Source organism: Hylobates moloch, unplaced genomic scaffold, assembly GCF_009828535.3.
Source record: "Hylobates moloch isolate HMO894 unplaced genomic scaffold, HMol_V3 SCAFFOLD_1, whole genome shotgun sequence".
NCBI lineage: Eukaryota > Metazoa > Chordata > Mammalia > Primates > Hylobatidae > Hylobates > Hylobates moloch.
Window position 1 is genome coordinate 38,401,280 of NW_026652276.1, and position 72,089 is coordinate 38,473,368.

A 72,089-nucleotide genomic window follows, 5' to 3' on the forward strand; every position below is an offset into this window, starting at 1 on the left:
CATGAGGCTGGGTGTGGTGGCTCACACCTGTAATCCCAGCACTTTGGGAGGCAGAGGCAGGCAGATCACTTGAGGTCAGGAGTCTGAGACCAGCCTGGGCAACATGGTGAAACCCCATCTCTACTAAAAATACAAAAATTAGCTGGGTGTAGTGGCAGGCGCCTGTAGTCCCAGCTACTTGGGAGGCTGAGGCAGAAGAATCACTTGAACCTGGGAGGCAGAGGTTGCAGTCAGCCGAGATCATACCACTGCACTCCAGCCTGGGCGACAGAGCGAGACTCTGTCTAAAAAAACAAAACAAAACAAAACCAACACTGCATATTCTCACTCATAAGTGGGAGCTGAACATTGAGAACACATGGACACAGAGAGGGAAACAACACACACCAGGGCCTGCTGGGGGATGGGGGATGGGGGATGAGGGGAGGGAACTTTGAGGATGGGTCAATAGGTGCAGCAAACCACCATGGCACAGTATACCTTTGTAACAACCTGCACGTTCTGCACATGTATTACGGTTTTTTTTTAGAAGAAGTAAAGAAAAAAAGGAAAAAGAAAAAAGAAATGCAAATTCTCAGCCTCATCCTCCACCTGCTGAAGCAGAAACTTCAGGTGAGAGGCCCAGCAATCATGTTTAAACAAGCTCTCCAGGAGAAGCTGATGCACAGTATGATTTGAAAACCATGACTCTAGGCCAGACCAAATAGTGCCCTGTGGAGCACAGTATTAGCATTTCCTGGGAGCTCATTAGAAATGCAGAATCTCAGGCCCCACCTCAGACCTACTAAATCAAAAACTGCAGCTAAACCAGATCCTCAGGTGATTTGTATATACATTAAAGTTTGAGGAGCAGGATCAAGGATCAAACTGAGAAAGTTAAAAACCTAAATAAATAGGCAGAGCACAGTGGCTCACGCTGTAATCCCAGCATTTTGGGAGGCTGAAGGGGGCAGATGACCTGAGGTCAGGAGCTCAAGACCAGCCTGGTCAACATGGTGAAACCCTGTCTTTACTAAAAATATGAAAATTAGCTGAGTTTGGTGGCACATGCCTGTAGTCCCAGCTACTCGAGAGGCTGAGGCAGGAGAATCACTTGAACCCAGGAGATGGAGGTTGCAATGAGCAGAGATCACACCACTGCATTCCAGCCTGGGCAACAGACCAAGACTCTGTCTAAAAAAAAAAAAAAAAAAAAAAAAAAAAAAAAACCCTGATTTTATAAATATGTCACTGCAAAATTTACAACACACTCTCTTCCTCATATAATTCTCTCAATAACCTTGTAGATTAGGTATTGTCATGACCTCCATCTTACGTATGAGACAGAAGGAGAGTGGATAATTTGCTGGATGCCACAAAGCCAGCAAACAGAAGAGCCAGGATTTCAATCTAGGTATTTTGACTGTGAAAGGTAGGCGCTTAGCCAGCACCTATAACAAGTTATTCTGATTGTAACTCCAATAAGGTCTTTTTTTCTCTCTCTTTCACATTACACTGCCTCTCTAACAGCAACTACATTCATCGCAACCAATTAAGCCTTTCCCCTAAAACTAAAAATAATATATATCTATTTTAGTTGAACAAATATTTATGGAGGTCTATTTTTTAGCAGAGAAGCCTGACCTGGTGGAGCTTATAGTGCTAGGTTAATAAGTGTAGGTGCTCAATAAATATTTGCTGAGCCAATGAATCAGTGAATAATTTTATTATAATATGATTCAGGAGGAGAGATGAGAGCCCTGTATACGTTCTGGGGCCTCAGACATTTGCTGTAAATGATGAATGCTGAGCTGAACCCATAAAGAGAGGAAGTGTCAGCCAGACAAAGAATAAGGGAAAGAGGATTCCAGGCATGCTAAAGTGCTGGGGCTTTATCTGAAGATGACAATCACTAAGTACTTAAGGAACCATATGGTCACTCAAATACGTATGTGTGAACACATATACATAAACAGTTATACCAAAAAAAAAAATCAAAATACTAAGAATCCACTCCCCAAAGCCATTAGAACTTCCAGTGTGAAATAAACCACTAGGATTTAGATTATTAGCAACCATACTCTGTGAGAATATATGAATGTGTGGTTTGTAATTAAGGTCTTACTTCCCTGTACACGGGAATGGAGAGAAAGGGCTTAGTGGTCTGAGTTGCCTGCAGGATTCAGAGGGCCAAAAAGAGATAGAGGAAGCAGAGCCCAGGCCTTGGAATCTTCAGAAAATAATGGGAAGCCCTCTGTTCCTGACTTAGTTTCAGTATCAACTCTTATAGAAAATAGGAATAAGAGGGACAAATTTGAGTGACACCATTTTTCTTTTTGACACATAAATGACACACCACTAAGATGTCTGCTCTTGAGAATTCCTCAGAAAGTGAAATTCTCCTCCTCCTTAGCTTCATGGTTTTTTTGTTTTGTTTTGTTGGTTTTTTGTTTGTTTGTTTGTTGTGAGACAAGTCTCACTCCGTCACCCAGGCTGGAGTGTAGTGCCGCGATCTCGGCTCACTACAACCTCCACCTCCTGGATTCAAGCGATTTTCCTGCCTCAGCCTCCCCAGTAGCTGGTATTACAGGCATGCACCACCATGCCTGGCTAATTTTTTTGTATTTTTAGTACAGACAAAGTTTCACAATGTTGGCCAGGCTGGTCTCGAACTCCTGACTTCAGGCGATCCACCCACCTTGGCCTCCCAAAGTGCTGGGATTACAGGCATGAGCCACCACGCGCAGTCATATATGCTATTTTTTTTACATAGATTTCCTGGAATTTTTATTAATAATTATAGATGCCCAAGCAATAATTTCCATATCTTACTGTCTGTAAACCATAAAGCAAATATATGTATTTTTTCTCTCTCCTACTTTTGCTTACATTTTGCTTTATCTCCAAATAATTCAAAATTATTAAATAGATTAAATAACAATATTTAGGGAGGGAGGGTTACTTGTATCCTCTGTTTTAGACATCAAGGTATTTCCTCATCAAAAAAATCAAATTTTCTTAAGTTTATTAGGGCTCCAATATTAAAAGTATTTTTCTTGAGGTGTTTTGTAAAAAGGGCAAATGTTTCACAAAAAAAAAAAAAAAATCTTTGATTCTTAGTTGCCTAAACCAAAGTTCAGACTTGTAAGGCTTCCTCTTCAGTAGGGTGTGTTGGAATCTTGATGGATTGGGCCATGCAGCCAAGGCCCCCACAGTTGGGAGTGCAGGGACAGCGTTTCTTCCTTGCCCAAACACCAATATGAACTGGGGATCCTCAAAGAGAGACATGACCCAAGAGATCAGGGTCACTTGTCCGTCCAGCAGAGATCAAAGCAGCCTTCCTTCTGAGAAGCACCCTCAACTCCCCAGCCTGTCCTTAGAGAACATCATCAACAGTCTGCACAGGGGCAGAAGGAAAAAAGGCAAAGGATGTGTGGGGAATGGCGGTTCACTTCCTGCCAAGACATGAAAGCAACTCAAGAATATGCAACCACCTGCCACAGCCTTGTTTGCCCTTAGACTTTTTTCATCCACATCTTGGCATCCTCAGTCAAAAATATAATAGGTCACCCAAACGTTTTAATAAAACATTTTCTAGGGCAGACTCAAGAGTATTAAAACTACCTTAAACCAAGCAAGCATAGCAATGAGAAACCTAATTTCAACTGCTCCTTATATAAAGACTTGGTTCAAAGATCAATTCTTGAGATTCTTTTTTTGTCATAAAAGCATGAACTGCATTTAGCAGAATTTTGATGAATAATTTTTTTAATTATTTATAAATTTCTACCAATTTAATACAAATATTTTCATGGGCATGTATTTACTGCAGCCTTAATTATATGAGCAAGTAGATATTTATATACACAGTTATGGGTCTATTTTTGAAACTGCTTGTGAAATGTTCTTCTATTTTACAAAGTCCTTACTCCAAATAAAAAGGACATATAGAAGCCAGGCATGGTGGCTCATACCTGTGATCCCAGCACTTTGGGAAGCCATGGTGGGAGAATCGCAGGAAGACAGGAGTTCAAGACCAGCCTGGGCAACATAACAAGACCCCATCTCTACAAAAAATTTAAAAATTAACTGGGCATAGTGGCATGCACCTGTAGCCCCAGCTACTCTGGAGGCTGAGGCAGGAGGATTGCTTGAGCCCAGAAGGTAAAGACTGTAGTGAGCCATGATTATACCACTGCACTCCAGCCTAGGTGACAGAGTGAAACCATCATCTAAAATAAAATAAAGGGCATATACAGGTTGTGCCTACATTGTAGTGAAATTACTGTTCATTTCCATTACCCCCAATGTTTGCAGACATTAAAAAACTGGTTGTTAATAGATAAGCAAGCATTTGATAAATATCATCTGCTTGATTTCCCACTCTTTAGAAAACCATGAACAAACATTTTATTTTTACCACTTAGCAGTTTAACATTTCTTGGTCATATAGACAAGTAGGTTATTGAAGAGACTAATATACTCTCATTTCCTCTTTTAAATATGACCTCTAAAACAGGCAGTTTGAAAATTATAATTGCCATACTATGTCAAGTGGCTGATCATCTAGTGTGATATTTTGTCTCTGAGTACAGCCCAAACATAGCCTGTGTGAAGCTATCGTTGTTCCCCATAATGGCAAAAGATAAATATCCCTCCTCTATTTCCCTTCTCAGAAAAAAGAAGTGCAGTTCCCCCTACTAAAGGCAAACCCCTCCTTGTATGCTCTCAACCCTACCTTCTCCCATCTCCTCTGAGAGCTTTTGAGTCATCCCTTATCTCAACCCCATTCCCACCCCACCCCCACCCATTTATCTACACAAATCCCAAATCATATAAATGTCTTATCTCAACTCTCGGCTACTATTTCATCTCTCTTCTCCGCCCACCTCTGCCTCCCAAAGTGCTGGGATTACAGGCATGAGCCACCACACCCAGCTTCTATATGTTCTTTTTACACGTTCTCACTTTCACTATTGCCTTCTGTCTGGATTGTTCCAAAAGTCAAGAGATGGTTCTACATATCCGGTCTCCTTCTTTCCTGACCCCCAATATACCCTATACACTGCTTCCAAAGTAACCCTTGAAAATATGGTTCTTTATGGTGTCACTGCCCTGCAAAATGAAGACCCAATACCTTAAGATGCTATTCAAGCCCCTACAAAATGGCCTGCCTCTGACTGCACCTGCTCATGAATCCTTCACTGCAATAATACTGGATGCTTCAACTACCAGAATACCACATTGCCACTGTCTATGGGTGTTACTTCTACCCAAAATGTTCTTCTCCACCTCTGAAACCCTTTCCACCAATTAAAACTAAGGAACATTTCAAATTCTGCCTCTTCTGTGAAAACTTCCCTGTTCTCTTAGAAATTTCTCCCTTCTCTATGAGACTTAGAACTCAGTGACATTAAGGTAAAGAAATGTCTTTGCAAACTTGCAAACGTGTGTGAAGAGTCTATGTTGTGCCAAACCTTGTATTCAGGATGTAGAGAATACACAGTCCCTGTTTTTCGGGAACTTCTCCTTCTTGGGGATACGGAATGCTTAGCATACTAAGTTATAACCATGGCCAGGTGCAGTGGCTCATGCCTGTAATCCCAGCACTTTGGAGGCTGAGGCGGGCGGATCACCTGAGGTCAGGAGTTCAAGACCAGCCTGGCCAACATGGCAAAACCCTGTCTCTACTAAAAATACAAAAATTAGCCGGGCATGGTGGCAGGCACCTGTAATCCCAGCTACTTGGTAGGCTGCAGCAGGAGAATCACTTGAACCTTGGAGGCAGAGGTTGCAGTAAGCCAAGACATGCCACTGCACTCCAGCCTGGGTGACAGAGCAAGACTCCGTCTCAAAAAAAAAAAAAAAAAAATTGTAACCATGTGTGCATTCTGTGCTACAGATGCTCACAGAAGCACAGGGAAGGGGCACTGAACTCAGCCTGTGGTGTCAGGATGACTTTCCAGAGGAGCAGCACTGGAATTGAAGAAAGGACAGTTGTCCAGACAGAGATAGGCGTGAAGAACATTTCAGAAGTAAAACATCACATATGGAAAGGCATGAGAAACCATGTTCCATTTCAGGAATTCAGGTAACTCAGTTGCCTGAAGTATAAAGTACATGGGGGGCCAGGCGCTGTGGCTCATGCCTATAATCCCAACACTTTGGGAGGCTGAGACGGGTGCATCACCTGAGGTCTGGAGTTCGAGACCAGCCTGGACAACATGGTGAAACCCCATCTCTACTAAAAATACAAAAAAATTAGCCAGCCATGGTGGTGGGTGCTTGTAATCCCAGCTACTCAGGAGGCTGAGGCAAGAGAATCACTTGAACGTGGGAGGCAGAGGTTACAGTGAGCCAAGATCGTGCCGCTGCACTACAGCCTGGGCAACAGAGGAGAACCCTGTCTCAATAAAATAAAATAAAAGGCATAGGGGAGGTGGGACAAGAAGCTGGAAAGGCAGGGACAAGTTGCAAAGAGGCTCGAGTGCCTGTATCAGTTATCTACTGCAATGATCCTGCATAAAAATCATCCCAAAACTGTGGCTTCAAACAATAGCCATGCCTAGTGTGGTGGCACGCACCTATAATCCCAGCTACTCCAGAGGCTGAGGCAGGAGGATCACTTGAGACCAGGAGATCAAGGCTACGGTGAGCCATGATTGCACCACTGCACTCCAGCATGGGTGACAGAGCAAGACCCTATCTCGAAAGGCCATTTATTCTTGCTTATAAATCTGTGGGTCAGCAGAGTGGTTCCTCTGGCTTGAACTGGGGTCATGTAGGCATATGCAGTCAGAGTGTACATTGAGAAACACTCCTGCTAATCTTGGCAGAGCTGTCTCACGTGTTTGTGAGTCAGGGGCTACGAGGGGTTTAGGATGGCCTTGAGTCTTCTCCACATGTGTCTCACATTGGCAGTACATTAGCCTAGGCATGTCATGTCCTCATGACAAGGAAGAAGTGAAAAGAGAACACACCCAATCATGCAAGAGGGCAAGAAGAAACGCATGTGCTTTTCAAGCCTCTGCTTGCATCATGTTTGCTAACATTCCAGCGCCAAAGCAAGTCACATCAATGAGCCCAGAGTCAGAATGGGAGGGAACACAAAGGTTCAGGGCAAAGGCTGTGAAAACTGGGAGAGGCCATTAATGCAATCAATCTACCATAGTGTAGAAGAGTCTGAATTTTTATACTTAGAGGCATGTTGTCATTCCTATTCATTAGAAACTCTTGAGCACCAGGACTGTGTTTTATTCATTACTATATCTGCCATAGCAGTTAGCATAATAATATACCCAAAGTACACATTCAATAAATTTTGGTAGAGTATAACTGAATCCCTAGTTTACATAATAATTTATTATATATACTAGCTGCAAGTTTTCTTAACACTTATCAAGTACATTTATATTTTCAATCTTTATCATCCTTAGAGTACAGGGTTCTATCTATTTATTACCTGCTGTGTAAAACAGTAATGCCTGTTCACTGCCTAAACACCACCTCCTTTAAGCTTAGCTGGGCTAATTCTAATGTTGAAAGGGAAGGCGAACAAATATGTGGGTTTTTTTCCCCAGTCTTTCCTAATTTTGCAAATTACGAACTGGCCCTTCCTCTTCCATAAAAAAGACTTCAAGCTTCTCGGCCCACCTTCCAATTGTTGAAACAAAGATTTTTCTTCTCTCTACTGGAGCAATTAAAACGGCCCCCATGATGGCAGAGGAAATGCTTTGGTTTGGTTTGAGGCTTCCCAAACATCATTACAGACTAAGGGCACCAAATATGTAGCTGACAGCAAAACAGTGTATAATTACGCTCCAAGAAACAACCCATCAAAATCCCCATTCTATGCATAGCCTGTCTCCCTGTGCCCTCATTCCTATCTCCACAATCCCACCCACGGTTCTCATCTAGAAAGGCCCAGGGAAATGGCGTTTCTCTGGCCACCAAGTGGTAAATACATTGGAGTCATCTTTGACTCCTCTTTTTTTTTTTTTTTTTGAGACAGAGTCTCGCTCTGTCACCCAGGCTGGAGTGCAGTGGTGCAATCTTGGCTCACTACAACCTCCACCTCCCCAGTTCAAGCAATTCTCATGCCTCGGCCTCCAGAGAAGCTGGGACTACAGGCACGCACCACCACGCCTGGCTAATTTTTGTATTTTTAGTAGAGACAGGGTTTCACCATGTTACCCAGGCTGATCTCGAGCTCCTGACCTCAAGTGATCCACCTGCCTTGGTCCCAAAGTGCTGGGATTACAGGTGTGAGCCACTGCCTCGGCCTGACTCCTCTCTTTCTTTCACGCTCCACATTCAGTCCAGCAGCAAAGCAAGTCAACTCTGTCTTCAAAATACATCCAGAGTCCGACCACCTCTCATCACTGTCACTGCTATTATCCTGGTGCAGACCACCACGAGCTCTCACTTGAATGATCAAAATAGCCTCCTACCCACTTTCCCACCCACCATGTCTTCCACACGGTAGCCAAAAACATAAGCCTGATCATGTTATTCCTCTGCTCAAAATCCTCCAGTAGATTCATTCCTCTTACTCAGAATAAGAGCCAAATTCCCACCTCAGTCTGTAAGGACCCACATGATTTCCCTGCACCCTCATCTTATCACCTTCCACTGCTTTCTTGGCTCACTTTGATCCAGCCAGGAAGACAATGGTCTTCCTGCTGCTCTTGAATGTGCCCACTGTGCTGCCTCCTCAGGGTCTTTGCCTGTGATGTTCTTCAGCCTGGAGTACAGTTGCCACATACACCCACATGGCTCACCAGTTCCCTGTTCAAATGTTGCCTTGTCAGAAATCTTTCCCTACCTACCAGTTATGAATTAGCACTTGTGGCTCCCTCCCCACTTCATCACTCTCAATTCCCTCCTTATTTGACATGTTATATATTCATTTGTATATTGTTTATCATTTGCCCTTCCCACTAAAATTTAAGATCAGCGACAGCAGAAACTGATCTGTCTTGTTCACTGTTATATCCCCAGTTCACTGTTTTACCCCCTAGAATATAGATTAGGTAGATGGTAGACCTTCAACAAATAATTTGAATAAGGTAGCTGTGCCCTACCCACACTGCACATAAGCGTTAGGCACAGGCGTATTCTGAATGAAATTTGTTGGGTTTTATTTATTCCTTCTTTTTGATCATTTCTCCAAACTACCCAGGATTTACATTTGCCTATGATACTAAGAAACCTGAGGAAAATGAATGCGATAGTATTTAAAAAGGATCAACTTTAGATATTTGCTTTAAGAAAAAGGGAAATAAAGTTTCCAGCCAACTTCCTAAATTAATGTGCATGATAATAAAATAAACTTGCCTAATCTTCCTGGAATCACTTGGGTAATTCCGAACACGGAGTGATAATACCACAAGCTTCTCTAAATGCAAGGCAGACACTTGCAAACCTGAGCTTTTAATACCAAACAAGTGCTTTTTTTTTTTTTTTTTTTGATATGGAGTCTCACTGTGTTGCCCAGGCTGGAGTGCACTGGCGTAATCTCAGCTCACTGCGTGCTCTGCCTCCCGGGTTCACGCCATTCTCCCACCTCAGCCTCCCAAGCAGCTGGGACCACAGGCGCCTGCCACCACGTCCGGCTAATTTTTTGCATTTTTAGTAGAGACAGGATTTCACCGCGCTAGGAAGGATGGTCTTGACCTCCTGACCTCGTGATCCGCCCGCCTTGGCCTCCCAAAGTGCTGGGATTACAGGCATGAGCCACTGCACCCTGCCCTACAAGTGCTAACTTTTAAGTATATATATAATGTTATTCTCCACATATCCACACCTCTACATCATCAAACTGTAAGAACCCACTGACATTCTGGGACATTATCCAGGCTTCACCAAGCAACCTCATGTCCATATGTCTCCCAGAGCAGCCAACTCTAAGTGGCACTAACTGGAAAAGCAGCCTCGCATTGTCATCCCACAAGGAGAAGGGCAAAGCTCTGCTTTCAGATACCAGTGTAGGGCCATTGGGCAAGGACTCTCCGATGCTGTTCCAATTTTTTCATTCTGTTCTTTTTTTTTTTTTTTTTTTTTTAGACAGTGTCTCACTCTGTTGCTCAGGCTGGAATGCGGTGGTGTGATCTCAGCTATCTGCAACCTCTGCCTCCCCAGTTCAAGAGATTCTCCTGCCTCAGCCTCCTGAGTAGCTGGGACTACAGGCCTATGCCCCGCTAATTTTTGTAATTTTAGTAGAGATGAGGTTTCACCGTATTGGTCAGGCTAGTCTCGAACTCCTGACCTCAAGGGATCCACCCGCCTCAGTCTCCCAAAGTGCTGGGATTACAGGCATGAGCCACTGCGCCCAGCCTCATTCTGCTCTTCCTTTTATTATGATTTACTCTTCAGGTATATAAGGCAGTGGTTTTCCAGCAGTATGCTATGGCACCCCATTTGTTTGGTAAAATAAATTTTGTAAATTCTGTTTTTGCTGCAACTCAGTATACATATGGTTACACTGAGGTCTATCAAGATGCATTCTGCAAAAAGTAAAGGTTGTGGCGTAATGACAGATTGCAACAAAGAACAATTACACGTTCCAAAACATGGAAACACTGTTCCCCAAACATATAAGAAGACATCTTGGGAGGCCGAGGCAAACACATCACAAGGTCAGGAGATCGAGACCATCCTGGCTAACATGGTGAAACTCTGTCTCTACTAAAAATACAAAAAATTAGCCAGGCGTGGTGGTGGGCACCTGTAGTCCCAGCTACTTGGGAGGCTGCGGCAGGAGAATGGCATGAACCTGGGAGGCAGAGCTTGCAGTGAGTTGAGATCACGCCACTGCACTCCAGCCTGGGCGACAGCGAGACTCTGTCTAAAAAAAAAAAAAAAAAGAAGACATCAAGGTAAGGGCAGTAAACTGAGCAGTCCTCAAACCTAGATGTGGCATGGAAAGGGAAGCATAAGAGCTGTGCCTTTGCTGTATGTACTTGTATGGATAGCATAAGATACTGTTTAATCATACATCATACTGAACATGGTGGTGTAGTTTCAATTCCTTTAAGCCCTTATTTGTGTTGCCAATACTTACAGCACTTCAAAGTGTGCTACAAACACAGGAGATTGAGAGCCTCCAGTATAGCAGAAAGCTTTATACTTGTATGGAAGACCAGAGGAATATATACAGATTTATTCTGATTTAGGTTACCTAAGGATACTCCCTCACACAGAATATGGAATTAGGGGAAGGCTTAATTTTTTTTTTTTTTTTTTTTGAAACAGACTCTTGCTCTATCACCCTAGGCTGGAGTGCAGTGCACAATCTTGGCTTACTGAAACCTCTGCCTCCCAGGTTCAAGCCACCACACCCAGCTAATTTTTTTGTATTTTTAGTGGAGATGGGGTTTCACCATATTGGCCAGGCTGGTTTCGAACTCCTGACCTCAAGTGATACACCCGCCTTGGCCTCCCAAAGTGCTAGGACTACAGGTGCGAGCCACCATGCACAGCCAGGGAAAGCTTAATTTAAGGATGGACTCTGTATCCCACAGGCAATTTTCAGAAATAAGTAGTCAAAGAAAATTAGACCAACCTGAAATCTGATGTCTCTATCAGAGAACATTCAATAATCTCGGGAATTATCTTTAGTTTGTGCTTTGAGATGTAACTATCCCTCAGGATTCCAAAAACAAAAGGCAATGGCTATCACAGTGCTTGAAACCCCTAAAAGTGTTCCTCCTCCTTCTGCCTCTCTTTCAACTATGTTTCACTGGAGCATTTATTTTCCTCTGAAGGTTTGTGTCTGAACCAAAGGAAAATGCTGGGACCTCTTTTGGAGAAGTTTTGGCTTCAGTAAATTTTATAAGAGAAATAAAAGTAAGACCTTCCCATCTCTGTCAATCACATTCATTCAAAATAATAGCACTCTCCAGGACCGGGGGTTGTGGGGAGGGAAGGGGCTGAGGAGAAGGTAATGTCATGAATTGTTCCCCTGCAGCTGGTATTTCTCAGTAATAACTGTACATACAAAACAAAAGATCTCTTCAGAAAGCCAGGGACAGACACAGAGGCCAACAAGAAGAGATCATTATAATCATATTTTAGAGATCAAACAGCTTGAATTACATTTGCTTGAGCCCAGTTAGGTTTCCTGATTGTTTCAAAAAGAACATAGCAATTTAGTGTACCCTACCATAAGAATATAATATAATGGCAAACATACATAATATTATCTCCAGGCATCTACCATGTAGCAGGTTTGTTATCTTCGACTTCTTCTCTTCCACAGTGCTGGGGATAAAAGATATTCTAACACAGGGAGGCAGTATAGCACAGTGGTTAAGAGCATAGGCTTGGCATCGCATCAGGATAGAGTTCCAGCTTTGCCTCTTACTACTATGTTACCTTGGGCAAGTTTCTTAACCTCCCCAAAGGCTCAGTTTCTTCAACTGCTAAACAGAAGTTGGGATTTATCTACTTGGTGGTTATGGTAAGAATTGAGAGAGAGAACACACGTAAAACATTGAGCACAGTACCTGGCCTGCAGAGAGGACTTAGTAAGTGTTTGCATTTAGAGTCAATAAATGTCTGAATAAACAAATACTTTGTTTTTCCCTAGACCTCTCATTTTCTATCCTCATTCTACCCCCAATCTAAGCAAAAAGGAGGGAAGTATTTGGAAGTCATTGCAGCATGTTCGTCATGTGATATTGCTAAAAAGGAATGAGATAACTGACTTGCTAGGCTTGGTTTTGCTGTTGGATCAAAGGCCTGCACACGGCTGCGCTCCTGCAAAGGACTCTTCCCCTCTCTCTTTCTAACGTGTCCCCTTTACAGCTGCAGGACTCCAGTACACAGCAGCCACCATGACTGTTCACGGGGAGATGAGTATCACGTGTAAGCAATCAGTCGGCTCCCATCCAGGAAGTAAGGCTTACAAAACGTTTATCCAGACACTAGTCTTCTGGGACAAAAGTCCACAGTGCTATCCACAGGCAGGTATTGGGAGTCGGACCAGGAGGCTTCCGGGAAAACAGTCTTGTCCTTTTTTATTAAATAGACAAAAATGTGAAATGTGCCTAGCTTTAGAGCTTGGCCAGTTCTCTAAGATGTTTCCTTAACTGTCTATAACTTCTTCAAAACAACATTAAGAATGACCACACACTGGGGCTGGGCGTGGTGGCTCACGCCTGTAATCCTAGCACTTTGGGAGGCCGAGGCGGGCAGATCATGAGGTCAGGAGTTGGAGACCATCCTGGCCAACATGGTGAAACTCCGTCTCTACTAAAAATACAAAAATTAGCTGGGTTTGGTGGCATACACCTGTAATCCCAACTACTTGGGAGGCTGAGTCAGGAGAATAGATCGAAGCCAGGAGGCAGAGATTGCAGTGAGCCAAGATCGTGCCACTGCACTCCAGCCTGGCAACAGAGCGAGACTCGGTCTCAAAAAAAAAAAAAAAAAAAGAATGACCACACACCACATAACCAGAAAAAAAAAAGAGAGGGGGGGGACTCTATTTCAGTCCACACGAACGATGAAATCAAGGAGGAATTTTACAATTACAGGTTTCCCTTGACAAAGGGGTTTTACGACTGCTTTGGCCTCAGAAGCGGGTGGTGCTTTCACTTGCAATGCCTTAAAAACTAAATGTTCACACCGGGGATAAGAAATCTGGTCACATGGAAAATCCAACTGCTGCTTCTAATGAGATGCTGTTAAAACCACATTTTAAAAATGCTTCCTAAAAGCATACAGAATGCATAAACATGAAGGTATTTGCCTGTGTCCGAAACTACAGAAGGGCTAAACAACACTGAGTTTCACTGGCCCAAAGCCAAGTGAAGCACTTCACCCTGACAGAAATTATAGTGCCGTCATTGTGTTGTAATAAGCCCCTATAAAATGGAGCATTGTGTTTCTGCTGAGTCTTGAACAGAAAATGAATCAGGATCTGGCATCCTTAGAGGAATGGGGAGAAGTGTATTTTTGCTTACAGAGAAGAGGATATTCACTAAGTTCCACGAAGTAAATGTTTTGCTCGTCTTTTTAAAAATTCTGCCTTTCAAAAGGAGCTATCTTTGACCCATATTTGAAAATGCTTATTATGTTCAGAAGATGTTGCCATCTTTTGCTCTATAAACTTTTAGAAAAGCACTAGCTGTTTGGTTTTGGAGTTGTGCTTCTTGTTGTTGTTGTTGTTGTTGTTGTTGTTGTTGTTGTTTTTGAGATGGAGTCTCACTCTGTCACCCAGGCTGGAGCACAATGGCACAATTTCAGCTCACTGCAACCTCCGCCTCCCAGGTTCAAGCAATTCTCCTGCCTCAGCCTCCCGAGTAGCTGGCACTGTAGGCACACACCATCACACCCAGCTAATTTTTTTGTATTTTTGGCAAAGATGAGGTTTCTCCATATTGCCCAGGTTGGTCTGGAATTCCTGAGCTCAAGCAATTCTCCCACCTCAGTGTCTCAAAGTGTTGGGATTACAGGTGTGAGCCACTGCACCTGGCTGTTCCCACGTTTTTAAGACTCAACTGTTACATGGAAAATAAGCTCAGGTACATATGCTCAAGTGCAGAAAGGTAAGCCTGGTAAAAACTAATAATAGCCCTAGTGCAAAAAGACTCAGGTAGGCTGTCATTATGAAAAGTTGGTTGCTAGTTGGAAAAGAACAAAGGTCATTGTAGTTCAACTTTTACATTTTTATTTTTGTTTTTTGATTCCCTGGAATTGTATAATGTGGTGCTTTAGGCTAGATAGGGCCTACAGTTATTTTTTTTTTACCCTGATAAAATACTGTTATGGTTACTACTACCTAGCCCAATCCTACTCTTCCCCTATTTCAATACTCCAAAGCATTTGTTTTGAAAACTTCATAAAAATCTAATTTTTATCAACTGACATATGTTCCAAATTGATTTTACTGAGAGCCTAAGCCTCTAATCTCTATTAACTTTTAGGTTCTTTTTGCCTTCAACCCAGAAGTTGATGTGTCCACTAGAATGGAAGGCAAGAAATAGCCAATGACATATATACATACATACATACATACATATATATATATATATATATGGATAGCTGTACCTTTGAGGAAACAGCAATAATTATAGCTATCCCTCATCAAGTATTATAGTAGGCACCTTGCTAAAGGCTTTAAAACGTGATCTCCTTTAATCCATGCAACACTTTTTGAAGTAGAATCTATTATCTTCATTTTACAGAAGAGAAAATTAGGACTTAAGCAACTTGCCCAGGGTCATAGATCTAACAAATCAGAGAGCCAAGAGTGAAATCAGGCCAAATTAACATCCATTACACAATGCTGTCTCCCAAGCTCCAAGTCTGTTTACCCTGGGCAAATATTACACTTAGATTTCAAAAGCAAAGGGAAAAGAGGGAAGTGGATGCTTCTAAATGGGAGAGAAGCAAATGGAAAATTTTGTGGGTATTTATTCAACTACAAAGTTTATTAAGGGACAAACACACTGTATGAGATCGTTGCAGGATTGCAGTGCAGTTCCTGTCTTCACAGAGCTAACATTAACTGGAAAGACACCTAAGAATATAAGTCAAAATTTTAAAAGTGCTCCAATAGAGGTATACCCAAAGTATTGTGTGTAGGGGCATAAAGAAAAAAGAGATTTTTTCTGACTACTTGACAAACAGTTGGATAGACTTGTTTTGCCTTCTGATCATTACTATCACATTCATTTAATCTACTCATTAAGAACATCTGACACCTGTTTGCCAAAATTAACGCATAGTAATTCTGAATATTTGAAGACTTTCAAGTCAGTGAACTGAAAAATCTGCTTCTATGCTCTCAGATGTTATTAGTAGCAATGAAAGCTGGTAAAATATATATATTACATATATACATGTATATAAATATTTATATATAAAATAAGGTTTTAGAAAGCAAGCCAGTTTTGGAAAAGCAAATCAGAAACATGAATCAGACTTCTAGGAATTTATCTACTTTACTGATAAGCTCTTTGGGTAAAGTGTTAATTCAGCCCTTGCGTATTATAATAATAAACTGGAAACAACCTAATGTCCATCAGTTGGGGATTAATTAAATTCTGGCACATCCATACAATGGGTTGCTCTGCAGTTGCCAAAAAGAATTTAACACTCATTAAAGGAAAGAAAATCTCCATGGCAGATTGTTGAATAAAAGCAAACTACAAAAGAATATGATAACATTTACATTAAAAATATATATGTATACATATATACACACATACACACACACGCACACATATCATGGATAAAGTAAATGCATAGAAAGATATCAGGAAGGATGTTTTTGAACATGTCAACATTGGGAATTAGGATAACTTTATTTCTTAATACTTTTCTGCTTCTTGAATTTTATGCATCAATTTATTATTTTGGTAATCAGAAAAGAAAAACAGGAAAACCATTATTTTGGGAAGAGGAGGAAATGTAGCTCCTTTCAGAGTTAAATATTACAAAATTATATGTTCCAGAAATAATATTTCAAAATATATTTCTATTGAAGTAGTAGTAACTCACTTTGAACAAAACCTTTTATTCATCAAATAATAGATTTGAATCTACTTTGTGGATTTGTCATAATCAGAAAATCATAACCATGTTGATAGAGGCAGGAGGCAGAAAAATACCTAGGCAGATGGGATGGGCCCCTGGTGAAAACTCACCTTCAAGCCAAAAACACCCTGAAGCCTGAAAGACCAGGCTGCTGGTTCCAGATGAAACTCATGACCCAGAGTGAGAATTTCTATTCCTGTTTGCCAACACTTTCCCAATTCATTCTTTCCAAATAATGCCTTCTAATCAATTGAATGTTATCTTTTCCAATACTGCCTATGGGCCACCCCTCCCCCATCCTGTGCCAATAAAAACCCTAGACTGAGCCACACTAAGAGAGACCACCGACTTTGGGTGGTAGAACCACCCTTGCAGCTCTCCTCCCTGAGAGCGATTTCGTCACTTAATAAAACTCTTCTCCACCCTTCTCACCAGTTGATTGTCAGTCTGATCTCATTCTTCTTGGACACAGGACAAGAACTTGGGACCCCAGTGAACACCAGTACGAAGAAGGCAGTAACAGTGTAGCCCCCCACACCCCCACCAGCACCCTGTGGTTGCCCTCACATGACAGGAAGCAGTGGCAGAGCAGGCCAGGCCTGGAACCGTGGACCCAGTTCATCCAGCTGCAGACTGCAGGACTACAAGAGCTGTTAGCATGCCATAACACCCTTTCTGGGGCTTTGGGATTGTGGCCTTCCTTGTTTGGGCACCACTATGTTCCCCTCATCAGGACACTGGACTCCACCACAGGAGTTTGCTTGCAAAACACCTGGTCCAGCCGCAAGCCCTACACAGAGCCTACTCCTGTGCCGGTACTTCGAGCGGCTGGCCAGGCCTGCACTCGCTTGCTCACACACCCTCCTCCCACCAGGGGCTGAGTGCACAGTTGCAGTGACCACGGGATCCATGCTGGAGTGTAAGCCAGGTACAGCCCGGTTGGTTGAGTGGGCGGGGCACCTGTTGTTGCCAGCCCAGGCCTAGCAAGGTCCAGGCAGGGGCATGGCTGGCTAGAGGTCTCCGGGTGGCAAAGTGGCTGAGAAAAATTTTGCATCAATGTCAAATCTTATGAACATGAAGTTGGACTTGACTATCTTGCTCAATGTAGAGAAACAGTCAAAAAGAGCCAAAAGTTCCATGTAGCATAAGAAGCATATTCCAGCAGAGAAAATCATAGGTCTATTCTTTTTGAGTCTACTCTAGAGGCAACAAGGAATATCACTAACTTTAGGGGCCTTTCTAAGATGATTCTGCTAATTTGTAACCTGGCTTCAGCCAAAGAGCCCAAGTAGCTGGAAGAAAAATGCTATACTTTTGTTCTCCCTTTCTTCTTTCTTTATCAGTGATTCTATGTTTACAAATTAAATAACAAGAGAATCCAAAAAGCATTCCCAACTTTGCATGCATTATAATACACATCTCCAAAACCACTTCCACTAAGGAAGTAGGAATTATGGACTCATTTAATCAATAATATAACGAAACATCTTTTTTTTATTTGTTTATATTTTTTTCTGAGACAGAGTCTCGCTCTGTCACCCAGGCTGGAGTGCAGTAGCGCGATCTGGGCTCACTGCAAGCTCCGCCTCCTGGGTTCACGCCATTCTCCTGCCTCAGCCTCCTCAGTAGCTGGGACTACAGGCGCACACCACCACGCCCGGCTAATTTTTTCTAATTTTTAGTAGAGATGGGGTTTCACCGTGTTAGACAGGATGGTCTCAATCTCCTGACCTCGTGGTCTGCCCACTTTGGCCTCCCAAAGTGCTGGGATTACAGGCGTGAGCCGCTGCGCCCGGCCAAGAAACATCATTTTCTTTAGGTTATATGAGTCAGATTGCTGACTGATGAAAGGAACCAATTTGCACAAAGATCCCTAGACTTTTTTTCCTCTGTGCAAAATTAGGCCTCTTCCATGGCTAACATTCTAAGATTCTATTATTTACAGTTCTAGAAAATGTGCAATTGAGGGCATGGTTCTCAATAGATGATATTTCGGAATAGAACTTATTCCAATTACTGGGATACGCTGATTATATTAGGAGTATGTGTTTTTGTTGCATTCTTGTCATTACTAAAAAAGAATAACTATCAATTTCTAAAAAATAATCAAGTGGATTTGATGTAAACAATCTCATGCCAAGTGCTGAGATTTAATGAAAACATATGTAACTCAGTAGTGAGAAGTATAGAAAAAAAAATTTATGGTGGAGAAGAATGAAGGAAAAAAATGTTTTTAAAAATGAAAAGTGTAGAAAGAGGAACTTAACTTTTTTTTTTTTTTTTGAGACGAGGCTCACACTGTCGCTGAGGCTGGAGTCCAGTGGCACAATTCGGAGCAACCTCTGCCTCCCGGGTTCAAGCAATTCTCCTGCCTCAGCCTCCCAAATAGCTGAGATTACAAGCATCCGCCACCACACCTGGCTAATTTTGTATTTTTAGAAGAGACGGAGTTTCACTATGTTGGTCAGGCTGGTCTCGAACTCTTGCTTGTGATCCGCCCTTCTCAGCCTCCCAAAGGGCTGGAAGGCACTACAGGTGTGAGCCAACACACTCGGCCCTTAATTATTATTATTATTATTTTTTATGAATTAAACTGAGAAGTAACCAGAAAAGGGAAAAACAGTCTCTATAACCAAAATGATATAGAGGTTTGTGCAATTCATACTTTAGTATTAATTTCCTAAATTGCCCCCAGATACTTCTTGGTCAGTTTGAACAATTCCTACCACCTTTCAAATAAGTGATATATCATCCACAACTTCCAAAATAAGTAAGGTGCTTAACTCTCATACACATATGTGAGGCTAAAAAACAAATCATTTTCCATGAGAGCATATAATTTTCACGTTGCCCTAGGGCCAAAATGATAAGAATGTTCTCAGGCTCTCAAATAGTTTAAGGTCGCCCTTTTACGAAGGTTAAATGTTTGATTCTTTTTTTTTTTTTTTTTTTTTTGAGACAGAGTCTCGCTTTTGTTGCCCAGGCTGGAGTGCAATGGCACGATCTCGGCTCAGTGCAACCTCCGCCTCCCAGGTTCAAGCAATTCTTCTGCCTCATCCTCCCAAGTAGCTGGTATTACAGGCATGCACCACCACACTTGGTGAATTTTTTGTATTTTTAGTAGAGACAGGGTTTCTCCATGTTGGTCAGGCTGGTCTCAAACTCCCTATATCAGGTGATCCGCCCGTCTTGGCCTCCCAAAGTGCTGGGATTACAGGCGTGAGCCACTGTGCCCGGCCCAAATATTTGATTCTTTGACAGTAGGAAATTTCTAGAAGTTTCTCCAACAGTAAATCCTCACTGTATTTTCATCCAGGATCTAAAAAAGAATAACATTATTGGACATTCTGAAAATTAAATGGAGAGGAAGCCGGTTGTTGCACAGAAGTGCAGTGGGGAGCTGGGCATGGTGGCACGCCTTGTAGTCCCAGATATTCAGGAGGCTCACGCAGAAGGATCACTTGAGCCCAGGAGTTCAAGACCAGCCTGAGCAACATAGTGGGACCCCATCTTTTTCAAAAACTACATTTTAACAAAGTGTGGTGGGCTAGGAGACCAGTAGATTTGACATGATCTTGGGCAATTCACTCAGCCTCTGAGCTCTACTATCTTAAACTTCAATAGCCTCTTTTCAGAATTACGTTCAGAATAGAGTTGGAATGATCTTATTTCAACACCTGGCCCTGTTATTTACCAAGCGTGTATGAATTTCAGCAAACTTACCCTTTTTTTTGAGACGGAGTCTCGCTGTGTCGCCCAGCCTGGAGTGCAGTGGCGCCATCTCGGCTCACCGCAAGCTCTGCCTCCCAGGTTCACAAGATCCTCCTGCCTCAGCCTCCCGAGTAGCTGGGACTACAGGCGCCCACCACCACGCCCGGATAATTTTTTGTATTTTCAGTAGAGACAGAATTTCACCGTGTTAGCCAGGATGGTCTCGATCTTCTTGAGAAGTGACAGCCTGCTGGCAGTCCTCACAGCCCTCGCTCGCTCTCGGTGCCTCCTCTGCCTGGGCTCCCACTTTGGCGGCACTTGAGGAGCCCTTCAGCCTGCCGCTGCACTGTGGGAGTCCCTTTGTGGGCTGGTCAAGGCGGAGCCGGCTCCCTCAGCTTGAGGGGAGGTGTGGAGGGAGAGGCACGGGCGGGAACCAGGGCTGCGCACGGTGCTTGTGGGCTGGCGCGAGTTCCAGGTGGGCGTGGGCTTGGTGGGCCCCGCTCTTGGAGCGGTCAGCCAGCCCCGCCGGTCCCTGGCAGTGAGGGGCTTAGCACCTGGGCCAGCAGCTGCTGTGCTCAGTTTCTCGCCGGGCCTTAGCTGCCTTCTCGCTGGGCCTTAGCTGCCTTCCTGCAGGGCAGGGCTCGGGACATGCAGCCCGCCATGCCTGAGCCTCCCCCGCCAGACTCCGTGGGCTCCTGTGCGGCCCCAGCCTCCCCAACCAGCGCTGCCCCCTGCTCCATGGTGCCCAGTCCCATCACCACCCAAGGGCTGAGGAGTGCGGGCACATGGCAGCGGGGGACTGTAGGCAGCTCCACCTGCGGCCCCAGTGCAGGATCCACTAGGTGAAGGCAGCTGGGCTCCTGAGTCTGGTGGGGACTTGGAGAACCTTTATGTCTAGCTAAGGGATTGTAAATACACCAATCAGCGCTCTGTATCTAGCTCAAGGTTTGTAAACGCACCAATCAGCACCCTATGTCTAGCTCAGGGTTTGTGAATGCACCAATCCACACTGTGTATCTAGCTACTGTGGTGGGGACTTGGAGAACCTTTGTGTCTAGCTCAGGGATTGTAAATGCACCAATCAGCGCCCTGTCAAAACAGACCACTCGGATCTCTGTAAAATGGACTAATCAGCAGGATGTGGGTGGGGCCAGATAAGAGAATAAAAGCAGGCTGCCCAAGCCCCAGTGGCAACCTGCTTGGGTTCTGTTCCACACTGTGGAAGCTTTGTTGTTTTGCTCTTTGCAATAAATCCTGCTGCTGCTCACTCTTTGGGTCCACACTGCTTTTATGAGCTATAACACTCCCCACGAAGGTCTGCAGTTTCACTCTTGAAGCCAGCGAGACCACAAGCCCACCGGGAGGAACGAACAACTCCAGACGCCCCGCCTTAAGAGCTTTAACACTCACCGCCAAGGTCTGCAGCTTCACTCCTGAGCCAGCGAGACCACGAACCCACCAGAAAGGAAGAAACTCCGAACATCAGAAGGAACAAACTCCGGACATGCCGCCTTTAAGAACTGTAACACTCACCGCGAGGGTCCCCAGCTTCATTTTTGAAGTCAGTGAGACCAAGAACCCACAAATTCTGGACACATCTTGACCTCCTGATCTGCCCACCTCAGCCTCCCAAAGTGCTGGGATTACAGGCGTGAGCCACCGAGCCTGGCCACCCTTTTTAAGTCTATCTTCTCGTCTACAAAAATGGAATACGAATATCCACTCTTTCAAACTATGAAACTACTACAAGAAAAAATTAGAAAAAGCTCCAGAACATTGGTCTGGGCAAAAAGTCCTTGAGCAAAATCCCACAAAAGCACAGGCAACCAAAGCAAAAAATGGACAAACGGGATCACATCAAGTTAAAAAGCTTGTGCACAGCAAAGGAAACAATCAACAAAGTGAAGAGACAACCCACAGAATGGGAGAAAATATTTGCAAACTACCCATCTGAGAAGGGATTAATAACCCTTATATATAAGAAGCTGAAACAACTCTATAGGAAAAAATCCAATAATCCAATCAAAAATAGGCAAAATATTTGAACAGACATTTTTCAAAAGAAGACATATAAATGGCAAACAGAAACAGGAAAAGGTGCAACAACACTGATCATCAGAGAAATGCAAATCAAAACTACAAGGAGATATCATCTCACCCCAGTTAAAATGGCTTATATACAAAAGACGGGCAATAACAAATGCTGGTGAAGACGTGGAGAAAACAGAGCCCTCATACACTGTGTACAACCACTATGGAGAACAGTTTGGAGGTTCCTCAAAAAACTAAAAATTGAGCTACCATATGATCCAGCAATCCCACTGCTGAATATATACCCAAAAGAAAGGAAATTGGGGCCAAGCGCAGTGGCTCACGCCTGTAATCCCAGCACTTTGGGAGGCCGAGGCAGGCAGATCATGAGGTGAGGAGATCGAGACCATCCTGGCTAACATGGTGAAACCCAATCTCTACTAAAAATAAAAAAAATTAGCCAGGCGTGGTGGCAGGTGCTGGGACTCCCAAGTAGTCCCAGCTACTTGGGAGGCTGACGCAGGAGAATGGCATGAACCCGGGAGGCGGAGCTTGCAGTAAGCTGAGATCGAGTCACTGTACTCCAGCCTGGGCAACACAGCAAGACTCCGTCTCAAAAAAAAAAAAAAAAAAGGGAAATCAGTATATCAAAGAGATATCTGTTTGTTGCAGCACTGTTCACAATAGCCAAGATTTAGAAATAACCTAAGTGTCCATTAACAGATGAACGGATAAAGAAAATGTGGTACTCATACACAATGGAATACTATTCAGCTATAAAAAAAGATGAGAGCCATTCATTTGCAACAACAAGGATGGAACCAGAGATCATTATGTTAAGTGAAATAAGCCAGGCAAAGAAAGACAAACATTGCATGTTCTCACTTATTTGTGGGATCGAAAAATCAAAACAATTGAACTCATGAACATACAGAGTAGAAGGATGGTTACCAGAGGCTGGGGTTGAGGGGGGAGTGGGGAGCTGAGGGGAGGTGAGGATGGTTAACGGATACCAAAAAATAGTTAGAAAGAATGAATGTGTCCTACTATTTGATAGCACAACACAGCGACTATAGTCAATAATAACTTAATTGTACATTTTAAAATAGCTTAAAAGAGTATAACTGGATTGCTTGTAACTCAAAGCATAAATGCTTGAGGGGATGGATACCCAATTTACTCTGATGTGCTTATTTCACATTCTATGCCTATATCAAAACATCTCAGGTACTCCACAAATACATACACCTACTATGTACCCACAAAAATTAAAAATTAAAAGAAAAAAAAGAAAATGGTTGGGCACAGTGGCTCACACTTGTAATTCCAGCACTTTGGGAGGCCGAGGTGGGCAGATAACTTTAGCTCAGGTGTTCAAGACCAGCCTGGGCAACATGGTGAAACCCTATCTCTACAAAAAATGTAAAAATTAACTGGGTGTGGTCAAGCACTCCTGTAGTTCCAGCTACTCGGGAGGCTAGGGTGGGAGGATCGCTTGAGCCCAGGAGGTTGAGGCTGCAGTGAGCCATGATCCCACCACTGCACTCCAGCCTGTCGCAAAAAAAAAAAAATACCCACTCCACAGAGTTGTTGATAATTATATAAGAAATTATATAATACACAGATAGAAGGTGCTTAATAAATGTTAGCTCCCTTCCTCCCCACCTCTCCTTTTCTGCATCCCTGTCCTATTTCTTTAGAAATTAGTTTTAACACTTTATAATATCTTTAAAATATGATGATTTTAGTTCACTTTAAAAACTTTTGTATTGAGGTATAATTTACACACAATAAAGTATGTAAAGTATAAAAATGAGAATTTTATATACGTGTATACACCCATGTAATCACCACTCAGAGCCAAATATAGAATATTTATTTATAGCATCCTCCCGGATATTCCTGCACGCCACATCCAACCAACACCCCTCCAAAGGTAACCATTATTCTGCCTTCACTATTATTACTAAAGTATTTTTAAATTATGTCAAAAATAAATGACAGTATATCTATACCAAGGAATAAAAAAGCAGTAGTTAAAGGAAGTAGAGCTATACATGCAAACATGGAAATATCCCAAGATATATTGTTCTGTATTACTAAGGTAATTGAAAATTAATAACAGAAATGCTAATGGAAAGAGGTAGATAGAAAGGAGGTAGATGGAAAGGAGAACAGAAATATGATGGGTAAAGCTCTTTTAGTCTTTTTGAAATCTTCATTAAGGCTGGGCGAGGTGGCTCAGACCTGTAATCCCAGCACTTTGGGAGGCCTAGGCTAGTGGATCACTTGAGGTCAGGAGCTGGGGACCACCCTGGCCAACATGGTGAAACCTTGTCTCTACAAAAAACAAAACAAAACAAAACAAAGAAAATTAGCTGGGTGTGGTGGTGCATGCCTGTAGTCCCACCTACTTGGGAGGCTGGGGCGGGAGAATTGCTTGAACCCAGGAGGCGGAGGTTGAGTGAGCCAAGATCACACCACTGCACTCCAGCCTGGGGGACAGAGTAAGACTCTGTCTCGGCCAGGCGGGGTGGCTCACGCCTGTAATCCCAGCACTTTGGAAGGCTGAGGCGGGCAGATCACAAGGTCAGGAGTTCAAGACCAGCCTGACCAACATAGTGAAACCCCATCTCTACTAAAAATACAAAAATTAGCCGGGTGTGTTGGCACGTGCCTGTAGTCCCAGCTACTTGGGAGGCTGAGGCAGGAGAATCGCTTGAACCTGGGAGACAGAGGTTGCAGTGAGCCAAGACCATGTCACTGCACTGCAGCCTGGGTGACAGAGTAAGACTTCATCTCAAAAAAAAAAAAAAAAAAAAATCCTTACTAAGCATGCCTTCACTTTGTGGCAGAAGTATCCAAACTGAATTCAGTCACCTAAATTGGAAGCATAGCAGGAATCATTGAGAGACCACATATTTACAGAAACAAATGTACTCCTCCCTCTCTAACTTGGACACCACCACATCCTGAGCTGAAACTCTTCATAATTCTTGCGGGGCTCCACCTTTTCTATCGCCAGCCAAAGGGCCAAAATGAAAGAGAGGCCTGCGGGTTCAGATCATTGCAGCTTTGCTGTACAATAATATAGATGCCAGCGCTGGAGTTTATCCGACTCTTCCCAAAAGTCACAACCAAATATAGTTTCTCCTGAGATGTAGTGAATAAGCCTGGCCTAAAAGATTGTGGTGGTCAAAACCAACCTAATAGGACAAGGCCTTACCTAGAAAGTTCTGAACCGATCTAATTTGCATCTAAACCTTCAAACTAACTTTTTGTTAATGTCTGGATTTAAATAGTAAACAACTAAATGAGTTCAAATGAAGAGGAAACAACAGGTTTATTTTCAAACTTACACAAACGGTATCTGAAACACCTTCACACTCCCTTTGCAAATCAATGTGAATGAATGGGTGGGCACACAGCAGTTGCACTTTAATCCATTTTCTTTTTCAGTTGCCAGCACAGGCTTGAGAGCCTCCTTGTTAACAATTCTCACAGCCCAAACCCTTCTCCAGTGCAATGTAAGCTTCTTTCCTCTTGTCCTGTTGTTTGTGGAGATGAGAAACAACCGACGTTTTTCTGTTAATGACCCTTCAAATCAGTTGGACCTTTCCTCTCTAAGCTAACTAACCCTACAGCTTTCTGGCCTTTCCTCATAGCCTTTATTTTCCAAGCCTTAATTACATTTTTGCTCTTCTCTGGAGCTCTGCCAGTTCCCCACATCCTCCTTAAAGGGGAGACACAGAGTAGCCACAGTTGAGGTCAGACCAGTGCTGGGAAAAGCTGACAAGCCACTTCCTGCCCTTTGACTTTTATGCGTCCCACTATCTTACTGACTTTATAAATAAACAGCACTCATTGAACTAATTCTAGCACGGCTGTCATTCAAGCTGAAGCCCACCTTTCCCATCTTGCATCTCAGCATTTTGATTTTGTCATGTAAATTTTTTGTGCTTACCACTTTTGAGCTTTTCTAATTCAAAATGTCTCACCCAACGAATTGTCTAAGCCACTTTACATGTGATCCCTCCTTTCTCTACTTCCTCACAAAAACTTTTGTAAATTCAGGAAGTGCCTTTCCAGAAGCCAAGCCAGTGATCAAAATCTACTGAGATTTCCTCTCTCCCAACAACATCCCCAAGGCAAGTATTGCTGACACTGTGGTAATAAAAACTACCGTTTATTATGCCAGGAAGTGTGGCATACATTATTTCATTCATTCCTCACAACAACCAATCTTATTACCCTTATTTTATTGAACAATTTGAGGTTAGCTAGATTAAGTAATTTGCTGTAGCCACAGAGCAAGCAAGTGCTGGATTCAAATATGAGCCTCTCTGCCCCTGAACTCACTGTGCCACAATGTCGCAAAATCAGTGCTCACTGGCATTTGGATGTAATCCACTAGGCAAATGTGACTCCACTTGTGAAGTCTATGCTCTCTCCTTTGGAGGTGGAACATCTTTCTCCTGCCCTTGAGTGTCAAAACTCCAGGTTCTCTGGGCTTTTGGACTCTAGGACTTGCACCAGCCACCTCCTAGGCACTTGGGCCTTCAACCTCAGATTGAGTTATACATAATCCAAGGCCTTCAGACTTGGATTAAGTCATGCTATTGGCTTCCCTGGTTCTTCAGCTTGCAAATGGTCTATCATTGGAATTGTAATGGAGCCAAGTTCCCCTAATAAATCCCTTATCCTATCTCTCTTTCTCTTTTTCTTTCTCTTTCTCTCTCTCTCTTTCTCTTTTTCTTTCTCTCTCTCTCTTTCTCTTTCTTTCTCTCTCTCTCTTTCTCTTTCTCTTTCTGTCTATATATATGCAAATTATATATACTATATAACTGATTATATATAATATATAAAAATCATATATATTTATAACATAATTTTTACAGAAATTATATTTTAATATATAATTATATAATTTTTATATTTATATATAATCAGTTATATATAAAATGTATAATACATAAATATAGGCCAGATGCAGTGAGTGGCTCACAACTGTAATCCCAAAACTTTAGGAGGCCGAGGCGGGTGGATCACGAGGCCAGAAGTTCGAGACCAGGCTGGCCGACATGGTGAATCCATGTCTCTACTAAAAATACAAAAATTAGCTGAGCGTGGTGGCATGCGTCTGTGGTTCCAGCTACTCAGAAAGCTGAGGCAGGAGAAGTGCTGAACCTGGGAGACGGAGGTTGCAGTGAGCTGAGATCAGGCCACTGCACTCCAGCCTGTGCAACAGAGCAAGACTCCAACTCAAATAAAAAAATAAATAAATATATTTATAATATACTTATAAACACTCATAAATATGCTTATAAGTATATATTTATAATATAATATAGCATTTTGTGTCTGCTTCCTGTAGGATGCAGTGGTAACCATTTGGTTGGGAACGTGAGTGATTTTTTGCCTTCTTTCTCCTGCTGCTTTTCTCCTCCCTTTTACTTTGCTGGTAGAGCGCAGTTATGGGGCAAGAAGAAGCAGCAGCTGAAGCCGTGGTGCTGGTATTGTAATAGAGATTTTGGTGATGAGAAGATCCTTATACAGCACCAAAAAGCAAAGCATTTTAAATGTCATATATGTCACAAGAAATTGTATCCAGGACCTGGCTTAGCTATTCATTGCATGCAGGTGCATAAAGAAATAATAGATGCTGTACTAAATGCAATACCTGGGATAACAGACATAGAATTGGAAATATATGGTATGGAAGGTATTCCAGAAAAAGACATGGATGAAGGACGACGACTTCTTGAACAGACACAAGAAAGTCAAAAAAAGAAAGAACAAGATGATTCTGATGAATATGATGACAACGACTCTGCAGGCTCAACTTCATTTCAGCCACAACCTATTCAATTTCAACAAGGTTATATTCCTCCAGTGGCACAGCCAGAACTGCCGCCAGTACCAGGAGCACCAGGAATGCCTCTAGGCATAACTCCATTAATGCCAGGTGTTCCTCCTCTGATGCCAGGAATGCCACCAATTATGCCAGCCATCCCACCTGGATTGCATCATCAAAGAAAATGCACACAGTCATTTTGCAGTGAAAGCATAATGATGCCAATGGGTGGAATATACCACCTGGACCAGGAATACCACTTCTAATGCCTGGAATGTCACCAGGTATCCCCTCCACTCCCCTGCCCCCATTCCACATCCTAGAATTCCTCCAGTGACCCAAACGCAGGCTGTTTCAGCGCCAGGTATTCTTAACAGACCACCTGCACCAACAGCAACTATACCTGCTCCACAGCCTCCAGTTACGAAGCCTCTTTTCTCCAGTGCTGGACAGGCTCAGGCAGCTGTCCAAGAACCTGTTGGTACAGATTTCAAACCCTTAAATAGTACCCCTGAAACAACTACAGCACCCCCAAAGCCTATATTCTCTGCTTATACACAGTCTACAGATTCAACCACTAGTACAACAAATAGTACTGCAGCTAAACCAGCAGCTTCAATAACAAGTAAGCCTGCTACACTTGTAACAACCAATGCAACCAGTAAGTTGATCCATCCAGTGAGGGTATATATCTGGAAGAGAGAAGGGCACAGTTACCTAGAGATCAACATAATCTTCTTCTGCAAGGAGAGGCCCCCATCAGTAATCCACCAGTTGGACCAATTGGAGGTATGATGCCACCATAGCCAGGCATCCCACAGCAACAAGGAGTGAGACCCCCAGTACCGTGTCATGGTCAGTATGGTGGTCATCATCAAGGCATGCCAGGATACCTTCCTGGTGCTATCCCCCCATATGGGCAGGGACTGCCAACAGTGCCCCCATACTAGGGTGGGCCTCCTCGACCTCCAATGGGAATGAGACCTGTAATGCTGCAAGGTGGCCGATACTGATCTTACCTCATCCAGTCTAATAGGTTTGGAGATTAAACCTTTTCTCAACTTGTGCTGTTTATTTATTTATTTTTATTTATTTTTTTTTTTTGAGATGGAGTCTCGCTCTGTCGCCCAGGCTAGAGTGCAGTGGCGCGATCTCGGCTCACTGCAAGCTCTGCCTCCCGGGTTCACGCGGTTCTCCTGCCTCAGCCTCCGGAGTAGCTGGGACTACAGGCGCCCGCCACCACGACCAGCTAATTTTTTGTATATTTAGTAGAGATGGGGTTTCACCGTGTTAGCCAGGATGGTCTTGATCTCCGGCCCTCGTGATCCGCCCGCCTCGGGCTCCCAAAGTGCTAGGATTACAGGCGTGAGCCACCGCACCCGGCCTAACTTGTGCTGTTTATATAGCCAAGCTTCCATCAATAAGGCTTCATTGTGACTTTAACAAATATTATCTTCCCACATACCAGGAACTATTGGACATTGATTTTACATGGGAAAAATTATGTGGAATAATAAAGCAGGAACTTTTCCTGAAGTTGCAATTTATACTGTATGGCTTCGTTTTCATGTTTCATCTAGGTTTGTAGAAGTGAAGTATAGTAAATTTGGTTCATTAAATTGTGAAGGTGCTGGAATAACATAAACATATCACTTTAATAAAGGCAAGTTCTGTAAGCTTACATTGCTCTTTTGTAAAGTTATGCCTTCACAGCATTTCAGATGCTGTTGGACTTCAAGTCCTCAATCTAGCTTGGTGAGGGGCATAACTGTTTCCAAGTACTTGTACTTTGGAAGTCTGAATGTGTAACAATATTTACTGTATTTAGAGTTCCTCATGTTGCAGGTTTTAAGAAATCTGACCCACCAATGTCATGTGACTTTTCTGTACCGGTAAACTTCATTGCAATAAAATGAGAGAAAAATGTATGCCTTTTTATTCATAACCCAGCTGTGGACCACGGCCTGAAAGGTTTGTACAGATGCATGCCACAGTGGATGTCCACATAATAAAATTCATAGTTACCAATGCAAAACATATATATATAAAATACAAATATGTTATATATAATAATATATAGAGGCATTATATGTAATTAAAAACATTTTATCATCATATATATATATATACACACACACATATAATTGATTCTGTCTCTCTGGAAAACCCTGACTAAAACAGATTCTGGTTTACCCCTAAAATCGACAACAATCGTGCGTTCCTAACAAACACAGGAAAAAGAAAGAGAAAAGAAAAGAGTGAAAGTAAAAGAGAAAGAGAAGAGAGGGCAAGACAGACAGGAAAGGAATGGTTGAAAGTCATCAAAATCTGTTTCAGATGACCCTCTCTGTAAGGCTCTCCAGAACCCTGCTCTTCTTGATCATAGAAGTAATAATATGGGACAGAAATAAATTGTTTATGGTCCTGACAGAGTGTAGACAGAACGCATCTCTAGATTCTCCTGGACACAAACAAAGAATTACCTGACAGTGGACAAGAGTAATACGGCCAAATAAAAGATTCCCTAATGAGACATATTTGTTTAATCAGTTGCTTCAACAGTTTTTTTGCTTTTGTTTTTGTTTTTTTGAAACCGAGTCTTGCTCTGTCACCCAGGCTGGAGTGCAGTGGCGTGATCTCGGCTTACTGCAACCTCTGCCTCCCCGGTTCAAATGATTCTGCTACCTCAGCCTCTTGAGTAGCTGGGATTACAAGCACCCACCACCAAACCCAGCTAATTTTTGTATTTTTTTAATAGAGATGGGGTTTCACCCTATTGACCAGGCTGGTATCGAACTCCTGACCTCAGGTGATCCACCTGCCTTGCCCTTCCAAAGTTCTGGGATTACAGGCATGAGCCAACACGCCCGGCTGTTTCAACCATTATTTATCATATAAAGTCTGTTACAGGTTTATCAAAAAATGAATGTTATGAAAATGAAATAGAAATGTGGGGGAGGAGGGAACTGGAAAGTAATTTGTCCACATGTTAATAGAGCTGTGTGTTTGTAAGCCCCTCAGGATGAGAGCTGAGCACAGCACTGCAGCTGGAGGTATCATGGGGATGCGAAGGTAGTGAGGGGCTCTTTCATACATTATCATTGACTCTTTTATTACAAGATGTTTGTATACAACATGGGTCTAAAATTTTTAAGAAACAGATTGTTTTTAAGATTTCATCAGTCCAAAAACCATTTTAATGAATTTTATTGTTTAAATGGAAAAAAAAACCCTCAATTCTGTGGATAAAAAATTAAGGAAAATACAGTAAAATAGCATAAAGTAAAATTTAATAAGAAATGTGGATTTGGGGAAGGTTGACTTTTAAAAATTGATTCTCTGAAATCAATTTTTAAAGCTCCTAAGAAGAAACAGAATTCTTAGTTCTCGATCAATCAGTTCTACAAACTCAATATTATTAGGAAGAGTGACCTAAATGTTAAACTTTTCCTCAAGGATTTGATGAACTTTCTCTACTGTTAAAAAAAAAAAAAGTCCTACTTTTTAATACCAATTCTGACTAAAATGAGACCCATACAAAATCAAATAGGGATTACTTAAAATTTTTTAAACTAGTTTCATGAGTTTAATATCCTTGAAGTTGGCCAGGCACCTGTAATCCCAGCACTTTAGGAGGCTGAGGCAGGTGCATCACTTGAGGTCAGGATTTAGAGACCAGCCTGGCCAATGTGGTGAAACGCCATCTCTACTAAAAATAAAAAAATCAGCCAGCCATTGTGGCACACGCCTGTAATCCCAGCTGCTCAGGAGGCTGAGGCAGGAGAATCACTTGAACCCTGGAGGTGGAGGTTGTAGTGAGCTGAGATTGCACCATTGCACTCCAGCCTGGGCATTGCAGCGAGACTCCGTCTAAAAAAAAAATCATCCTTGACGTTACAGATCTCAGTAACATACTTTTATAGAAAATTGACAAGTCTACCAATGCGTATTTAAATGTTGACAACTACAGAACTGCCTGTGCACCCACTCTGATTTAGATGTTTATCTTATGAAATAAAGACATTTGTTTAACTTTCCAAAAAACATTATTTCATGATTTCACAATAGTCCTTCTAAGGCTGCTTGCCTCTGTAATCTGCTTACTTGCAAAAATAAATCCATTTCAATCACTGCCTGGCCAAAGTTTAAACTTAAAAAAAGACTCAACAATTAATCAATAGGTTGATGTGCTGATGCAGTAGAATGTAGCTAGGCCTGACCTCTGACTAGTGCAGAGGTCATCCTGCTAAAACAGTAAACAAATTATTGTTGATATAACTCAGCACAGAGAATGCAACCTAGCAATAAAACCTCACCACATGGATTTAGTTATGTGCACAACCTCAATAAATGTTTTGCTGAAATTGGTGTCAAATCAAATACGTGTGTTTTTTTTTGTTGTTGTTTTTTTGTTTTTTTTTGAGACAGAGTCTCGCTCTGTCGCCCAGGCTGGAGTGCAGTGGCGCGATCTCGACTCACTGCAAGTTCCGCCTCCCGGGTTCACGCCATTCTCCTGCCTCAGCCTCTCCAAGTAGCTGGGACTACAGGCGCCCACCACCACGCCCGGCTAATTTTTTTTTTTTGTATTTTTAGTAGAGACAGGGTTTCACCATGGTCTCGATCTCCTGACCTCGTGATCCGCCCGCCTCAGCCTCCCAAAGTGCTGGGATTATAAGCGTGAGCCACCGCGCCCGGCCACGTGTGTGTTAAGCTCCTCCATTGTAGGAGATGACGACAATAATTTATAAATAGTTTAGGTCTACAATTAAAGTATTCTCTGTTTTTCTACAATAGAATTCCTCTAACACTGCAGCATTATTAGGAAATATAAAAAGAGTAAACATAATTTAGAGTCCTAGCCAAAATTAATGTTCTCTAAGTTCATAGCTATCTTTATACAGGAAAATTTCATAATTATAAAAATAAATAAATTATTCCATGCAACCTGTATGGAATTACCTTAATTTTTTTTGAGACAGAGTCTCGCTCTGTCGCCCAGGCTGGAGTGCAGTGGCGCAATCTCGGCTCACTGCAAGCTCCGCCTCCGAGGTTCATGCCATTCTCCTGCCTCAGCCTCTCCGAGTAGCTGGGACTACAGGCACCCGCCACCACGCCTGGCTACTTTTTTGTATTTTTAGTAGAGACGGGGTTTCACTGTGGTCTCGATCTGCTGACCTTGTGATCCGCCCACCTCGGCCTCCCAAAGTGCTGGGATTACAAGCGTGAGCCACCACGCCCGGCTGGAATTACCTTAATTTAAACATAATCTAATTAGGTCACCTTCTGGTTGACTCTGCATCAGGCTTTTAATTTGTGAGAACAAATGTTTTTTTAAAAATTTCAATGTCAGGCCGGGTATGGTGGCTCACACCTGTAATCCCAGCACTTTGGGAGGCCAAGGCAGGTAGATCACTTGAGGTCAGGGGTTTGGGACCAGCCTGGCCAACATGGTGAAACCTCGTCTTTACTCAAAAATACAAAAATTAGCCGGGTGTGGTGGCACATGCCTATAGTCACAGCTACTTGGGAGGCTGAGTCACGAGAATCGCTTGAAGCTGGGGGGCAGAGGTTGCAGTGAGCCAAGATCACACCACTGCACTCCAGCCTGGGTGACAGAGCAAGACTTTGTCTCAAAATAAATAAAATAAAATAAATAAATCAATGGTAAACATCTTGGTTTTATTCTTATACGATTGTATTTGCCTGGATGATCTATGGCTCAAAACGTTTGGGATCTTTCACAGTAGCTTTGAAAAAAACATGTAGTCAGTTTGAGTTCACAATAAATCTTCTCCATCCAATGGTGACAAAAGGATGCCAGTAAAACACTGAACAATTTAAAATTACATGAGCTCCAACTGTCCCGTCTGGGAAGTAAATGCATCCTAAAACCACTGAACCAAGGCCAATGAGGCCAGGCAGGTAACATCATTAATGTCCAATGGCAAGCAACAGGGCAGAAAGACCTGAATTTCCTTCCTTCTTCTACTAGAATGTGGTGAGCAGTCATGAGGGATATTTGTACAGTATTTATGTCACATCTTTTCCGCTTCTTTGCTCACAAGTTTCCTTTGAAATAGGTGCAAGCCTTGGCAAGTGTTTTGAGTTTCTTGAAGTTGACACCCGGGCAAGGATGCTATCTGAGGAAGAGGTCTGTCAACGAACAAAATAGACGATGAGGCAGGGTGATAAGAGTCCCAGGCTGGGCCCCAGCCTTACCGCAGTGGCAGAGGAGGGCCAGGGTCTGGGACCCTTGGCTACAAGTAGCTAAAAGGCATTGTAGAGCTTGATTGAAGGCAAAGGCCCTAAAGGCAGACTACCTGGGTTTGAATTCCAGCTCTGATACTTCTTAGCCAGTTAACAGTGAGCAAGTGTTTTCACAGCTCTAAGCCTCAGTTTCCTTATATGAAAAAGAGTGATTTTACTATCATCCCCCTCTACATGTTGTTGAAAATATTAACTAGTGCATATAAAGCACTCACAACACATATGGACAGCACGCAGTTAATGTTAGCTATTCCTCACTGTAACTCAGTATCCTATTGTCACTGTAAGTCTTTAGATGATTTTATGCTTGAATTTATTATTATTATTGATTTCTAAGCCTCTAGTCTGTCCCCCTTCTGAACCATCTTGCAGATGTCTGCCTGGTTAAGCTTTCCAAAAGCCTCTTCCATCATTTCACTTCCCTGCTCAAAAACTTTCAATGGCTCCCTACCTCCAGGAAAATGTCTGAGCTCCTCAGTCTAGCTTGCAAAACTCCCTATAGTCTATCTCCAGCCCACTTTTCTAACTCTTTACTCCAGCTAGTCTGATAGCCCTCTTCTTTGTATCATCCAGCTGATACATATTTCTATTTCACTTTTTATATACACAGTACTAGATATACCATAAGTGGTTGGTAACTGTTTGCTGGTGTCATTTTTGCTGTGGCAGCCTGGAGCATGGATATTTATGTCTAACTGTAGCAGAAGATCCTGAAGGCTGTGGTCCAGCCAGAGGAAAGGTTTGCACAGATGTGTGCTTAGGAATATATACTATGTATTAAAGCTATTTTTTAGTAATATCCTTATTGAGGAGTTTAGAGAGAAATTCTCAGAAATTCTCAGGTAAGGCGTCTAAAAATAAGGCTCTGGAGCCTCAGAGGATTTTAAAAGCCATAGTTCTATCCTTGTCTAGATATTACTATCCCTACTGTAAGTCATACCCATTCAAACTTCTCCCCATAGGAGCACCCACCGTAAGAGGAATTTATTTTTATTTATTTATACAAAGCAACACAGTAATCTCTCTTTCTCATCAACAAAAACTTCCGGCCTTATTCACAAAACTGACTTAAAAATCACAGTAACGATGGCTTGCTTCCTTTATGGTGCCACTGGGATTTCGGAAGTACATAGCAGAGCTCGGTACGCCTGGGATTAAGGAGCGGTCCAGAGTGGTGTGCTGATAACCCCTGAGATTGGAGTGGGGGTGATGGAGGGGGACCCTGAGTATTTACTGATAGCTATTCATTGAGAAAGTGAAGGGCAACCCTCACCTAGCAATTTCCAAGATGAACATCTTCCTTCCAAGGACACTTCATTTAATGGCACTAGAAAAGGTACAGGAAAAATGTTTTTACCTAATTTTAGAACATGCAGAAGGTTTGGACAATCGCTTCCTCTCCTATAAAGGAATTTTGCAAGCCACTTTTAACAAATTAAGTGGAGCCCAAAAATTCAGACCTTCAATTTTGAGCTGTCACTAGATAGCAGGCACAAATTGGTAGCCCTTAAAGCAAAATACAGCTCATGGATATGTTTTGTCTGGTCAGCACAGTGTTTTTACTTTTCAAAAATTTATTTAATTAAAATGTCTTTACACTGGAGTGAGCCTCCCACCTCAGCCTCCCAAGTAGCTGGGACTACAGGTGCACATCACCACACATGGCTCATTTGCCTCATTTTTGTATTTTTTGTAGAGATGGGGTTTCACCATATTGCCTAGGCTAATCTCCTACTCCTGGGCCCAGGGGATCTGCCCACCTCAGCCTCCCAAAGTGCTGGAATTACAAGCGTGAGCCACTTTGCCCAGCCTTCACAATATCTTAATTAAGGATAAGAAATTGTCTTCACTAAAAGGAGGTGGGCCTTGCACTTCGGGAGGCTAGGGCAGGAGGATCATTTGAGGCCAGGATTTCGAGGCTGCAGTGAGCTAGGAGCACAACCCAGCACTCCAGCCTAGGTGACAGAGCAAGATCTTGTCTCTAAATAAATAAATAAAAGGAGGTGGGGAGGGTGGTAAGCTGGAATCTTAGTTGTTCATAACTTTAAGCCTGTCCAGAGACTTCTCCACAACCTTCAAGTACCACCTGCCTTGTCCAGCTCACCAAGAAAGTAAAGTGGCCTTTGTTGCTTTGGGTTTCACCAGAACATTTCATATTAAGTAAAATGCATGGGATTCCATTTCTTGGCCATGATAAGGGATAAAGGACAGAGTTAGACTTTGACATAAACAGGACTCATCCAGTAAGCAGCCAGTAGGAATGTTGGCAAAGTGTAATTAGCCAGCTGGTCTGTTTAAATCCACCCTCTTCTCTAAATGCCAAGTGTTGAAGAATTAAATATTTTAGCATGCCAGGCATAGTTCAAAACCAGATTTTTAAAATCCATTTTCATGTTGCCTCCTTTCTCCTTAGCCAGTTTTATGTACAAACTAGGGGTCAAGTAAGTTAATACTTCCAACAAAAGGGTGCTGAAACTTTTGGACGGAGCCAGTTGTGAAGTCAGTATAAACTTTTCCTGAACTCTTGCTCAAGAAGAAAACTTCTTGAGTCTTAATTATCTTTGAGGCTGGAATGCTCAGAGCCCATCTCACAATCTAGTCCAGCCCCTTCAGTAGGACACATATTTTTCCTTCTTGCCTGGGTTACAAAAGATATGCTGGTTATCAAAACAGACCCAAGGCATGCATGAAGCAACTGAAAACTATGGTTGCTTGATAAGGCCCAGTTCTCACCTTTTTTGCCTTTGTAAATTCCAGTCTCCTGTTCTGGAGTCTGGAAGGTAAACAGTCTTCCCTGGAATTTTCATATATCTACATCCTGGGTCTCCTGCTTTGATTGGTTCAGCCTTCTCACATGTTGTCTCCTCCTTATCTTTCTCCCTGGCTTGTTAATATGTTTACTTCAACTAAACTAAACTCAAATGTCATGGTCCTAATCAAAGCAAGAGCATTTCAACTCATTAATTTTTCCTTTCGCCTTCTGTTATTCAGTCTAAAATTTGCATAAGCTTAGATATTCTCGGACAAGTAACTTAAAGTAAGGGATTGCAAGTATGAGGGCTTAAGTGTCTTACTACAGAAACGTTAAGGTTCTGTCCTGCCTCCCTCTCAGATTAAGCAGTAGCCAGTTCCTTTGAGATTTTAGGAAAAGTTGCTCTCACAAAGGAATAGCTTATAGGAACTATTCCATCTTAGGGCATTTATTTACTGAGATATTTCCCATTTTGATATTATTAATTACTCTTTCTAAAGAATAATAAATATTTTTTTTTAAATTCTGTTTTCAAAGAAAAACAACAGCATGCCTTTCGCTCTTCAAATCTCAGAGTAGTATGTTGAATATGAATATAAAATTTACCATATGGCCATATATTAGAACTTAATCTCGTTGTTGTTGTTGTTGTTTTGAGACAGTCTTGCCTGTCTGGAGTGCGGTGTCATGGTCTTGGCTCACTGCAACCGCCACCTTCTGGGTTCAAGCAATTCTTGTGCCTCAGCCTCCTGAGTAGCTGGGACTACAGGCATGCACAACCACGTCTGGGTAATTTTTTGTATTTTTAGTAGAGACAGGGTTTTGCCATGTTGGCCAGGCTGGTCTTGAACTCCGTGCCTCAAGTGATCTGCCCACCTTGGCCCCTCAAAGTGCTGGGACTACAGGTGTGAGCTACAGCGCCCAACCTAGAGTTTAATCTCTGCCAAATATGCTACCAATTCTTAGAGGCTCTATTTGTCAGAAAGTAAAATGCACAATTAGAACAACTGTAGAATATAGAGTTCAATGTGTTTCCCTCAGATCCTGTTATAGTACGTAGAGCCAACACATTTGTTTTGCTTTTCTGGTTCCTAGGAGAAAAATCCTCTGCTTTTTCCTTTCATGCCTCATTTGGTGCCAAATCCCTGATGTATATGTATCTAGGGTCAGATGCTAAGCAAATATCATGGGCCAAAGACCAACACACATGTGCAGTGGTTAAACAGCCTAGGAAAAGTCTTTGGGTAGACTTCAGCAAACTGTTCTTTTCCTCCATTAAACCCAAATTCTGATCTCCCCACTCTTGGCAACATTGCCTAATTTCTGAAATTTCGTTTCTTCCTTCCTTTAGTATCCACTTGCTTGGCTCTCCAAATTCCCGCTCAGCTGCGCCTTATGGATTTCATAATGAACCAGTCTTCTGCTCCTGGTTACCCAGGACTGTGTCTCAGGTGCCCAGTCTGCCCAGTATGTGACAATGCTCTGTGAGAAAGGCAGTTTATGAGATTGTTTATAGAGTACAAACAAACAAACAAAAGTAAAACTATGCATGAAAAATAACCTAGTAGAAAATCCATCAAAATATTAATATAGTGATAGCCTCTAGAGGGTGAGACTAAGAGTATCTGTTTAGTCATCTTTCTACTTTTCTATTTTTCAAAATTATCTATGCATCACTTTTTCTGTTTTTTTTTTTTTTTTTTGAGACAGAGTCTCACTCTGTCACCCAGGCTGGAATGCTGGAATGCAATGGTGCAATCTTGGCTCACTGCAACCTCCGCCTCCCAAGTTCAAGTGATTCTCCTGCTTCAGCCTCCCTAGTAGCTGGAACTACAGGCACGTGCCACCACACCCAGCGAATTTTTGTATTTTTAGTAAAGACAGGGTTTCACCATGTTGGTCAGGCTGGTCTCGAACTCCTGACCTCAGGTCATCCACCCACCTCGGCCTCCCAAAGTGCTAGGATTACAGGCATGAGCCACCGTGCCCGGCCCACTTTTTCTCTTAGTTGTTTTCCCATTTTATATATATTACTCTTTTCGTATGAAGGACTAAAGAAACTCTCCTTTCTGAAAAAGCTCACACCCTACTTTCTCGAAATTAATCTGATTCAAAGCACTTTGTGTTTCAAAGAGCAATGATATCTACAAAGAAAAATGTTATTGCATTAACATTTCCAAATTATGAACTCTAGATACAAAGGGCGAAAAGATAAACAGATTCTCCCCCAAAAAAAATCAAGCCTCTGGAGAAATGATCTTATACTCGCTGCAGAGTCCATATATTATACTGGGTACATCAGCTGGTTATTACCACTTCATTGAGCATCTCTACTCTACTATATACTATATAGCTAGCGATAGCTATAGTTTCTGTTGTGAGTTAAACAAAAATACATTCAAGTCCTAATCCCAGTATCTGTAAATGTGACATTTTTGGAAATAGGGTCTTTGTGGATGTAACTGAGTTAAGGCCAAACTGGATTAGGGTGGGCCCTAAACCCAGTGTAACTGATGTCCTTATACGTAACTGATGTCCTTATAAAAAGGGGAACAGGCCAGGTGCAGTGGCTCACGCCTATAATCCCAGCATTTTGGGAGGCTGAGGTGGGCAGATCATGAGGTCAGGAGTTTGAGACCAGCCTGACCAACATGGTGAAACCCCATCTCTACTAAAAATACAAAAGTTAGCTGGGCATGGTGGCAGACGCCTGTAATCCCAGCTACTCGGGAGGCTGAGGCACAAGAATCACTTGAACCCCGGAGGTGGAGGTTGCAGTGAGCCAAGATCATGCCACTGCACTCCAGCCTGGGCAACAGAGCAAGACTGTCTCAAAAAAAAAAAAAAAAAAAGGAACAATTGGACACATGGACCCAGAGACACAGAGGAGACACCATGTGAACATGCAAGAAGAGGTTGGATGATACCGCTGAAAGTCAAGGAGAATGTGGGATTACACCCAGAAGCTGAGAGAAGCATGGAACAGCCCTGCCCCCATCAGAGCCCTCCAGCAGGAACCAACCTTGCCAACACCTTGATTTAAGACTCCTAGCTTCCATAATTGTGAGAGATTACATTTTTCTTAAGTCACCCAGTTTGCAGTACTTTGTTATGGCAGCCTTAGGAAACGAATACAATTTCTCTCACACTTTGGGAGAATTACTCAGTTCATTTAACAAACATTTATTCAGCACCCACAATCTGCCAGTTCTGCTAGGTGCTGTGAAGAGCACTGTAAATAAAACACTGTTGCTGCCACTCTGCGACTCTTACAGCCTCGTGGTGAGATTATGTCATATGATAAGGCCAGGGAAGGAGGCCTACACCGGGTACTGAGGAAACAAGGACATTTATTCCAGCTTGGGGTAAAGGAAAGGCATCATAGAAGAGATAATACCTGAGAAGAGTCTTTTTTTTTTTTTTTTTTTGAGATGGAGTTTCGCTCTTGTTGCCCAGGCTGGAGTGCAGTGGTGCGATCTCAGCTCACTGCAACCTCTGCCTCCCGGGTTCAAGCAATTCTCCTGCCTCAGCCTCCTGAGTAGCTGGGATTACAGGCATGCACCACCACACCCGGCTAATTTTGCATTTTTAGTAGAGATGGGGTTTCTCCTGGTTGGTCAGGCTGGTCTCGAAGGCCCACCTTGGCCTCCCAAAGTGCTAGGATTACAGGCATAAGCCACTGCACCCAGCTCTTGAGAAGAATCTTAAGGGATTCACTCCATAAAGGAAATCCGCAGGCTAGTATGAGACAGCTTCTCCTCTGCCACACTCATCGCTAAAGCAGCCTCTTCCTGCAGTGAAAGGGTTTAAATGACATTATTAAAGCCATGTTGCACCATATTATGACTGTCTAATGCTTTTCCACAGCCTAAAGTTTCTTGCCAGTTGGATCTTATGGGAAAAGAAAAAATAATAAGATCATTTCTCCTGAGGCTTGATTTTTGGAGGGAGAATCTGTTTATTTTTTGCCTTTTGTATCTAGAGTTCATATAATCAGAAATGTTAATGCAATACCCTTTTTTTGTAGATATCATTGCCCTTTGAAACACAAAATGCTTTGAATTCAGATTATTTGTAAAAAGTAAGGTGTGAGCTTTTACAGAAAGGAGAATTTCTTGGGTCCTTCCCATGACAAAACTAATGTATATAAAACAGGAAAACAACTACAAGAAAAAGTGATGCACAGATAATTGGAAAAATAGAAAAGTAGAAAGATGATTTAAAAATACTCTTAGTCGGCCGGGCTTGGTGGCTCACACCTGTAATCCCAGCACTTTGGGAGGCCGAGGCGGGCGGATCACGAGGTCAGGAGATCAAGACCACGGTGAAACCCCGTCTCTACTAAAAATACAAAAATAAGCCAGGCGTGGTGGCGGGCGCCTGTAGTCCCAGCTACTCGGGAGGCTGAGGCAGGAGAATGGCATGAACCCAGGAGGTGGAGCTTACAGTGTGCCGAGATTGCGCCACTGCACTCCAGCTTGAGTGACAGAGCGAGACTCCATCTCAAAAAAAAAAAAAAAATACTCTTAGTCTCACCCTCTAGAGGCTATCACTATATTAATATTTTGGTGGCTTTTCTACTAGATTGTTTTTCATGCATAGTTTTTATTTGGTCTCTTGGTAGTCGATAAACAATCTTGTATCCTGCCTTTTTAACACAGCATTATAGCATAAACATTTTCCCAGGCCTTTAGAAACTCTCTATAAACATAATTGTAATGGCTATAAAACATTTGGTCGCATAGATGCCCATAGTTTATTTAACCAAGTCTTGTGTTGGCCATTTAGATTAGATCATAACTTTCAAAATAGCCTTCAGATAAACGTAATGAGTTTTTAATTGGAGATTTTAAGTAATTTCATCATAGACTGACAGTTGCCTCATGATATGAGGACCATTTTATCATCAGGAAGTTGACTTTCAAACAAACTAAAAAGACAAAGACAATGTCAGCAGGTCTTCTCTCCTCCCACCGCCAATGCCCCCAAAGATTTTCCCTCCATTGGCCTGCGGCTCTCTATTGCTGGACCCACTTATCTTCCCACCTCATACCCTACTTACCCCAGTTTCTTGGTCAAGCTGAGCGTGAAGCAACAGGCTCTGGAGCCTCAGCATCCCCTCCTCAGGCTGAGAATTGGCCATGTCTCCTTCTTGTCCTGGCCCATGGCAAGCCCTTCAGAACTGGTCCAGGCTCCTGCTTTGCTCCCCAAGTCACTCCCCTGTGGGGTTCATTTGGGTTTTTCCTGCTGCTAGTGTAGTTCAAGATCCTGAAGAGCCCACATTCTACCTAAGTCATCATTCCCACCCCAAGATATTCTCTAATAAAGAACCTTTGTCATCCAACTCTCCTGGCCTATACAAACACACACACACACACCCACACACCCACACACATTCATCCAACTGGGCTTCTGTATCAGTTCCTATTTTTTCCATTTCTATTATAGTAGCTGTCTTAGTCCATTTGTGCTGCTATAACAAAACACCTTAGATGAGTGATTTATAAACAACAGAAATTTATTTCTCACAGTTCTGCTGGCTGGGAAGTCCAAAATCAAGGTGCTGGCAGATTCAGTGTCTGCTGAGGGCTCAGTCTCTGCTTCCAAGATGGTACCTTACTGCTATGTCCTTATATGGTAGAAAGGGACAAAAAGGGATGAACACTGTATCCTCACATGGCAGAAGAGATTAAAGGACCAGGCAACTCTGGAGTCTTCTTTTATAAGGATATTAATCCCATCCATGAGGGTGGAGCCCTTATGGCCTAACTACCTCCTAAAGGCCCTACCTCTTAATACTATTACTTTGGGGTTTAAGTTCTAACATAAGAACTTAAACTTAAACATAAGAATTTTGGAGAGACACATATATTCATACTGTTGCAGTAACCTGTCTGCTACCATGATCCCCAATATCTTAGCCCTTGCCCTGAACCTCACCTGATACCTGATACCCAGACACCCTTACCTGTGCTTGTTTATCTAGGCTCTTGAGAGTCACCTACCTGTGGGGACGCCCAGCTACTGCTTGAATCAGTAAGGCTAGATTGCCCTTAGGTAAAACATTCTGCTCTCCCAGCTCAAAATTCTCTATTGGATAGGCCCATCTGCCCTTATATCTTCAACATGCCTCAACGCCCATCTCACCGCCACAGTGAGCAAGGCTAGCAGCAGCTCCAGGCCCATGTCTGCCATTCTGAAGGGCTATAAATGAACAAGATATCACAACAACCGCTTTTAAAAGTACTTGGATATCAGTCCTAAATATAAGTATATGAAATCTGAAAACTCACCTTTTTTTTTTGTCATTGCCCATTTGGCAGCAAAACCTGACTATATTTGTTTCCTGTGGCTGCCATAACAAATCACCACTAACTTCACGCTTAAAATGATAGAAGTATGTTCTCTTATAGTTCTGGAGACCAGAAGTCCAAAATCAATTTCACTGAGTCAAAATCAAGGAGTTGGCAGGGCCACACCCACACCTGAGGCTCACGGTGGGAGGGAATCTGGTCCTTACCACTTCCAGCTTCAGGTAGCTGCCAGCATTCCTTGACTTGTGGCCATGTTGCTCCAATCTGTCTGCCTCCAAAGTAACATCATTTTTTCTCTTCCATGTGTGTCAAATCTCCCTCTGCCTTTCTCTTATAAGGTTATGTGTGAGGATGTTTAGGGCCTACTCAGACAATCTGGGATAATCTCACACGTCAAACTCCTTAGCTCAATCACATATGCAAAGACTATTTTTCCTAATTAGGTAACATTTACAGGTTCCAGGGATTAAGACTTGAGATCTATAGGTGCCCATTATTTAGCCTATATGAATAAGGCTATTTATGATCTTTATAAAACCCTCTTAATTTGAATAATCATGTCTTGCTAAAGAAATACCCATGTGGGATTATAGAGTGCTGCTCCAGACTTTAACGGGAGTGTTGAATAATATGCAACAAGAGCACTCTTCTTTCTTTCTTTTTTTTCTGAGATGGAGTCTCGCTCTGTCACCTGGGCTGGAGTGCAGTGGTGTGATATTGGCTCACTACAACATCCGCCTCCTGGGTTCAAGCGATTCTCCTGCCTCAGCCTCCCAAGTAGCAGGGATTATGTGCACCTGCCACCACGCCCAGCTAATTTTTTGTATTTTTAGTGGAGACAGGGGTTTCACCATGTTGGCCAGGCTGGTATCAAACTCCTGACCTCAAGTGATCCGCCTGCCTCAGCCTCCCAAAGTGCTGGGATTACAGGCGTGAGCCACTGCACCTGTCCTCTCTTCTTCCTTTCTAAAGTCAGAAAAAAATCTGGGACACTCTAAAACCCACTTGTCCTCAAAGGTTTTCGATAAAGGTTTTCGATAAAGGTTTTGTGGTTCTGAAATCTCTGCCTCAAGAACACCAATCCTTGCCATCTGCATAGCATTTTACAGCCGTTTCACCTACACATCAATCCTACAACAATGCAGATGTAATGATCCCTGTTTTAGAGATAGGAAACTTGTGGAGTTGAGTGCCTTGCCAGTTTCAAATAATTAATCAAAGATCAGAACCCGAATCCGTGGCTCTGATCCTCAATCCAGTACTTCCACTGTATCAGAGCTGTCTCCCTAGAGAGGCAATCTGAAGCAAATATGACTTGAAAACTCTTTAAAGCATATGATTTGAATATTTTTACTGGCGAAGATTAGAAATAGCACTTTGAATCCTGTCAAATGATAAAACAGATAGGCCCTGAGCCAAGATTAAACAAAGGAGACATGGAAGGTACAAGAAAATATTATCTGAAAACTAAAGGCAGTTATGAAGGCTATATGCTTATTGACTTGCCTTTTTTTATTACTCTTTTTTTATTTTCCATTTATGAATTGTCTACTTTCAGCATTTGAGAAGAAAAATCTGCATTCATATAGAAATTCGCATTATGTTACAGGCAAGCTGACACATCATTTATAAACTGAGGATAATGATGCTTCCTTTGTAGGATTATTGTGAGAATTAAATGAGCGTGTGTGAAGTGCCTAACACAGAGCTTTAATAAACGTGAATTACCTTGCTTCCTCCCTCTCACCCTCTTCCCCTAGCCCCACTGCCACCCTAAACCCTAATCCTAGTTAAATGAACTAACCTCTTAAAGCTTAGTCTCCTTTTATTTTTTTTGAGATGGAGTCTCACTCTGTCACCCAGGCTGGAGTGCGGTGGCACGATCTCGGCTCACTGCAAGCTCCGCCTCCCAGGTTCACGCCATTCTCCTGCCTCAGCCTCCTGAATAGCTGGGACTACAGGTGCCCGCCACCACACCCGGCTAACTTTTTTGTATTTTTAGTAGAGACAGGATTTCACTGTGTTAGCCAGGATGGTCTTGATCTCCTGACCTCGTGATCCGCCCGCCTCGGCCTCCCAAAGTGCTGGGATTACAGGCGTGAGCCACCAGGCCCAGCCTTTTTTTTTTTTTTTTTTTTTTTTTTTTGAGACAGAGTCTTGCTCTGTCATCCAGTCTGGAGTGCAGTGGCGCAATCTCGGCTCACTGCAACCTCCATCTACCGAGTTCAAGCCATTCTCATGCCTCAGCTTCCCAAGTAGCTGGGATTACAGGTGTGCACCACCACACCCAGCTAATTTTTGTATTTTCAGTAGAGATGGGGTTCACCATGATGGCCAGGGTTGCCTCAAACTCAGGTGATCCGCCCGCCTCAGCCTCTCAAAGTGCTGGGATTACAGGCGTGAGCCACCGCGCCCGGCCAAAGCTGAGTCTTCTGAGATTCAACATCCTCAAGCTGCTGATCCTGTGTAGGACCCACCAGCACAGCTTCCCCCACCTGGCCAGGTCCTGAGCGGTACGGCCAAGCACACTGTCCCGTCTGGAATCTGCATGCATCCCTGCCAGCCTTGGGCAGGAGCCAATGTATAATCCTCTCAATTCATTCTTCTTTCCCAGAACTTTCTTCCCCTTGTCTCCATGATACTCTACTTCCTCCGTAAATGATAACAATGAAAAAGTAGCTGGATAGGATGCCCAGAGGGCATGTGCCTTAACTAAGGAGAGGGTTTTAGATGGTGTTATCGGGCTTCCTCTTTTCTTCAGGCCCTGTATTATCTTTTAGTTACCATTTATAAAATCTAACTAGCCTACGCATCAAATTTCCATGTCCTCCTCAACTCTAAATCTAGATTTCCACTCCTTGCTCTGATCACTCTTGACCTCTCCACCCTCTCCCATGTTTCCACCATCCTCTGAAACTCCTCTTCAAGGGCAATAAGGTCTTTCCGGTTTCTCATGCAGCACTCCCTTCCTTTTCAGGCCTTAACTGAAAAGACCTAGTCCTCCTTGGAGGATCTGGTTCTCCCTATGATACTCTTTCAAAGGAGGCTGTTCATACCCCTCCACTTAAAAAGCTAGATCTGCATTTCCCTCATATCCCAGTGTTGATTTCAACCTATTACTTCTCTACCTTAGTATGAGAGTTTTTAAAGTCCTCGATGAACTGATCAGGAGCTTGTAAGTGATAAAAATGAAAATGTGGGGCCGGGAGCAAGGGCTCACGCCTGTAATCCCAGCATTTTGGGAGGCTGAGGCAGGTGGATCCTCTGAGACCAGGAGTTTGAGACCAGCCTGACCAACATGGTGAAACCCTATCTCTACTAAAAAAAATACAAAGTTAGCTGGGCACGGTGATGGACACTTGTAATCCCAGCTACTTGGGAGGCTGAGGCAGGAGAATTGCTTGAACCCAGGAGGCAGAGGTTGCAATGAGCCGAGATCGCACCATTGCACTCCAGCCCAGGAAACAAGAGCAAAATTTCATCTCAAAAACAAATAAAAAGTAAAAAAGAAAATGTGGGGCCGGGCGTGGTGGCTCACACCTGTAATCCCAGCCCTTTAGGAGGCCAAAGCAGGTGGATCACCTGAGGTCGGGAGTTTGAGACCAGCCTGACCAACATGGAGAAATCCCATCTCTACTAAAAATACAAAATTAGCCGGGCAAGGTGGCGCATACCTGTAATCCCAGCTACTTGGGAGGCTGAGGCAGGATTATCTCTTGAACCCAGGAGGCGGAGGTTGCAGTGAGCCAAGATCGTGCCATTGCACTCCAGCCTGGGTAACAAGAGCAAACTCTGTTTCAAAAAAAAAAACAAGAAAAGAAAGAAAGAAAATGTGGAGAAATGTGGAGTGGATTCCATGTCCATAGGGCCCATGTCTTAAATAAGGAGAGGGTTTTATATGGTGTTATCACGTTTCCTCTTTTCGTCAAGCCTTGTTATCCTTTAACTACAATGTGTAAAACCAAACCAACCTTGGCATCCAATTTCCATGAGTTCCTCAATGCTAATCTGCAACTTCCGTTCTGCCTAAGGTCACTCACTCCAGTAGCCTCACCCAGGACCTTCTTATCCTACATCTCAGTCTAGCTGATTAACTGCTTCATCTCTGAAATCTTGAGCACCAATAGCCAGGATTCTCCTTTCCATCCAGTTCTCTCATATCCCCACTCCAGTTACACATGCTCTTCCTTAACTTCTCCAACTTAGCAGAGTAGATCAACCCCTTGCAGGCATCGCTTCTGCCTCCATCAGCTTCCAGGCCTACAGTCCATGGCGGATCACTTGCTCTACCATGTTACCTGGATACCTCACTCCCTTGCCCATTTGTACTTCTAACTACTTTGCACACGAGCACCAAACTCCCACCCGGAGTCGTTTCTATAACCGATTTCCTCTACCCACGACCGGGGGGTGCTAACTTCCAGAAATCAATCACACAACCCTGCAGAATTTTGCCACTTAATATTCATGTTCAACAAACTCAGCTTTGTCCTTGTGCCAGAGGACAATTATTTTAACTGCCTTGATCAGCAACCTCCCCCATTCTCCTAAGCAGTTAATCCAAAATTTTAATTCGCTGCTGAAGTTCACATTTTTCTTCCTTCGTTCTCAGCATGTGGTTTTATCTCTTTATTTAAAAAGAAAATTAGCTGGGCACAGTGGCTCACACCTGTAATCCTCCTAGCACTTTGGGAGGCCAAGGTGGGCAGATTGCCTGAGCTTTGGAGTTTGAGATCAGCCTGGGCAACACAGTGAAACCCCGTCTCTACTAAAATACAAAAAATTAGCCGGGCATGGCGGCATGCACCTGTAGACCCAGCTACTCAGGAGGCTGAGGCAGGAGAATTGCTTGAACCCGGGAGGCAGAGGTTGCAGTGAGCTGAGATGGTGCCACTGCACTCCAGCCCAGGTAACAGAGTGAGACTCCGTCTCAAAAAGAAAAAAAAAAAAAGAAAATTAAAGCAATCACAATCTGCCTCAACATCCCAATTACAAACTTGCCCGTATTTGTCACCATCTCCAGCTTCAGAAAGTGAATCATTTCAACTCTGGTTCAAAGCCAAGCCCTCCACCTGTGCTGTTGACCCCAGTCCTCCACGTGTACCATCAATTATCGCTTCTCAAACTTCTTATTTTTCCCTCTCCAGTAGCTTCTTTTTTTCATTTTTCTTTTTTCTTTTTTTTTTTTTTTTTGAGATAGAGTATTGCTCTGTCGCCAGGCTGGAGTGCAGTGGCACAATCTTGGCTCACTACAACTTCTGTCTCCTGGGTTCAAGCGATTCTCCTGCCTCAGCCTCCCGAGTAGCTGGGACTACAGGCGCATGCCACCAGGCTCAGCTACTTTTTGGATTTTTAGTAGAGATGGGGTTTCACCATTTTGGCCAGGGTGGTCCTTATCTCCTGACCTTGTGATCTACCCGCCTCGGCCTCCCAAAGTGCTGGGATTAGAGTCGTGGACCACCGCACCTGGCCCTCTCCAGTAGCTTCTTCTCTCTGCCTATAAATATTCTCTGAGACTTCCATTTAAAAAAAAAAAAGCTTAACCCTAAATCCCACTCTAGCTACTGCCCTTTCTCTTGCTCTCCTTTCTCAGCTAAACTTTTTGAAAAGTCACTAAAGGGCCGAGTGCAGTGGCTCATGCTTGTAATCCCAGCACTTCGGGAGGCCGAGGCAGGTGGATCACTTGAGCCCAAGAGTTTGAGACCGGCCTAGGCAACATAGTGAGACCCCTGACTCTACAAAAAAATTAAAAAAAAAAATTAGTGGGACATGGTGGCATGTACCTGTAGTCCCAGCTACTCGCAGTGAGGGCCAATGCTGAGGTGGGAAGACCACTTGAGCCCCAGAAGTTGAGGCTGCAGTAAGCAGTAATCACAGCACTGCACTCCAGCGTGGGCAACAAAGTGTGACCTGTCCCAGAAAAAAAAAAAGAGAGAAAAAGTCATTACACTCCTCACTCTCTACCTCCACTTCCTCACTTCTCATCACCCTTCAATCCTCTTCACTGGGAATCTGTTTTATCAAATGTCATTAATGGCCGGGCCTGGTGGCTCACGCCCTATAATACCAGCACTTTGAGAAGCCGAGGCGGGCGGATTGCCTGAAGTCAGGAATTCGAGACCAGTCTGGCCAACATGGTGAAACTCCATCTCTAATAAAAATACAAAAATTAGCCAGGTGTGGTGGTGCGTGCCTGTAGTCCTAGCTACTCAAGAGGCTGAGCACGAGAATCACTTGAACCCGGGAGGCAGAGGTTGCAGTGAGCCAAGATCATGCCACTGCACTCTAGCCTGGACAACAGAGTGAAACTGTGTCTCGAAAAACAAAAAAAAAATGCCACTAATAACCTCCAGTTTCCAGTCTCAGTGCACATTTCTCAGTCCTTAGCTTCCTGGACTTCTCTGTTGCATTTGACACTGTTAACCCTTCTCTCCTTTGTGAAACTCATAGTCTATTCCCTGGAGTTTCGTGGAAATGGAAGTATGGTGATAATCAACATGTAGGTAGTCATAAATGACCAGTGGTGAAAAGAATGGATTCACTATTGATAGTATCTAGAGGAGGAAGAACAATCAAGGCCAGAGAAACCTTATGCTTTAGAGAAGCCACTCTGGCCCTTTCTCAGCTATGCCCTTTCTCACAGGGTGAGGCATCCGCAGGGCCTGTGTACCAACCATGACTCCAGTATACTCTGCCCAAATGGCCCCAAGACTTTCAAGGCTTGTACAGTCCTCTTGCCTAAATCCTGAGGGTGGACTGCACCATCAGGGTGCTCACATCTAGGCCTAAAGAGTGGCTGGAGGCAGCTGTTTACAGAAGTGTGAGCTGAGCTTTATATGCAAGTGGGGGTAACCACATGCTTGCAAAGAGGTCCCTTGTAGCAGGGGCTGCAGCCAGGTCCAAGAAGAAAAGGGGGTAAGCCATGGCCAGAGGCTGTTTCTCCGCATGCTGCCATGTTCCAACATGAACTCCAACATGGAATTCCAATATGGAACCCTAAAGAGTAGAATTCCAGGTTGTTATGAAGCTATCTTTTTCAAAGTAGGAGACTAAAACATGTATCATTTAACATTTTGTTAGATTGATTTATAACTATTTTGGTAAAAAAAAAAAATCTTTGTTTTGGCTTCTTTTCTTTAATGGTTGCTTAGCAAAGTATAGGATTTTAGGTTGCCAGGTCTTTGAGGATAACACTAATTTGTTTTGTTTTGTTTTTTTAAATTGTGGTAAAATACACATAACATAAACATAAAAATGTTCTGTCAACCATTTTTAAGTCTACAGTTCAGTGGCATTAAGTGCACTCACATTGCTGTGGTACCATCACCATCATCTGCCCACAGAACTCTTTTCATTTTATAAAACTGAAACCCTGTGCCCATTAAACAATAACTTCCTGGCAGTCATAGTAGCTCACACCTGTAGCCAAAGCTACTTGGGAGGTGGGAGGAGTTCAAGGCTGCAGTAAGCTATGATAGCGTCCCTACACTCCAGCCTGGGTGACAGAGTGAGACCCAGTCTCAAAACACATACACATACACACACACACACACGCACATACACAAACACACAAATTCTAATTCCTCATTCCCTTCTCCCCACCCCTAGCCCCTGGTAACCAGGGTTCTACCTTCTGACTCTAAGAATTTGACTATTCTAGGTACCTCATATAAGGAATCATACAGTATTTGTCCTTTTGTGACTGGCTTATTTCACTTAGCATAATGTCCTCAAGGTACATTGATGTTGTAGCTTGTATCAGAACTTCCTTCCTCTTTCTAGCTGAATATAATATTCCATTGTGTTTATAAATCTTTGGTTTACCCATTCATTCATGGATATAGACCTGGGTTGCTTCCACCTTTTGGCTATTGCAAATAATGCTGCAATGGACGTGGGTGTACAGATATCTCTTTGAGTCCCTTGATTTATAACTTTTAAATATTTTGACATACAGTATGTGGCCTCCATTTGTACTGTTTCCCCAGGCCCCACAAATGTTAGAGCAGGCCTGTGTGGGAGCTGAACATTCATATTTGCCAAAGACAGCAACCAGCTTTCACATTAGATGCCACCTCCAGTGGATCCATGGAACCTGCTTGGAAATTTGCATTGAGAGTCAGCAGGGAGGAATCCCTGAAGTGATTAGTGATGTCTGCCCTGGCCATACCTAACACTTTCCCTGACCTAGTTACAGCTCTTCATTCATGTAGGAGAAAATTGGGGTCAAGAGCAGTTAAAATACTTCCCGGCTCTAGTGAGAAGCAGAACAGCACGAGGACTCAGGTTCTCCTATGCAAGGTCAAAGCATTGATTCTTGCAATGCTGGAGGTGGGGCAACTTCATCCTCAGGAGGCATGAGGAAGAAACTCTTCCCAGGTTCCTCAGAGAGGAGAGCTGCTGGGCTTGTGCTCAGAAAGGGGGTATAACAGAATGGAATAATTAATTCGAAAAGATGTCATGTGAGAAAAATGCAATCACAGGGGTTTTCTAACAAAGCCAATAGTGTTCTAAATTATGTAGAAATTATTCTGATTTAATTTTAATGAAAAGGATGTGAACAATCAGTTTGGAGGCACAAGGAAATATTTTAATAGCAAGACTGAATTTGAGGAATTTAAATGAGGATAAACTAGCTAGGTTTTGTAAATGGATTATTTTAAGGGGAAATTCAAAACCCAATACTTTTTTTTTTTTGAGATGGAGTCTCGCTCTGTCACCCAGATGAGAGTGCAGTGGTGCAATTTCAGCTCACTGCAACCTCTGCCTCCCAAGGTTTAAGCAGTTCTGCTGCCTCAGCCTCCCAAGTAGCTGGGATTACAGGCACCTGCCACCACGCCGGGCTAATTTTTGTATTTTTAGTAGGGACAGGGTTTCACCATCTTAGCCAGGCTGGTCTTGAACTCCTGACCTTGTGATCCACCCGCCTCAACCTCCCAAAGTGCTGGGATTACAGGCGTGAGTCACCGCGCCTGGCCATATCTACCTTTTAATGTCGTTATGATAAGTAAAGATAATAATGACATAGAAAACAGAAATACAGAAAGCAGACATTTGAGTCCTTAGCTATGTGGACTCTACCATTCGCTCAGTCATACGATGACATTTTACTAAGCATCTATTTTGCACCATGCACAACTGGGCTGTGGGTCCCACTTCCCCATCAAGGGAAGAAAAACAAATGCCACTGAAGGGAGCTGGTACCCATTCAACTAAATTAAAATCCTCTTTTGCACGTTCAGTCCTGGAAACCAGGTTAATTTCTGAAAATGCTTTCAGTCTCCTTTGTGGAAAGGTAACAAAACCTCTGAAGACAATTCCAACAGACAGTATCTGGTTTAACATATCTTGTTTAACCAGCAATGGTTAGACACATATTATGCAGCAGAAATTCAAAGATAACTGCTTGGGTTCAGCTTTCAGCTGTGCCACTTATTAGACAAGTTAAGCCCTTAACTTCACCATACTTCAGCCTCCTCATCTGTAAAATGGGAATAATAATAATAATGCCTCCACTGGGCACGGTGGTTCACGCCTGTAATCCCAACACTTTGGGAGGCTGAGGCAGGTGGATCATGAGGTCAGGAGTTCAAGACCAGCCTGGCCAAGATGGTGAAACCCCGTCTCTACTAAAAATACAAAAAAATTTAGCTGGGCACAGAGGCAGACGTGTGTAATCCCAGTGATTTGGGAGGCTGAGGCAGGAGAATCACTTGAACCTGGGGGTGGGGGCGGAGGTTGCAGTGAACCAAGATCACGCCACTGCATTCCAGCCTGGGAGATAGAGCAAGATTGCGCCACTGCACTCCAGCCCAGTAGACACAGACTCCATCTCAAAAACAGTAAATAAATAAATAAAAATAATAATGCCTCTTCATGGAGTTCCCGTGAGCTTTTTTGTTTGTTTGTTTTGTTTGTTTTTGAGACGGAGTCTCTGTCGCCAGGCTGGAATGCAGTGGTGTGATCTTGGCTCACTACAACCTCCACTTCCCTGGTTCAAGCGATTCTCCTGCTTCGGCCTCCCAAGTAGCTGGGACTACAGGCGCCTGCCACCACACCCAGCTAATTTTTGTATTTTTAGTGAGATGGGGTTTCACCATGTTGGCCAGGATGGTCTCCATCTCTTGACCTCATGACCCGCCCACCTTGGCCTCCCAAAGTGCTGGGATTACAGACGTGAGCCACCACATCAGGCCTGATGTGAGTTTCAAATGAATTAATATGTGCTAATGTAGCTATGACGGCCTGGTTCATGCTCAGCGTTATGCAAATATTAGCTATTGTTGTTAAAATCTCCATTCATCAATGACATCTAAGATTCTCCTATTTCCATTACAAACACAGGCCTGGTCCCTTTGTAAGTATTCCTGCACTGGGAATTGGTTAGCTTTTTTTGTTTGTTTGTTTTTTGTTTTTTGGTTTTTTTTGAGACGGAGTCTCACTGTGTTGCCCAGGCTGGAGTGCAATGGCTTGATCTCGGCTCACTGCAACCTCTGCCTCCCTGGTTCAAGCAATTCTCCTGCCTCAGCCTCCTGAGTAGCTGGGATTACAGGTGCCCACAACCACACCCAGCTAATTTTTGTATTTTCAGTAGAGATGGGGTTTCACCATGTTGGTCAGGCTGGTCTCGAACTCTTGACCTCAGGTGATCCACCTGCCTCAGCCTCCCAAAATGCTGGGTTTACAGGTGAGAGCCACTGTGCCTGGCCGCTTAGTAGTATAACTTCACAAAATGTGAAGAATCTCAAACTATTGGCACTAAACAAGTAAGCAAATTATAGGTACGTGGAAAAATTCTGATACCTACCCTAGCACCACTTAACACATGGTCTAGCTTCTGCATAACAACCTGTTTCATTCCCAATCGGCCCAGCCTTTCCCCTTAAGTCTCTACGTGAGAAAAACAACCATGAGTTTAGAATGAAAACACTTTCCAAATCCTCTGAGCCGATGAGTTCCCTTCTGGCAAATCATCTTGGTTTGTTAAACTACCCTCCTGAGAGAAACTGAAAGATTTACATACAAGTATTTTTGTAAGATAAATTAAAACTGAAACTTCAACTGAGGCACAAAGATAGAATCATTGCTGCATTCCAAAGGAGGTATAAGTCAAATGCAAAATTTTTACAGGACTCAGCTGAAAATTGGTTCTTTAACTCTTTTAAATTCCTGACTCACATTGAAGATACAAAAGGCACACACTGGGGCCTGTCAAGGTGCAGAGGGAGTATGGTGGGGAGGGGGGCATCAGGATGAATAGCTAATGCATGCGGGGCTTAAAACTTAGGTGATAGATTGATAGGTGCAGCAAACCACTATGGCACACGTTTACGTATGTAACAAAACTGCATGTCCCGCACATGTATCCCAGAAATTAAAATTAAATTAAATTAGATTTTTAAAAAAGATATAAAAGAGCTGAGAGAGAGGAGAAAAAGGGGTTTTTGAAGAGGATTTCTCTGGGAGAAATTGTGCTGTGTCCCACTTCCCCACCAAAATGGGGAGGAGTGCTTCCCCCTTCACTTCAAGACCCAAGAGGAGGATTCAAATGGACCATTCAGAAAGTCTCATATGTGCCCCTTGCCATTGAAGGACACAGGCATTGGTACCACTCACATCTGAGAAAGCAGTGGTGACTGGCAACAGGAGAGAGGGCTTTGTCTGAGCAGTGATATAGTGGATAGAAGCTGTGTGCATCCCAGGAATCAGAAGCAGGCTCCCTAGGAGAACGCTCTGCCTGGGGTCTTATTCAAAGGCACTTGGCCCGGCGTGGTAGCTCACACCTGTAATCTCAGCACTTTGGGAGGCCAAGGCGGGTGAATCACTTGAGGTGAGGAGTTCAAGACCAGCCTGGCCAACATGGCAAAACCCTGTCTCTACTGAAAATACCAAAAATAGCGGGGCATGGTGGCGTGCACTTGTAGTCCTAGCAACTCGAGAGGCTGAGACAGGAGAATCACATGAATCCGGGAGACAGAGCTTGCAGTGAGCCGAGATGGTGCCACTGCACTCCAGCCTGGGTGACAGAGCGAGATTCCGTCTCGAAAAATAAAATAAAATAAAATAAATTTTAAAAAGGGATCCTACCCAAGACCACGTGGGTGACAATGATAGAACCCAGCTGAGAAAGTCTGTACGGAGTGGACTGCTGGAAAGCAAGGGTCCCCCAGGACAATGGCCAGCCCAAGGAGACTGTATCACTGCTGCCATGAAGGGAGCGCACCCCTGAGAGGGAGGCAGCTGCAGACTGCCACAGCTTATGAGAGAACCACGTAGGAATTCTCCATCTCATCCCCTTACCTCTCATCCCTCTCCCTGCCCAGCCCCAGGTCAGCAACAGTAGCTGTTGAGTAGGGGAAGAGGGAAACAAGAAGAAGCTGACCACACACAACCTGCCACTGGCCTACCTGGGGATGGGAAGAGCCATACCTTTAAATGAAGATTAAAATGTGACTTTTTATTTTGGACTAGACATTTTAATTTCTGAGTGGAGATCATGAAGCTTAAAGTAACTTTGTAATTCAAAAATTCATGGGACTCCCCAAGTTTTCAGGGTCAAGGGAAATACTTTCCTTCCCTGGATACATTGTTAAAGTCAAAATTTTGAAAGACAAAAATATGGCTGCCTTTTGTTTATTTCCTATGAGCCTGATTTCTTTAGTGTGCCATTTATGTGTCCTTTATTTTTATACTAAAGTTGGGAATAACCAAATTATCAATTAATAGGAAAATAATGATATAGAAGTACTATATTTAGTTTATGCTTTAAAGTACATACATATAAAGTATTACACTTAAAATACAAAATGTCAAATTATACATAGTATGATTATCATATAAAAATGTATAGTTGGCTGGGCGCGGTGGCTCATGCCTGTAATCCCAGCACTTTGGGAAGCTGAGGCAGGCGGATAATGAGGTCAAGAGATGGAGACCATCCTGGCCAACGTGGTGAAACCCTGTCTCTACTGAAAATACGAAAATTAGCTGGGCATGGTGGCGCACGCCTGTAGTCCCAGCTACTTGGGAGGCTGAGGCAGGAGAATCATTTGAACCCAGGAGACGGAGGTTGCAGTGAGCCGCGCCATTGTACTCCAGCCTGGGTGACAGAGCGAGACTGAATCTCAAAAAACAAAAAGTATAATTTATATGATGAGCATAATCATACACACACACAGTAAGATGACTAGAAGGAAACATATTGCAGGTTTAAAATGGTTATTTTGGGGTGGTATGAAGCAGGAATTTTTATTTTCTTCTATATATTCCTCTGTATTTTTCAGCTTTGTCTCCCTTTTTTTCCTGCCTTTTTCATCCCTATCCCTCAGTCATACATGGGGCTGTCCAGTGGCATTGCTTAACCATTGGCAGTCAAGAAGTCAATTGCTTTGGGAGGCCAAGGCGAGTGATCGCCTAAGGTTAGGAGTTCGAGGCCAGCCTGACCAATATGGAGAAATCCTGTCTCTACTAAAAATACAAAAAATTATCTGGGCATGGTGGTGGGTCCCTGTATTCCAGCTACTCGGGAGGCTGGGGCAGAAGAATCTCTTGGACCCAGAAGGTGGAGGTTGCAGTGAGCCAAGATCATGCCATTGCACTCCAGCCTGGGTGACAAGAGTGAAACTCCATCTCAAAACAAACAAAAAAGAAGTCAACTGATGTCCCAAGCATGGGCCACTTCCCCGCAGGTTCTCTCCAATGTTCAATGTTTTGCAAACTGTTTTCTGCAAACCTTTAATTCCAAGACATGCAATGCACATTAGAACATTAAATATTTTAAAATATCCTGCAAAAAAAACCAAAAAAACAAAAAAACCCTTGAAATTTGTTTAACCCAGGACATTGCATATCTTTTTTTTTTTTTTTTTTGACCATACACAATGGTTAAAACAAAACAGAACAGAATGAAATATTAGCAGTTTAAGCAACTTGAGTTTGGGGGAATCCTGTGTGGGAAATGCCACCCTGATTTGTAGCTCACCAAGGCAACAATGATTTCAGCTGGGAGATTATTGCTAAGGTACTAGGTGGCTCTGGGGGGGTCACTTTTCAGCAAGTCTTTCGGACATAAATCTTGCTTCTTTGTCCATCAAGAGAAAATAGGAGAAACCACCTACTGCTATCCAAAAAGCCTCATCCCACCCATTTTAGCCAAAGACAGATGAAATAAAGCAAAAATAGGCCTATGATTGACGGACACATCAAAGGACTTTTAGAAGCAAAATTGCTGTTTGAAGAGTTTTTCTGGACTTTATTACTTTTTATCTCAATGCTTTGTCATGTTAAGGGTGATTTCTTCACTATGTCTCTTTTAGATATCACTATTTATCTTATTGAAGTCCAAAGTTGGATTGCCTTAAATGAACCCTGTAACTGCTATAAACCTAGCACCACAGCCAGGAAAACCAAGTTGTGTAACAGGAAGGAAAATGATTATCTAACCCTATAAGTTCAGGCAGGGGGATCTCCCTTTTCCTTACAGTTGCCTGGAAGTGATGAATCCCTAAGTCTTTCCCATTGTTAAGTCCCCAAGAAGATGTCTCTAAGGCCAAAGTACCTGCAGCAGCGTGAAAAACTTTCAGAGCCACCAATAAAGAAGGGAATCTGTATTAGGTCTAGAGTTTCTAGGGTACCTGTTAGGTCTTTTTCTTTTTACCAATTTCTCACAAAGATTTCACCCAGCAATGTGAGGTCCTCTGCAGGAATTTACAGATCACTTGGAACTTCATCACACACACCTATACTTTATCATTCTGAATACACAACTTCATTCCTCCTGATCACAGACAGACCAAGCTCTGTATTTCCTGACACATTGAAAAGGTTGTTGTTTTAGGGGTTTTTTTTGTTTTTTTTTTTGAGACGGAGTCTTGCTCTGTCGGCCAGGCTGGAGGGCAGCGGCGCAATCTCGGCTCACTGCAAGCTCCGCCTCCCGGATTCACGCCATTCTCCTGCCTCAGCCTCTCCGAGTAGCTGGGACTACAGGCGCCCGCCACCACGCCCAGCTAATTTTTTTTTGTATTTTTAGTAGAGACGGGGTTTCACCGTGTTAGCCAGGATGGTCTCAATCTCCTGACCTCGTGATCCGCCCACCTCAGCCTCCCAAAGTGTTGGGATTACAGGCGTGAGCCACTGCGCCCGGCCAGGTTTGTTTGTTTTCTAGGGGAGAGACATAATTTCACTGTATAGTGCTTAAAACCTTCTTATAGAAGTGTGATATTTATTGTATCCAATTTTATGTTTCTCAATACAATCATGCATTGGTTAACAATGGGGACACATTCTGAGAAATTGTCATTAGGAGATGTTGTCGTTGTGTGAACATCATAGAATGTACTTACACAAACCTAGATGGTGTAGCCTACTACACACCTAAACTACATTGTCTAGCTATTGCTTCTAGGCTAGAAACCTGTGTAAAACGTTACTGTTCTGTATACTGTAGGCCATTGTAACACAGTGGTAAGTATTTGCCTATCCAAACGTATCTAAACACAGAAAAGGTACAGTAAAACCACACTATTGTAATCTTATGGGACCACCGTAATACATGCAGTCCATCCTTGACCAAAATGTTATTATGCGGCACATGACTGTACTAATCACCTAAAACACTGGCTTTAATCTCCACGTTCCCACTTCTGAAACAGCAGGGAAAGTCCCAAGTGATAAGCATTAGGAGATAAATACTTACGTCCAGAGGGAACTGTAGACACTTTTCAGACCAGCTGGAAATCATTTTATTAATGTGTGGGAAGTGTTTCCTTTTATAATCTATATTTCATTTAGAGCCATGTGACTGATAGTGGCAAGACATTTGTGGTTAAAACACAATAAATGAGCAATAGAATACTTGACCAGAGGGAAAAAAGATGTTATGCTAGAAAAAAACATGAAAGGCATAAATAATATATTGAGAAGTTCACTCAATGTGAGCTGCCAAGCCACCCAGAGTTATTGACATCATACATTATGTATGGACCTATTTTACAAACCATTGTTCTTCTTCCTCCCAAATGTACTCTGAATGAATGACAGGGAGCCCATGCTATTCCTCTTGTGCTATTCTGGTTGAATCTGAGGTTTGGTAATTTTCCTAGCGGAAAAAAAAAATCAAATTCATAAAAAGTGTTCTCTGACTACCTGGCAGAGGGCCTGAGACCATATTCAGGATGTGATACAACACAATTATTTGATTGCTTTCTTTTTCAACACACATTGGAGCTCTCCAAAATTAGTTTTGCCTCCATTCCAAACTCTGTTGGCACGGCTCTTTCCCAGGTCCTCTGATGAAGTGAAAGCATCTACTGCTGATGTGTTATCCAAGGAAACAGATGATACTAGTGAAAAGATTCAAATGGAAATTAATATGGATGTGGTGTGGGAACCTACCTTGGTGGAAAGGCTCAAAGCCTCAAAACTAACTACGCTCGAATTGCATGATTTAGTAAATCAATATAAAAGACACCACAAAAAGCAACGTGAAAGAGACAAGTAAGTGAACACACTTAGGATAGGATGCAACAGGTGGAAAGACCACACTACCTGAGTCTTGGCAGGGGCAATGCATGTGTCTCCTGTCTCTCTCTGCCACATCAGCCTCCCCTGCTGACGTGTGGTTATGAGGAACAGAAATAAAGTGATGAGGTTGCAGCAAGGGGATCCCAGAGAGTAGGTGCCCTGGGCCAGTGACACACTTGCTCTATCAAAGGGGTCCAGGGGCAAGTAGGCTTGGCCACAGCTATAGCTTCCCAATTAGCCTGCTGAGCACCTCTGGGTTTTATGTGCATTTCTTGGACATAAACATGTGGGATCAGAATGGGTATCACCATTGGATGGGCAATTTAGGAATGAGGTATCTGTCAGACCAGAGGGGCATGATTAGGACTTAATCTTTTCATCCCTTTCTACTTATAAGTAACATTCTTTCTTTTCCCATCATATATTCCTTTATTCCATCTTCTTTAATATGTTTTACAGATTACTAACTTACTGTCTATATTTAACACATCTTATGAATTCTGCCTGCCTCGCAAGCTATTTCCTTACTCATTATCTAAACTTAACATCCTGGGAGTTTTACCAATATCTCATAAGCTGCTAGCTTGATTTTTATGTGTACTCGGTATTTCCTGTATGCTTTATCCCTCCCATTTGCTTTCTTCTATAGCAGAATTGAATATGCATTACACATAGACCTTCTCTTGTACCTTTTAACAGAACCCACCGAGAGCATCACATTAGGCAGAGACAAAGCACAGTCTTCAGGCTCTCTCCTGTATTTTGTAAACGTTGATTCCTTTCAAGAGAGTAAGAATAATTATTTCGGAGGTATTTTGAGTATTTAGGGGCTTGACCTGAAACAGGAAGAACTGATAACCTATGAAATCTCTGGGACTGTGAAATGTTTTAACTCCATTTTCAGGTTGTCTAGTTGAGCATGCACAAAAAACAAGTTTGGGTATAATTTTCCTCAGAAGTTCACTTACGGCTAGGCGCGGTGGCTCACACCTGTAATCCCAACACTTTGGAAGGCCAAGATGGGTGGATGACCTAGGGTCAAGAGTTCAAGACCAGCCTGGCCAACATGGTGAAACCCTGTCTCTACTAAAAATACAAAATTAGCTGGGCATGGTGGCGCATGCCTGTAATCCCAGCTACTCGGGAGGCTGAGGCAGAAGAATTGCTTGAACCAAGGAGGCGGAGGTTGCAGTGAGCAGAGATTGTGCCATCACACTCCACCTGGGCAAAAACAGCAAAACTCTGTCTTTAAAAAAAAAAAAAGAAGTTCACTTAGTATAAAATCTCACATGTAGGTAGAAAAGGAGCCTGAGACCATCACACCACTGCAACAAGATACAGAGTTAACAGATCAGAATCCAACTAAGCTAAGGTTCTGGCAAGCACACGACTCAGCAGTGCCTGCACTGAGACGCCAGAAACAGAATCACTCTATTGCCGCTTCTGTGAGATGGAGACTCAGTCAAGGCAGCCACTGCCAGCTAATCATGTGTTTACGGCCATCTGTGCAAGAAGGGCAGGAAAACCTACAGAAAGAAAGGTAAGGAAGACCTCTGGTCTGTCCCACGAAGGTTCCCCCAAAGCTTAGTTTTCTCCAGTATGGCATGGAGGATGAGTCCACACCCAGTCTCTGAAGACACACAGCCCTAGGTTCAAATCCCAACTCTTTAACGCCTACTATCTATATGCTCTTAAGCAATCATTTAACCTCTCTGAGCCTCAATTTCTTTATTTATAAATGGATAATATAATAATACCATCCTACAAGGGTTGCAGTGAGGATTGAATAAAACGATTTACATAGGCCAGGCCTGGTGGCTCTCGCCTATAATCCGAACACTTTGGGAGGCTGAGGCGGGCGGATCACTTGAGGTCAGGAGTTCGAGACCAGCCTGACCAACATGGAGAAACCCCATCTCTACTAAAAATACAAAATCAGCCAGGCGTGGTGGCGCATGCCTGTAATCCCAGCTACTCAGGAAGCTGAGGCAGGAGAATCGTTTGAACCCGGAAGGTGGAGGTTGCAGTGAGTCGAGACTGTGCCATTGCACTCTAGCATGGGCAACAAGAGCAAAACTCCGTCTCCAAAAAAAAAAAAAAAGATTTACATAAAGGGCATGGCCCACTTATACCTATCACATGTCACTTCAATGGTCATTGTAGTCACCGTTATTAAAAATCATTATATTGTTGTTGCTATTATTAGAAGGACCAGACTTAGAGTGAGAATTATGTTATTTTAGGAGGAGAATTTCCAAAATCCCCCCCTACCTACTGCCTAATGCCTTAAATCTCTTCAATGAAATAAAGACTTTTATTTTAGAATCAGCAAAGCATCTTAAAATGAGACTATTTCTCTGGAATTGTGACACATTGATTTATTTATTTTTATTTTTATTTTTTAGAGATGGAGTCTTGTTCTATTGCCCAGGCTGGAGTGCAGTGACACGATCTCGGCTCACTGCAACCCCCGCCTCCCAGGGTCAAGCTATTCTTCTGCCTCAGCCTCCCGAGTAGCTAGGATTACAGGCATGTACCATCATGCCTGGCTAATTTTCTGTAATTTTAGTAGAGATGGGGTTTCACCATGTTGGCCAGGCTGGTCTCAAACTCCTGACCTCAAGTGATCCGCCTGCCTCGGCCTCCCAGCAAGTGCTGGGACTACAGGCGTGAACCACCGCACCCAGCTGTGACACATTGATTTAAAATTTACACAAAGACTTAAATGTCTACTGTAAAATTCCTCTTCCGAGTGGAGATTTTAAAAAAGGATGTTGTATTCGTCAGTGTTCTCATTCAATTCTACAGGCCCCCAAGATCCTTAGGATGATATTTGAGCCCCCAGGGCTAAGCTGGGGAAGTGGGGAGGTGGAGGGAGACCAACAGGAGCTAACATCGGGGCTCTTGCATAGGTAAGGGTCCCTGGTTGCTCCACTTTCACACTACTGAATGTGGCCCCCAGGAGAGAGGGAACGGTATCCCAAAGATTTTGTGAATTGAGGCATTTCTAGTAGCTCAAATGTAAAAAGAGAGAATGATCTATACAATCTGAGAATTCCAAGATTTGGGGTAGAGAATGCAGAGCAGGCAGGAGAAGCATCTTATCAACAGCAAAGTTCTATTTGCAGAATAATAAAAATAATTAACACTTAGTATGTGCTCACTGTGTGCCTAGCAGTGCTCTAAAGGCTTACTTCCTTTAATCCTCACAATAACCATACAAGTATTTGGTAGTCTTCTCCTCATTTAAAAGTTGAGAAAATGGACGAACAGAAAAGTTAAGTAACTGGCTGAAAGTTGCACCGCCAGTAAGTATTAATAGTAAAGGCAGGATCCAAAGACAGACATGCTGGCACTGGAATCTAGGTGGTTAGCCACTGGGCTAAACCATAAGGATAGCAAACATTTATTGAGACCTAGGCTCCAGGCATTGCACTAAACATCTGTTTTAAGTGGATCATCTCATTTGATGATCATGGTAACCCATATGGCATCGTTAAACCCCATGTCGCAGATGAGTTAACTGAAGTTTGGGTACATCGAGTGACTTGTCCCAGATCCCAGAGGTCTACTTAGTCCAGGTTTACAAAGAAGAAAGCTACTAAGTGGAAAGAACCTTTTTGCCATTCCATATCACAAACCAGAAATTTTGGTTTGAGTAGACGTGAGACAGTTTTGCAGCATCTACTTCAAGGGAGCTTCATTTTTGTTGTTTATGGATATCAGGTGTATTTAAACAAAAAGGATCTATTTCAGGAGACAGAGTTTTCATGATGTGCTTTTTTGTTTCACTGTTCAGTAAAAATCCCATCTGTTTATGCTGCATCACACCATGATTTTTTTTTTTTTTTTTTTTTGAGACGGAGTCTCGCTTTGTTGCCCAGGCTGGAGTGCAGTGGCATGATCTCGGCTCACTGCAAGCTCTGCCTCCCAGGTTCACGCCATTCTCCTGCCTCAGCCTCCTGAGTAGCTGGGACTACAAGCACCCTCTACCACGCCCGGCTAGTTTTTGTGTTTTTAGTAGAGATGGGGTTTCACCTTGTTAGCTAGGATGGTCTTGATCTCCTGACCTCATGAGCTGCCCGCCTCAGCCTCCCAAAGTGCTGGGATTTCAGGTGTGAGCCACCACACCTGGCCACACTATGATTTTACTTTTGCTACTTCTACCCAGATGTGAAAGACATTAGCTAATGAGGACTGTGCTTATGTCAAAGAGGGAGACTTAATCATTCCTTAGAACTGTTCTATTGGCAACATTTTCAGCTTCCTCTGATCATCCAAAATCCATCCCACCTAATAAATTTTGCCTATAGTAAATGAATCCAGTTTTCTTACTGACAAAACAAAAAGCAACTCTTAAATTGTCATGCTTGCTCTTTTTTTTTTTTTTTTTTTTTTGAGACAGGGTCTCGCTCTGTTGCCCAGGCTGGAGTGGCAGTGGCAGTGGCATGGGCAACAGAGCAAGACCGTGCCTCCAGAAAGTATGAAAATTTAAGAGATGCTTTTTTTTACTGCAGCCACAACCTCTTGGGGTCAAGCGATCATTCCACCTCAGCCTCCCAAGTAGCTAGGACTACAGTCATGCGCCACCGCACCTGGCTAATTTTGTTTATTTTTTGTAGAGGCGCAATCTCCCTATGTTCGCCAGGCTGGTCTCGAACTCCTGGACTCAAGCGATCCTCCCATCTCGGCCTCCTGAAGTGCTGGGATTACAGGCATGAGCCACCGTGCCTGGTCAGATTTCCATCGTTTTGATGTATTTCTTATTTTTTTCTGTCTGCAACTGGTCTTTGGCTGCTCACAGCCACTCCTCAGACATGTTCTCACTCCTCTGTGGCTTGCTCAAGAGCCGTGAGGTTTTGGTATTTTTGGTTTGGGGTATGAGGTAGGGGAAGTTTCAGGGAGGAAACAATGAAACGGTCCAGTGATTTCTTCTTAAGTCATGTGCATAATTGACATTGACTCTGAAAAAAGAGAAATTCAACGCAAAGGTGGTCAGCTAGGCCCGCCTGGCTCTGACGTAGGACTCTGAGGTAAGCCCTGCCAGAAAACATGATTTGCAAAAGACATGACTGTGCTTGAGGGTAACTTCATTTTGAAAAGGGAAGAGAAATATTGTTTGGGAGAGGAAGGGTTTTCTTGGGATTTTTTCCCACGGGATCCAGTGAGATATGTCAGGTCATCTCCTGAAGATCACTATTGCTGATCTTCTGTAATTCCAAAACCATGCTGGGCCTTGTCCTAAACACTCAGACCCCCAGCCCAGCTCCGGCAACCAGCAGGACCCAGACATGCTGACATCGCCCCCATACGCCCAGCACCTTACCATTGAGAACTTCTTTCTGGTGCCCAATAGCCCTTGGATCAAACGAAAGAGTAGGAGCCAGACATGCCAAAGAAAATCAGTCTGCTCTTGGAGCTCAAGAAAAAAAGCAGGACCAATAAATGGTCTCAGCATTTTCTTTATTTTTTTTATTTTTTATTTTTTTTGCAATGGAGTCTCACTCTGTCGCCCAGGCTGGAGTGCAGTGGCATGATTTCGGCTCACTGCAACCTCTGCCTCCTGGATTCAAGCAATTCTCTGCCTCAGCCTCCCAAGTAGCTGGGATTACAGGCGTCTGCCAGCAGGCCCGACTAATTTTTGTATTTTTAGTAGAAATGGGGTTTCACCATTTTGGCCAGGCTGGTCCTGAACTCCTGACCTCGTGATCCCCACCGCCTCGGCCTCCCAAAGTGCTGGGATTATAGGCATGAGCCACTGTGTCCGGCCCAGTCTCTGCATTTTCAAACCCCTTTGCTTCCATTTTCTTTCCCCAGGCCTTTTTCCTTCTCTCTCCTTTATAGACCACCTTCTCTGTGCTTCACTTCCGGAAAAAAAGACCTCCTTCTATTCCTTGTCTGTGTTCAAGTCAAGCGAAGGAACATTTACCTAAGGCTAGGCCCTATGGGGAATGCAGAAGTTGATGTGAAAGAGCCCCTGCTCTCAAGGGGTATACAAACCCATTGGGGAGACATGGTGAACACAAGGGTAATACTCAGGGACAGCCAGGGCCAGCACTCATCCACTGATGTTTCCTGAGAATTCAGAAAGGCACCAGGGATGCTACTGGCATGGAGAAAGGAGCATGGGCTGGGTCTCCCCTCCCACTCAACTCTTTGGCCAGGTGTCCTTAGGCAGAACAAAAAATGCACATCCATGGGGTACAACCCTGGGAAAAATAATCACAATGTTCAGCCCATTTTATGAATGTAATCCACTGCAAATAGGCATGGTACAGAAGCTGTCTGGCACAGTCCAAAAAGGGAGACATAAATGTTGGTTAGTTTTATCAGGAAGACTTTGTGTAAGAGGTGGAGTTTGGACTGGTGGGGTGAGCTAGAAGGTCACTACCCTGGATAAGGAGTGCATTCTGAAAAGAGAAAACTGTATAAGCAGAGACACAGGGATGAGAAGGAACAGGATGGCCGGAAACGGTGGCTCACGCCTGTAATCCCAGCACTTTGGGAGGCCGAGGTGGGTGGATCACACGGTCAGGAGATCAAGACCATCCTGGCTAACACGGTGAAACCTCGTCCCTACTAAAAATATCAAAAATTAGCTGGGCGTGGTGGCGGGTGCCTGTAGTCCCAGCTACTCAGGAGGCAGAGGCAGGAGAATGGCGTGAATCCGGGAGGCGGAGCTTGCAGTGAGCTGGGATCGCACCACTGCACTCTAGCCTGGGTGACAGAGCGAGACTCCGTCTCACAAAAAAAAAAAAAAGAAGGAGTTCCCATGCTTCTTCAAGCCCTTTCTTTCTCCTTTTTGCTCTCATGTGACTTCATTTAATTGCATTAATTCATCTTTTTTTCCCCAGATCCCATTAGTAAGGATAGGCAGGCACTCTGCATGAGGAAGCCTGTTCTGATTCTGTCAGTGCTAAACCTCCTCAGTGGTAAATAAATCACACCAGTCTCCATAGTTACTAACCTCGATCGTGTCATGAGCTTCAGACACACAGTAAAAAATAAAGATACTTGAGGATGCACAAACATCAGACTTGGTGAGCTTTTGAGGTGACCTCAACCCAGACAGCTCAGTTCCCAAAGTCTGATTTTTCGTAATTATTCTCTTGTTCTTTGTCTCTCTGTGTAACTGGTATTAAGAGACATGGCTGAAGTATAAGAGAAATCAACACCAATGTACTATGACTAGTAAGTAAACAGAATTAAGATTGACAAAAGCATATCAATGAGTCATTCATCTGCCACCCAGCCTGAATAATATTTTTCAAATGGAATTTTGTTTTCAGATTTCAGCCCTAGTTAGCAAACTGACAAATGAAAACACAGCAGGTTGCCAGCATATTTATATGTTTGTTTCTTTCCCAGTCTAGTACAAATAAAATAACAGTTATGGAAACCAGTAAGATTGTCCAGTGTCTTTTTCCATACTGGAATCTTTGCTACAATACCCCTGAAGGACGATTATCTAATTTCCACTGGAAAAGTTGACAACTTTGGGGGGCTAGCCCTTCCATTATTGGAAAATTCTTGCCAGTTTTTTTGAAAAATTTTTATATTGAATTCACTACCTTCTGCTTCACTAACACCCATCGGCCCTAGGTTCACTTTCCACAAAAGCACAGGATGTCTTATGTCATTGAAAGAACACTAAACATAATTCAAGTGGCCTGCATTCTAGTCCCAGCATCTCCACTTAACCACCATGCTACTTAGAGCAAAATGAAGTTAATCTATTTGAGCTTGAGTTTCCTCCTTTATAAAACGGCTTACCATTTTATAAAGGTCTACCTCACAAAGCCAATATAAGCATCAAATTAAATAATAAAAATAAAGGTGCTTTGGAAATTGTGAGGTGCTACCTAAGTTAAAATGTTACCATTATTCACACGTAAGTCCTCCAAGTATTTGAAGGCAGCTGGTATTCCCTTGGTCTTTCCTGGCATTATAGTTTCTAAATTTATTTTCCATGCTCATTGTCCTAATCTACAAGCCTCTCACTTGTCTTTGTCTCTTTTAAGCTTGGTTCTCAGAATAACACCCCAGAGATGGTAAAACTGGAAAGGAGAAGAGAGTGATTCTTTTCCCTGGCCCCCAGGCTGAACACAGTATAACACTTCCATTACATTGCATTGGTGCATCTAACAGCCTTTACAGACTGTTGCTATATATTAAGTTAAGGTCAATTAATATCTCTCCTTTTTTTCCTTTTTTAACAGACTGTACCTTTTAGAGAAGCTTCAGGTTCACAGCAAAATTGACTGAAAGGTACAAAGATTTCCCATATTCCCCCTGTCCCCACACATGCATTGCCTCTGTGTCTTTTTCACATGAGCTGCTGTCAAACCAGGCCTACCCCTTCCTGAACCCTTTTAATGTTAGGGTTAACATCAACGAACACTTTTATATTTATGTGCATTGACTTTATCTCTGTGGAATTTCATCTGATTGCTATCAGCTCATAATCAAGGAATAGAGGACTATTCCATTATCCTTCAGCTACTTCAGCTGACCTTTGTGTATGGAAAGGGGGTTTCTGTAGCAGTGTGTCACAGGAAGACTTCTGAGAAATCTCAAAATGTTCAGTAAACAAAAACACTTGGAGAAAGATCTATGGATTGCAGAAGGAAATCTCCCTAACCAAAGTCTCATAACTAGCATTCCTGTGGTGAGAAAAGACTGTTTTAATAAGCTTTTATTATTAAGATGATTGATCTAGTATTTTTAGCATTAATAGATAACTCTATTTCTAGAAAGCTGCAAACATAATTGCAGTTCCAAAGTTTGAAAATATTTTTCTATGTTCTGAACATTTAACATGGATTTTTAAAAATTAAAACACTTTTTCAATAAAACAACACCTACAGATGCATATTATCCATCATGTGAAACAGAAGTGTTGAGACTTTTTCCAAAGGACGCACCAATTATTGAGTGTAAAAGCATGGGTGTGCCAGGCATGGTGGCTCACACCTTTAATCCCAGCACTTCAGGAGGCTGAGGCAGGAGGATTGCTTGAGGCCAGGAGTTTAAGAGTACCCTTGGCAACATAGCAAGACCCTGTCTCTACAGGAAAAAAAAATTTTTAATTATCCAGGCATGGTCATACCTGCCTGTAGTCCCAGCTACTTGAGAGCCTGAGGCAATAGGATGGCTTCAGCCCAGGAGTTAGAGACTGCAGTGAGCTAGAATCACATCACTGCACTCTTCCCTGGGTGACAAAGCAAGACCTTGTCTCTAAAAAATAAGTAAGTAAATAAAAGCATGGCTGGGAGTGCTGAAGGGACACGGAAAAAGGCTACTTTATTTTTGGCCTCTCCTAAGAAAGTTAGAGGTGGCCAGCAGATAGGACATGGTACCCTTCACCTTCAACAGACAAGGATTAACCAGGCATCCTTTGGGTGCAAGTCACATAAACCCATTAACAATGGCTCATGCAAAAAGAGAATGCATTGATTTTGCAGTAATTAAAATGTCCTGAAGTTAGTATTAGCGATTCCATTTCTGGGTATATCCCTAGACCTGCATGAAGATGTCAATGACAGCATTGTTCATGGTAGTCGGAGCTTTAGTGAACCTAGGAGCTCTACTCACAGTTGGGCCAATGGGTTATACAGTAATGTGGTGGGAACTTTAAAACACAGTACTGGGTTAAAAACAAAAGAAAGAATCTCAGTGAAATCTATAATACAATGCCATTTGTATTACCTTTTTATTTAAATTTATATTAAAAACAAATATATACACAAAACGATACCAATATATGTTATTGGGTATGTATGTATCTTTGGAAAATACATAAACCCATTTAAGTGGTGCCTGTAGTAAGAGGAGAATGAGAGAGGGAATGCTGGATGAAGAACAGTAATTTTTTAAGTGAATGGTGTCTTTTACACACCAAGTAGTGATGTATGCCAAGAACTGAGGAGTATGAATTACTCAACTCCGTGCAACATTGGTCCAAGACTTTTAAAAATAAAAAATAAAGGCCAGGCACAGTGGCTCACACCTGTAATCCCAGCACTTTGGGAGGCCGAGGCAGACGGATGACGAGGTCAGGAGATCAAGACCATCCTGGCTAACACGGTGAAACCCTGTCTCTACTAAAAATATCAAAAATTAGCTGGGCATGGTGGTGGGCACCTGTAGTCCCAACTACTCGGGAGGCTGAGGCAGGAGAATGGCGTGAACCTGGGAGGCGGAGCTTGCAGTGAACCGAGATCGAGCCACTGCACACCAGTCTGGGCGAGCGAGACTCTGTCTCAATAAATAAATAAATAAATAAATAAATAAATAAATAAATAAAACAGATCCCTGAGTCTTTTTTTTTTCCATCAATGCAATCATGAATCAGGTGGACTCTGTTTCTGTCTCTCAACTTACTTCTCTCTGAATTGGCTTCATTCTCCAGCAAGCTCTCACCACGTGAAGGGAAAGACAATTCTGGACCCAACAAGTATGCATAGTGTTTACAGTTCATGATCTCAGGAAGAGAAAGACTTTTGCCATTCCTGACCCTCTCCAGACAAGGACTCTGCTTGGCCCTGCTTGAGTCATGTGCCCACCTCCGGACCCATCACCGTCACCTGGAAATAGGTTGTCCTAATTGGTCAGCCTGCACATACACCTACTTTTGCAATGGGGGAGGCAAGGGCCTTTGACTGGCAGCCCCACTAGTGGATGCCACCTCCCAGCTACAGTAAGGCACCTCTAGCACAGTTCCGGGGGTAAAGAAGCCCTAAGCAGTCCGAATTCAGAGATAACTTTACTCTGACAAAAGCTTGTTTATTAATCAGGTGGGACCCCATAAAGCGCAGTCAGAGAACGGCTTTATTTTCTTTTTCTGCCATGCTTGTGCTTCAGACTTGCTCTGTCCAATCTCTCTTTCCTGACCCCAGACAATATCTTGAGCAAACCCTGTAACTTTTCCAGTGCTTTTCACTTTTGTAATAATCTTATTTCAAGATACTACATGGGACCAGTTACAGTGGCTCAAACCTGTAATCCCAGCACTTTGAGAGGCTGAGGCAGGCAGATCACTTGATGTCAGGAGTTTAAGACCAGCGTGGTCAACATAATGAACCCCATCTCTACTAAAAATACAAAAATTAGGCATGATGGCACACACCAGTAGTCCCAACTACTAGGGAGGCTGAGGCAGGAGGACTGTTTGAACCCAGGAGGTGGAGGTTGCATTGAGCCGAGATGGCACCACTGCACTCCAGCCTGGGTGACAGAGTAAGACTCCATCTCAAAAAAACAAACAAACAAACAAACAAAAAACAAAAAAAGATACTATACAGGTTCAGCCTTCTTCAATATCCAAACTTCACTCTTTCCTTTTCCTCAAGTCTTCCTCTCTTACAATCCAGGTCAGGTCTTACTGGGTCCCAGTAACCTGCAGTAGGGAAGTGGAGCATGTTCTTATTCCAGCCACACCCCAATCACTCTGTGGTTTGTTGTTCCTCCCCAGTGAGGGATAGAGGAGAAAGGAGAAGTAAAAAAGCAAAAGGTTCTTCATTATTTAGCTGGTGCTGTTTTCTTTGGCCGTTGGTATGTTCTGTGGGACAGATGTTCAAATGCCAGCTGACTCACTCTTGAAGGGAGCTTATGTGTGTTTTTTAGAAAAACCCTCAACCTCCACTGGGGATCTCCAACACTTTCCTTTTTTTCTCAGATGGAAAATATACCCCCTGCTGACCACTAATGATTCTCCCCTAGCTCTGGGTCAGACGATAATGCACCACACAGATAGTATTCTTGGGCAAGGTCTCTTCAAAATGGTTGTGTCTTCCACAGTGTCCACTCTAGTCTTCGGAAAACACAACACTTACCCTGATTACTGCAGAATTGTGGCTTACTCCCACTACAGTCTCGGCTCTCCTCTTTGCTCTAAGGCGCAGCTCCAGCCAACCCCATGTCTAGACAAGGAACAGACTTCATACTCTATGCTCACAAACTTCAGGGAACAAGGTCAAATTCTCCTAAGACCACAAAAAAACATGTAAATGAATGTTCATAGCAGCATCTTCATAAGAGTCCCAAAGTGGAAAAAATGCAAATGTCCATCAACAGATGAATGGATGAGTAAAATATGGTATATCTTTACAAAGAA

The 72,089-nt window shown here is 43.1% G+C and overlaps 1 pseudogene; it reads left to right on the forward strand.

Annotated features, from left to right (window-relative positions):
- The first annotated feature begins 12,815 nt into the window (after positions 1-12,815).
- On the forward strand, positions 12,816-29,133 carry LOC116809490 (BUB3-interacting and GLEBS motif-containing protein ZNF207-like; annotated as a pseudogene).
- The last annotated feature ends 42,956 nt before the right edge of the window (positions 29,134-72,089 follow it).